This window comes from Hyperoodon ampullatus (assembly GCF_949752795.1).
Source record: "Hyperoodon ampullatus genome assembly, chromosome: 10".
In the NCBI taxonomy this organism is placed as follows: Eukaryota; Metazoa; Chordata; class Mammalia; order Artiodactyla; family Ziphiidae; genus Hyperoodon; species Hyperoodon ampullatus.
The window spans coordinates 68,578,966-68,649,837 of record NC_136923.1 but is presented as its reverse complement, the minus strand read 5'-3'; the positions used below and the strand labels follow the sequence as shown (position 1 = coordinate 68,649,837).

The 70,872-nt window shown below is 48.6% G+C and overlaps 2 protein-coding genes across 2 annotated transcripts in view; both read right to left on the bottom strand.

Annotated features, from left to right (window-relative positions):
* RAB44 (RAB44, member RAS oncogene family) overlaps positions 1 to 32,394 on the bottom strand; it is a gene marked incomplete at both ends in the record, with an annotated part of 33,896 nt that extends 1,502 nt beyond the window's left edge. The window contains 13 exons of the mRNA XM_079713773.1: positions 60 to 136; positions 1,886 to 1,987; positions 3,059 to 3,173; positions 4,237 to 4,318; positions 7,841 to 9,303; positions 9,892 to 10,079; positions 12,075 to 12,170; positions 12,578 to 12,668; positions 13,321 to 13,467; positions 14,723 to 14,897; positions 16,603 to 16,714; positions 25,282 to 25,499; positions 32,370 to 32,394. Coding sequence (XP_079569899.1) covers positions 60 to 136; positions 1,886 to 1,987; positions 3,059 to 3,173; positions 4,237 to 4,318; positions 7,841 to 9,303; positions 9,892 to 10,079; positions 12,075 to 12,170; positions 12,578 to 12,668; positions 13,321 to 13,467; positions 14,723 to 14,897; positions 16,603 to 16,714; positions 25,282 to 25,499; positions 32,370 to 32,394 — 2,891 coding nt within the window. The remainder of the gene's footprint in view (positions 1 to 59; positions 137 to 1,885; positions 1,988 to 3,058; positions 3,174 to 4,236; positions 4,319 to 7,840; positions 9,304 to 9,891; positions 10,080 to 12,074; positions 12,171 to 12,577; positions 12,669 to 13,320; positions 13,468 to 14,722; positions 14,898 to 16,602; positions 16,715 to 25,281; positions 25,500 to 32,369) is intronic.
* Positions 32,395 to 45,365: 12,971 nt separating this feature from the next.
* Positions 45,366 to 52,355, bottom strand: CDKN1A (cyclin dependent kinase inhibitor 1A). The gene is made up of 3 exons (XM_079713886.1): positions 52,283 to 52,355; positions 47,026 to 47,481; positions 45,366 to 45,501 (listed from the first exon to the last, which is right to left on the bottom strand). The coding sequence occupies exons 2-3, from the start codon at positions 47,468 to 47,470 to the stop codon at positions 45,452 to 45,454; spliced, it is 495 nt and encodes a 164-aa protein (XP_079570012.1). The 5' UTR covers positions 47,471 to 47,481; positions 52,283 to 52,355; the 3' UTR covers positions 45,366 to 45,451.
* Between the last annotated feature and the right edge of the window lie 18,517 nt (positions 52,356 to 70,872).

The following is a 70,872-nucleotide window of genomic DNA, read 5'->3' as shown; positions in this document are numbered from 1 at the left end:
ATGAGTCAGCTGAAGGCTGTCCAGAGATTCTGGGTGAGGAGCAGCAGGGCGGCACTCACCGGGCCAGGTTCACCACAGGCTCCAGGATGTTGTGACCCAGGGCAGCGCTGCACTCTCCAAAGGAGACCCCCAGTTCCTGCAGCCAGACAGATATGGGTACAGGTGCCATGGGGGAGACCACTGAGAGTCTAGGTGGCAGTGCCCACCACCAAAGACCTGATCATCAGACAGAGTCCCACCCACTACACCCTCAGGCAACCCCAACAGGTGAGGCAGCCCATCTCCGTCTCCTTGTGGCCCATGGTCCCCAGCCTTGCCCCTCTGCCCACTGTCTCTCCACCCTGGCTGGACAAGGTATCAAAGATGCCACCTAGAAAACTCCACAGCATTCAGAGTGACAGTGGGAAGACTGTGTCCCAACTTGGAGATGTGTCCTTGGGGACATTTTTAAGTCATTAGTTATATGTATTTTTAATTTCAAAAATATTTAATTGGGGGAAATATTTGAAAATGTAGCATAAAAAAGTAGAAATACAAAATATAAAACACTCCTGTTAGTGTTTGAATATATATTTCCATTGTGTTTTATATAACCCTTTTATTGGGGGTTGAGGGGGGTGGGCTAAATGTCGTTATACTTTAGGTTAAACCATATGAAAGTGCTGTTTTGATAGACACCAAACAGTCAAATATCAGCAATCTCATATGATTCAACCTAACCTATACCCGGAGATGCAGCTGCTTTTCTGACTTCACATTATATTGTAAGCATTTCCTCCACACCCTTAGATATCTTTTAGAACAGGATTCTTAATGGCAAATGCTAGCCTCTCACATGAAGCTCCACAAATTAACCACCAAAGGTTTGCTCTTATAAATAACACTGTAAAGAATATCCTCATACAAATGTTCAAGTATACATAATACACAGGTATCCGGTACGTCATTCTCTTAAGAACTATTATTTCTGACTCTTTCCTTAGGATAAATTGCTAGAGGAGGAATTACTGTGTCAAGGAGATGAGCTACTACTTTTAAGAGGAAAAAGTTCCCACCAACCAGGAGTCACAATGATGACCTCATGATCAGGAGAAATGAGAGAAGAAACAGGAAGGAAATACGATATGGAAATGCCAAGAGGGGTGGTGTCAGAGGTAGGGCAGGGAGCGAGTCTTTGTTCCACCTTTATTATTCTCCAGATTTTCTGGAATGTAGTTCAGTTCTATTCATAAATAAATAGTATCCACTGTCCCCTGTCTGGTGACAGGGCTTTTGATGCAATCTTCCCAGGGAAGAATTTGGGTCTTAAGATAGAATAAATTAGAAGGAATGTTATGTTAATTAGAGACCAGAGATAAAATTAAGATTTGATTGGGAATTTTAAGTGAAGCTTAAAAAGATTTTTTTTTTTTTTTTTTTGCGGTACGCGGACCTCTCACTGTCGTGGCCTCTCCTGTTGCGGAGCACAGGCTCCGGACGCGCAGACTCAGCGGCCATGGCTCATGGGCCCAGCCGCTCCGCGGCATGTGGGATCTTCCCAGACCAGGGCACGAACCCGTGTCCCCTGCATTGGCAGGCGGACTCTCAACCACTGCGCCACCAGGGAAGCCCTTAAAAAGATTTTGACTCTGAAGATATTTTTAGGTAGGTAGGGACACTGTGGGGATTTGCTAATTCAACAGTGAGGTTCAATGTCATGCCCACTGTTACCTTCTCATGTTTGGGTCTTAGGCCCCGGGTGGGTGGGAGGCTGTCAGTCTTTGATGGGGCAAGGGCAGGAATGGATCCTCCTCTGTGGTATCGGCTAGGTTGACCTATTCATTACCCTCCAGGGAGGGGTCTGCCCAACCCAGGCTGGGGGAGGGGCTGATGCCCAGGTACTCACCTGGGCCAGTTGCTGCCCAGCCTCGGTGGACACTTGCCGATCCTCCTCACAGTCTGTCTTGTTTCCCAAGAGAAGGACGACCACGCTGTCAGACACTGCATCCTGTACACAGAACATGTTCCCTCAGCAACACATGTTGAGCGCCTGCTGTGTGCCAGGTCCTGGGTAGATTTAGCCATGCTCTCCAGGAAGCTGACTGTGTGCCACTTCCCTCCACACATGCCCACCTTTCCATATCACACCCACTCCACACTCTTCCCACCTCTGACACTTTCCCTTCCATCTGCAGTGAACCTCTCTGCCTGCAAACATGTCACCCACTTTCCAAGGCCAACCTCAAAGTCACCTCCCCCAGGAAGCCTTCCTAGATTGCTCCTGTCCATGCCCCTCTTTCCTGCCTGTGTTGAACAGCCCAGCATTTGACTACACAGGCTGGTTTGGCTCATCTCCTAATTGTTTCATGGATAATAATAATAGCCTCTGTTTACTGAGAGTTTACTGTATACCAGGTGCTGTGCTGAAAGCAGTTATATCAGTTAATCCTCACAACTGCTCTATGAGAAAAGTTGGGAAATTGAAGTTCAGAGAGTTTAAGTCACTTGTCCAAGGTCACAGAGTTGGGATGGGATAGTTGGGATACAAACCCAGGTCTTATCAGAACCCAGAACCCAGCTCCCCTCATGTATCACCTTATCCTGCTTCTCTTGCATCTCTTCAACTAGACTAGAAACTTCTAGGGAGAAGACAACATGTCTTTCTTCATACCCCTCTTCTGTGCTAGCACATACTGCAGAATTTTAGCATGTATACATACAGCAAGTAAGTACGTGGGGGAAAGAACTAGAGATGTGTGAACGGAGGAATGATCACCTAGAGTGGCACTAGACTTGCATAATCCCCAGGTGTTAAGAAGACATCACAGAGCTTCTGTATATAGGAAAAAAATGGTCATAGGATAAAGGAAAGAGTTTGTTTTGGAGCCCGTACTATGTGGTTGTAGTTTCTTTGTACTACTATGTTCCCAGCCCATCCAGCCACATACCCTCAGTAGATTATGTCACCCATATGTCTGCTGTGTCATTTGTAATCCTGGGAGAAAAGAAGGAGTGGGAAGAATACAAGTTCCCTCTTGACTCCACACACTGGGGCCAACCCCAGCAGCCATCAGCTCACCTGGAGACAGTCCAGCCAGTAGCGCACATGGGCAAAGCTCTCCTGGGAGGTGACGTCGTACATGAGCACCACTCCATCAGCCTTGCGGAGCAGCTGCCGCGTCACACTGTGGTACCTGCCCAGAGAGTCCGCATCAGGCCATGCCAGGTGGCCTAACCCTAAGCCCTGACCTCTCTAGGCCTCAGCCACTCCATCTGCTTCTAATTGCTTCCCAAAGAGAACGTGCATGTATTTTCCTTCTTACAGTGTGCGTATTGTTGAATAGGTAACAGTCCTCGTGGCTCAAATTTCAGAAGGTTCCAAAGGGCACCCCGTGAAAAGTCTCTCCCAGCCAACCCCACCCTCATCCTGCAGCCACCCCCAGAGGCAGCCAGAATTACCCATTTCTTTTTTTTTTTTTTTTTGATAGCAAGAAGTTTATTTTACCCATTTCTTAAATAGTTTCCCAGAGGTATTTTATATATATATTGATACATAAATGTATATGTACACACACACACATATACCCATATACATACTGTTTAAACAAATACAGTGTAAAACATTGTACCTATTAATATTCAGTATTCTGTACTTTGTTTTATCCACATAATAAAATGTCTTGAAGATATTTCCCTATTGGTACATAAAGAGGGTCCTCCATCTTTTTTGTGGCTTCATAATATTCTATTGTGTGGAGAGACTCTAATATATTTAACTGGTCCATTACTGATGGTGTTTAGGTTGTTTCCAATGTTTCATAATATAAACAGTGTTGCTATGAACAGTCTTGGTCCCTTTGATATTATAGTCATGTATGAGTTTATCAATAGAATGAATTTCTAGAAGTAGAACTTCTGGGTCACAGAAGATGTGCCTTTTCAGTTTTGATCACTACAGCTTAACCAGAAAGTGGAAAGCCAGCGTTTTCAGAAGGACAGGCGATTGGGTGGCTGTCCCCTGTTGGGATGGCCATCACAGGTGCCCCGCCATGCTGAGGAGAACTCTGGGTCTGCTGTCCTATCTCCTGCATGGGGACTGGACTCATCTCTCCATCCCTGACCTCCTGAATCATCAGAGGTAGAAGCTGCATTTGCACTTGGTTGCCTCTTAGCCCTTATTGGACTCCTCAGGGTCGGGGCTGCCCTCCACTCCTCTGCAGCCCAGGCTCAGCCACTAATGTCGACAGTGCCCGTTACCTCTCCTGGCCAGCTGTGTCCCAGAGCTGCAGCAAAAAGCACTTGTTGTCCACCAGCAGGTTTGTGACCCGAAAATCCACTCCTAGGACACACAGAGGAGAGTCAAGCTTACTTTTTTTTTTTTTTTGGCGGTACAGGGGCCTCTCACTGTTGTGGCCTCTCCCGTTGCGGAGCACAGGCTCCAGACGCGCAGGCTCAGCAGCCATGGCTCACGGGCCCAGCCGCTCCACGGCATGTGGGATCTTCCCGGACCGGGGCACGAACCCGTGTTCCCTGCATCGGCAGGTGGACTCCCAACCACTGCGCCACCAGGGAAGCCCAAGCTTACTTTTAAGTTACCATCCCGGACGTGCAGCTGCGGCCTGCCTGAATACATACCTGTCCCCAGTACCAGCCAGGGTGGGATGGGAACCTCCAGCTGCTGGGCTTCCCTTTTGCTCTCCAAATCCCATCCATACTTGAGGGCCCACATCCTCCAAGAAGCCTTCCCTAACCACGCAGCTCCCACTGCACTCTCGCCCTGAAAGTTGGCCAGCGTGAGGCACCTTGCATTATTTTTACCTCCATAAAAAAAAAATCTGTCTTCTCAACTGCACGGCAGTGTTTATTCCTCAGTCTACTCAGGAAAATCAGTTTTGTTAATTTTTTTTATAATACTTCTTGTTTCATTCCTAATTATTGCATGCATCTTCCCCCTTTACCCAGACAGCAGCCTGGGAGGGTGGAAGGAATGTTGGCTTCAAGGATGACCAGTTGGGCTGTGAGTTGTCCACCTTCTGCTGCTATACTGGCTGTGTGACCTCAGGCAAGTCACTTCACCTCTCTGAGCCTTCCTTCCTCATCTGCAAGGTGGCAACTTAAAAAGACCCACATCACTGGGTGGTTGGGAGGATTAAATGACTTATGTCCAAGGTTCAGCCTAATTTCTGGGGGATGCTTAGGAGGTGGTAATTTTTATTATCACTATGAATTCTCATCTCCCTGAGCCCCAGCTCCTCAAATTTCACAGACCCACCCTTCCCTGTGTAATGGTTCTAGACACCTCCTGTGCCTGGAAATATGGAAGTAATAGTGAAGTCCCAGGGAGGTTTGGAATCTTTGGGGAGCACCTTCCAGCCAACCTCCATTTCCCAGGGACACCAGGCCGGGTGGGGCTGATAGAGAGGGGCTGCTTTGTCCATGCTGAGCCCACTGCAGGGCTCAGACCAGCTCAGGAAAGGGGCATCTCCTCATATTATCCCTGAGCTGGTAAGACCTTCCTCAAGGTCTAGGTCTCTCATGACAGCCCCCAGAAGCACCTGCTGCTGTCTCTGGTGGTGACTGAAGCCACAGACCACTCCCACACCCATGCTCTCCACAAGAAGCTGGGAGAAGTGGCAGATGGGAGTCCTGACCTCAGCAAAATGCTGAAGCAAAAGTCTGTCTGTAGCATCCACTTCTTTTTTTTTTGGCCGCACCACGTGGCATACGGGATGCAGGATCTTAGTTCCCGACTAGGGATCGAACCCGTGTCCCCTGCAGTGGAAGCACAGAGTCTTAACCACTGGACCGCCAGGGAAGTCCCTCCATTTCTCCTTACTGCCCTCTTTCCTCCAGGTCTAAGGAAGCCCAGGGTCTGCAGGAACTTCTGAGATTATCCAATCCCACCCCCTGTGATGATATCCAGCCTCTGCTTAAATACCCACTGTGTGATCTATTGAGCAACCCTAACCCTAACTAAACCCTTGCATTTAGTAACTTTACACCTCCCTGCCCATCACCCTCCTCAATCCACCCATGTATCACCATACCCTCCCCCAAACATGTTACAACTTAACCACATAAACTGTTAGAAATATAATGTTTTCAGCTTCCCAAGGAATCTGCTATTTTACATGAACAACCCCAGGGAGAGGGCAAGGCTGAACCCATAAGAGGGTAAAACTTCTGGAGTGGGGGCGTGTGGTTTGAAGGCAGGTGGCCCTAGGTATGAACTTTGGGGCCCAGGTAGGGCAAGAAATTTAACTGGGTCTTCAATTCTCTGTTCTCCTCATCTGTAAAATAGGAGTAGATACGGAGAAGCCTCAAAAAAATGCACAATCAGCTATAATTTGATTGGCTCTGTCTCTGGTCCTCCACCAGCCCTGCTCTCAGATGGAGGCAGGTGAGAAAGCGGGGTGGGAATGGAGCAGGGTGAGGCTGAGTGGGGAAATGTTTATGGCTGAGGAAGCTGGAATCGTCCCCACTGATAGTTAAGCCAGACAGATGACAGCCACCAAGGGCACCAAACCACAGCTAGAAGTGGGACAGATTTGGATCACGCACCTGGATCTCAGGTCCTCCCAGCTGGCTAGCAGTGCATGCAAAGTTGCCTTGTCTTTTTACAGTTATGCAATCTGTATTTTTCTCTACTGAATTTTGTGGAAACTTCTTACCACATAATAATGGGAGAGGCTCAATCACAGGGAGGGCTGATGTAAGAAATAAGGCATGTATGCCTGGTGCACTGTAGGTGGTCAGTAACCAGTAGCTTAGGTGTTAAGGATGGTTGCCTTGCAGACCCTGTGACCCTGTTCAACATCAGACCAGGCCCCCTATGGGTCCCCTTTTCCTGACAAGTCTGCATTTTTAATTGGCTCCCCAGGTGAGGATTCTCAGGCAGAGAAAATTTCAAGAACTTATCCTTGGGGGCCTCTTTTACATAAAGTTTGAGAACTTTATCCACTGGTCTAGCACTGATCCCCATCAGCACGCACACTGATGGGACACAAAGATGTGGATCATTCCAACTTTGCTCCTAAACTGGCTGTTCCCACAAGCTCTTTTCTGTGGCTCTATGCAATGTTCAAGTGGCCACATATCCCAATATTTTTAGAGAGAGGAGGCTTTGTGCTATGGGACATTTCATTTGCAAAAGCCACTGAATTAGACATTATCAAAAATTTACTTATAATAATAACCATAAAAATAACTAATATTGAGCACTTAATACATGACAGATATTATTCCAAGAACTTGATATGTATTAACTGAACTAATTCTCACAGCCCCTCTATGAGGTCAGCACTACTGTTGCCCCCATTATGCTCAGAGGGGTTAAATAATTTGCTCAAGTTCATACCACTAGTAAGTGACAGAGCTGGGTTTTGAACTCAGGCACCTGTGTTCCTAACTTACCCCACTCTACAAATACATTCTGCATAAAATATTCAACTGGCCAAAGGCCACTTCCTGCCAGAGTCTAGCTGACTGGCCTAGGGTTGGTCTTGAGCAAATTCAAGCAGCAAGGACCCTGCGGTGGCCTGCCCAGGGGCCACATGGGTGGAGACCTGCTTGTTTTCACCATCAGCCAGTGCTGGCAGCTAAATTGCAGGGTGCTTTGTTGATGTGGCACATTATTAGCTAATCAGATCAATGCAGAAAAAGCACATTACCTGCAATTAGAGATGATTAGTAAAATAGCCAGATTATGCCCATGTAAAATAACGTCTAATGCAGGGCCTGTGGTGAGGGCAGAACCTACAGCTTCCTCAGGGATGGCTTGCTTTGGGCCTGTTCCAGCTCTTCAGCCTGGTCCCCCAGGTCTCCCCTCCCTCCCCTGTCACCCTCCCCAGGGGGCCCTTACCCACAGTAGCTGTCAGCCCAGTGGCGAAGGTGTTCTGGTGCAGCAGGTGCAGGAAGGATGTTTTGCCCACATTCGAGTCTCCCAGGAAGATGACGTGGAAGGCGTAATCAGGATTGGCCAAAGGCTCACTGGCCGTGCGGTCCCCTGGGGATGGGGTCAGCCCAATGCCTCCAGAGTCCATTCCTGGATCTTCAGGCCTGTTCTCTGCCCTTGGCTCCCTGGATTGAGGGGGCCCTGGTTCTTCTTCTGCGTGAGTGGTTGTAGGTTGGGGCCTGGGCTGGGCTTCCAGCTCAGCCCTGGTGGGGAGGGTTTGTGTGGGCTCCTGGGGCCCTGCTGCATCCCCAGGCTGAGCCCCGGTGTGGGGAGAGCCCCTTGAAGGTGATGGTTTTTCAGGAGCTGGGGCTTGTGCCTCAGCCTGAGCCTGTGCTCTGTCAGGTGGGAGAGGAGCAGGTGGGGAATTGTGCTGGGGGAGTTCCGAGTGCCCAGTTTTCAGGCCATGAGCCTCAACAGACAGCTCTGACCTGAAATCCTGCCCTCCTTGGTCCCCTGCTTTCCTTTCGTCAGCCCTGGGCTCCTCTTCCAGACTCTGGTGGGGTAGGGCAGGCAGCCCTTCAGACCCAAGGACCTGGCTGTGAGCTGCCTGTAGTCCCCCAGGACGGCCCTCCTGTGCATCTGGGCTCAGCTTGCCCTGCTCCAATCCATCTGTGGGAGCCTGACCCACAGGCTCCAGGTCCTGGGAGGGCTCATCCAGCCCTGCCGTGAGGGCTCCAGCTCCTGAGGACCCCAGCCCTGGCTCAGAGCCAGTGGCATGTGGGTCCTGATGGAGGGCCTCTCTCTGCCTGTGTGGCTTGGCTGGGACAGGCCCAGGCCCGGGGCCCTCGTCATCTGGGTATGAGGCCTGGAACTGTTCACTGGGCCCAGCTGGGGCCTGGGGAGGGGGAGAGGTCACATGAGGAGGGGCCCCATCCTCCAAAGGAATGAGCACTTTGAGCACAGCTGCCATCAGGCCCCCTGACTCCCCAGCTGGAGCCCCTGGAAGCCCCCAGTGGAAGTGGACCCCAGGGCTAGGCCCTGACTCCTCCTTAGGTTCCAGGGTGGGGGGCTCTCCAGTCAGCTCTGGGCTGATGTCCTGCCCCTCTGGGTTCACTCCTTTCTCTTCCTCAGTCCCGGAAGGCACCCCAGGGGGGCTTCCTAGAGACCCATCTGGATCTGAAGGTGGCTCCTGACCAAAGAGAAAAGCACGCGGCTCCAGGATGGAGATCTGCCTGACTACTCGGGGTGTCTGAGGGCCTGAGGAGGCTCTCGGAGCTGGGGGTGGGCCCCTGGAGAGCTGCAGGGCACTGTGGAGGGTGCTGCTGAAGCTGCTGAGGAGCTGGTCCCAGTCATCGCTGTCCCCAGTCAGTCCGGGCAGGGGAGCCTCCTCAGAGGAGACTGAGGCCTTCTCCTCACCTGCTCTGGGGACACTAGAAAGGGTGCAGGAAGCTAAGGTCAGGGGAGGGGCGGGTAGAGGTCACACCAACCCTGTCGGCATCCATCACCATTGGGTGCGCACCTCACCACTAGGCCTTCCTCCCAGTCTTTCCTTTGGCAGTGCTTCTGTCCTGGCACACACTCCCTACCCTTCCCCACCTCTAATCCTGATCATCCTCCCAGGCCTATATGGAGCCTCACCTCCTCCAGGAAGCCTTCCCTACCATTCTGGCCCATCCCACTCCTCTGACCTGTAACGAGTAGAGTGGGTGCTGTACCCGCCAAGGATCCAGCACTGCACTAGCCTGTGTGTGTGCGTGTCTGTGTGTGTGTGTGTGTGTGTGAATCCCAGTTGTGTGATTCATATGTCATGTGTGTCTGGGCACATGACTTTCCCCTGTCTGTCTCCTTGTCTGAGAAATGGGCATGATAATTCCAGCCTGGCAGGGCTGTTGTGAGGTTTAAGGAGGGAGTCTGTGTGCTCTGGGCACTGAGCAGAGCCTCGGAGAACTCAGAGCCGCCCTCCCCTCTTCCAGGAAGCCCCTGGTCTCCAGCCCAGCCCAGGGGTGGCAGCTACTTGCCTCGGTTCCTCCTCCATCTGCCAGGACACACGGCCCTTGGTGGCGTTCAGGTGCCCCCTGGTCACCTGCAGCTGCCCCCGCACCTCTTCCAGCCTCCCAGCCAGGTCACGCTGGGCCTCCCGAAGCTGCTGGTTCTCCGAGCTGGCCTCCTGGTGTGTGCTGCTGAGGCGGTGGAGCTGGGCCTCCAGCTGCAGGAGGTGGAGGGTGAGGAGGAGGGAAGCCCAGGTGCCCTTCAGGGGAACAAACAGCCTCCCAAGGCCACTGTGGGGCACAGACTCCAGGCTCCTGGAGACCCAGCTTAAAACATAGGATTGGGGCAGGGGGCGGTTGTTACCCCCTCACTGGCCTAATTAGTTCCATTATCTCCCACCCGGGAGAGACATTGGAATTTGGGGGATGGGGAAGAGAGAGGGAACTATGTAAGAAACACAAACTGCCAGCACCACAAGGGCCTGAAGCATACATGGGATCACACCCTCCTCTGCTCAACGTTCTGCAATGGCTGCTCATCTCTGAGCGCATCTGGTCTGCAAGGAGCTCCTGATCCAACAGCAGGTCACAAGACTGGGAGATGGAGAGCTTCTTGACCATGCCAAATGGAAGGCAAAGGCCTCACAATAGCCTCCAAGGCCCTGCACAGTCTCCCCCCACCCCCCCTCTGTTACATCTCTGACCTTCTCTCCCACTACCACACCCCCCCACCTGCTCCCTCAGTCTGTTCCAGCCCACAAGTCTCTTTGCTGGTCCTTGAACATTCACAGCACATCATACCCACCTCAGGACCTTTGCACTTGCTATTCCCTCTGCCTGGACTGCTCTTCCCCCAGATGCCACATGGTCCACTCCTCACCGCCTTCAGGTCTTTCCTCCAAAGTCATCATCTTAGTGAGGCCTTCCTTGACTCCCCTATAAAAACCCTTCTGTCCCCCTGCCCTGCTTTACTTTATTCTCCTTAACACTTTCACTATCTAATATGTTATAGATTTTACTTGCTTATTTAGTTTACCATCTCTCTCTCTGACTAGACAATAACTCCATGAACAGGAGTTATTTGTGTCTATTATGTTCCTCAGAACCTAGAACAGTGCCTGGCACATAGTGGGTGCACCATAAATAGTTGTTGGCTGAAGGAATGAATAGCCTTGGGGGGAGAGGCCTCACATCCACAGGGGACAGGACAAAATGGTCCCATGTGGAAAGTCTAACCTCTTCCCTCGGTAGAAGGGGCCCGCCTCAGTTTCCAAGGAGCAGCTACTGCAGAGGCACCTGGGAAATCAACCCATGTCAGGTGTGTGAGACCAGGTAGCAGGACCAGCCAAGGCAACGGTGGGGAAGACTCTGGGAACCTGGTCCAGTGCTGAAGAAATGCAGGTTGCCCTGGTTACAACAGACGGTGATTTTACTAAGGTAAAAGGTCTGGAAGTTGAGGAGGGAAGAGACAATAGGGCAGGGTCTCAGACCCAAAGGCTTAGCACAATGCCAACTGGAAGTGACTATAGGTTACGAGACATGAGGTGTTGGGGTAGCAGGTATTCTGACCAGGAAGCTAGGTCAGGTTCAGCGACAGTAACAACTGTGATATGTAAAGCACCTACTACCAGCCAGGCACCATCTTAGGCCCTCAAATATAGTATCTTTAATCATCACAGCAGCCTTCTAAGGCAAAACTTCTGATCTCCATTTCTCTAATAAGGAAACCAGGGGTCAGAGAGGTTAAAAACCTGCCCAAGGTCACTCAGCTGACAATGGAGATGAAAGTTGAACACCACCCTATCACCAAGCTTCTCCAACGTTGAGACTTTGTATTCGCCCAGTGCTTTCCTGTTTCAAAATGCTTTCCCATTTATTACCTCATTTGACACTACTAGCTGGGGAGATGCAGTAGATGTGGCTATTCCCATTTTACAGATGGAGAAACTAAGGCCAAGACAAGCAAAATTATTTCCTCGGATCTGCATGTTTTTTAATTGGAACAGCAGGAATTTGAACTTGGACCTTCTGACTCATGTCCCAGTACTTCCACTGCACTACCCGGCCTCATCTCAGAAAAAGGCCAGAGACATCGCTTTCCTAGGGGCCAGCTCTGATGCAGGGGCCCAACGAGCCCAGAGAACCCTCAGGAGATGGGTGTCAGGGTCTGTGAATCTTCAGAAACTGGGCTCCCGGGGAAACCCGTCACTCACCTCCTTCTGGCCCTCAGTCAGGCGTTGCACCGCTCGTTCCTTGGCCTCCAGTACCTCCTGCATCTGGGAGCTGAGGGCCAGGCCCCGGGAGTCGCTCTGGGGAGCAGAAAGGTCTCAGCCCCTGTATTGCCGAATCTAAGACCCAGCTGGACTGGGCTGGCCCTCCCCACACTTCACCTCCACCCAGGCCTAGGGTGCAGGGTCCAGGATGTCTCAACAAGGAGGGGTCTAGGACAGCTACCCTGGCTCAGGCCATAGGAGACAGAAACCCAGAGAGCAGAAGGAGCGGCTCCGGGTGGCACGCGAGACCTGGCAGAGGTGAGCAGGGGGCCCAGGCTCAACATTCCCCACCCCACCTCTCTGAGGAATACGAGCTCAGGGATATGAGAAGATCTACTCCCAGCAGCCTCCTGCTGCCCCACACTGGCCAGTGGCCGGCCCGCTGCTTGGCCCGCAGGGGAGTTCAGGGCCGGGGGAGAGGTTGGCTGTCGCGGAGAGCCTACCTCAGCCTGCAGCTGCTGCTTCTCCTGCCGGATTTGCTGCTCCATCTCCTCATAGAGCTGCTGGACCTCGTGATGGTGGTCAGAGTCCCGCCTGGAAGGGGTGGGGGGCGGGGCCAGGCAGCCCATCAGCACCCCGGGACTCTTCTGCTGGCAGAGGTGGTCTGGGCCGGGGTTTGCAGTCTATGCTACTGTCCACCTCACTCTGCCAGTGGTCACTGACCCCCGTTGCCCTGAGAACAGTCGTCCCAGTAACAGCTCCTGACATATATGCCCTTGATAATGATCATCTGGTCCCATCATGCCGACTCCCATAACCATCATCAAGATGTTGGTTCCTGTGGCCCTGTCTCATAGTCCCCAAAGCCCCATCACTCTGTCCCCACTTCCCGCTGTTGCTGTCCTCCTACCCCCATAACTCAGAATCCCTGGCAAGGCTGTGCCCATGCCAACCCCAGGATCACCACATGCATTGTAATCTATGTGAGTGGTGCCCTGGAGTTAGGTGCCGCAGTGGCCCTGCACCAAGACACACTGACCATTCCCTCTTTGGCTGAAGGCCTAACTCTGTCCTCCCCAGTAGGTTCCCTTAGTCACCCCTTCTTCCAGTTCAGTTCTGCCCGTCCGGCTCCCAATCCCTGCAGTGGACGCCTGGCCTCCATTCTTTGGAGCTGAGAGAATTCAATTAAGATTCAACTAAAATGTAAAGAGCACCCACTGTGTGCCAACACCCGGCCCCAACTCACTTCCTCAGGGTCAGCTCCAGAACCTCCTTGTCAGTCCGTGCTTCCTGCAGGCGACTGTTCATCTTGGCCAGAAAGCCCTCCAGGTTGCCTGCCAGCTGGGGCTCCTCCTGCTGCAGCTTCCTCCATAGCTGCCAGATTTCCGCCTGCCTGGGAGGAGAGGATAGCCAGAGATTAGACACGAGGCGGGACCAGGAGCAGGGGAAGCCCCACTCCTCGGTTTTAATGGCAACACTCCAAGAGACTTGGGCACCTGGGCCACGAAAATCTATTTACACCCTACAAGGTGAAGCTCAAATGCCACCTCCCCCAGGAACCTTTCCCAGTTGTGCCCTTTCCCTTTGTGAATCCCCACACTTTGTCTCTCTATGGTGTGGTGATTAATTGTGGGGTGGGGGAAGTTGGGAGTCCGATGGCCCAGGGCTTCCATCTGTCTTCTCTCTTCTCACACTCTAGCTGTGTGACCTTTAGCAAGTCCCATGCCCTCTCTGAACTTATTTGTAAAACGGCCACTGGAGAATGAGACACACCCAGTGAAACCACTGGCTTGGGGTCTGGCACACAGTTGGCACTCAATAAATGCTGCTTTCACATGGATTTAACTAAGTCATGAAGACAGATGCCTGAGGGCTGAGCCCAGGCCAAAGCTGCCAAGTGGGTAAATCACCCCACCACACCTGTCCTGCCAGGCTGCACCCCAATCCCACCCTGCCTGCCCCACAACAGCTGCCCCACCCTCTGAGAGCTTGTCCTCACAGAGCCCTGCGGGGCGGGAGAACCTGGGAGAACCTGGGCAGACAGGCGAGGGCGATTCCCTTGCTGGTTCTAACAGACCCAGTGGGACATGGCGGGTGTGAGAGGGGCATTTCTAGGCAGGAGCCCCTTCTCTAAGCATGAGTGAACGCCAAAAGCCCAGAGCCTGAGGCAGTCTCCAAGCTCTCCTGTCTCCAGTCCTGCCCAACTCAAAGCATCACCATGCCTGAAAAACATCTCCCATCATACCCCTGGAGGACCCTCTTTTTGGCACCCTCGGGGAGCTTTGTATTTTTAAGAATTGAGTCCCCTTAGGGAGCTGACCCTTCAACTCACTAATCCTTCTGAGGAGTGACCATGTAGGGCAGGACAGGGAGGGAGAGGGTGAGTGGGATGGACTCCTAGTGGGTAGGCTTTCTCCACATGTGGCTTCATTTAATCCCACAGCAGCTCTTATGCTCACTCTGTGGCCGGGGAAATAGAGGTCGGAGGTTAGGCTACTTGCCCACAGTCGCACAGCTAAAAAGTGGCTAAACCAGGATTTCTGCCCAGCTCTACCTGGTGGCTCCCACTTGAACTTGTGTCCAGGAGAGTCCTCACCCCCACTGACCAGCAGTAGCTCTCCCTGCACCCACAACCATGATGGCCTTACTCGGGAAGTGAGTGACTGGCTGCCAGTTGCTCCATGAAGGCAAAGAACGCCTCCTTCTCCTCAGCGTCGGCCTCCTCCTGCACTGGGAAGCTGGTGGCTACAGATCCTCGCTTGGAGGACTGTGGCCTCCTTCTGTGGAGCCTGTGGGTGCTTGGGCTAGAGCCAAAGATGTTCTCTGTGAGACAAAGGAGTGCAGAAGGGAGCAGAGTGGGGTTCGGCTCAGTCCCTTGACCTCCCACCTTGCCTTGCTCCAGTCATTGGGGAAATCATTATATCTGTGTCAGTCACATTTTACAGGGCCAGGGTCATACATTCCTCACATCAACCTTTGGAGTCTACTCAAGGTAGACACTGTGTCCCTGTTACAGATGAACATCTGAGGTCCAGAGAGGCCAAAAGACTTGCTGGAAGTCACACAGCAGCTCCACGGTGGCCAACACAGTCTTTACACTCAGTCAAGGGATATTTATTGAGCAGCTACTATGTGCTAGGGACAAGATTGGCCAAAATCCCTGCCCTGGTGGAGCTGACAGTCTATGAATGCTGAAAAGGACACATTTTGGGGGTTTTTTTTAAAAGTAGTTTGCCAAGTGAGCTAAAGGAATGAACAGGGTAATTTCCACTGAGAGACTAGACAGAGTCTACTTTAGAGGAGGTGGTCAGGAGTGTCCTGAGGAAGTGACACTGGAACTGAGATGTGACTAACAAGAAGGAACAAGCAATGTGGATTTCTAGGGAAGCATATTCCAGGCTGAGAGAACAGCACATGCAAAGGCCCTGAGGTAAGAGCCAGATTGGCATGCTGGATGAGGCGAGTGGTATTGAGTGAGCCCAAGAGATTGGAAGGGTCTGGATGGTGCTGGCCTGTAGACCCTGGGAAGGGGGTTGGATTTTGTTCCATAGACCTTGGGAAGTCCCCAGTATAGTGGGCACAATGGACACAGATGTGAAGATGGCCTCTTGGGGCCACATGGACAAAACGTTCCCTCTGCCCCACTCCCAATTCCAGACCCTCATTTCCCTTCCCTACTCCCAGTTTCTCAATCACCAGAACTGGAGCAACCACCTCCTGGGGCGGCCCCAACCTATAAATGCAGATTCCTGGCCTCCCTTCCTGTTGTCCCCCAAACTCTTGGACACTCAGCAGACCTGAGAACTCCAGATGGCTTTGCAGACTTTAAAAGCTGAACAGTGCTTTTCAGGGTCTCTGCAAGGACACCACTCCTTCCATTCCCTGGGCCAGAAGGTCTTCCCCCATCAAGCTCAGCAGGAATATTGTGCATCTCTGGCTTTGGTGTCTTTAGGTCCTTCTGGGCATGTCTTGAGAAGCTGGTGTTGGAGTAACCTTGGCCAGTGAAGGCTAAGGAAGGGCCAGGGAAGCCCCCACCCACTAAACATCACCCTCTGCTGCTCCCTGGGGCCTTGATTTCCTTTAACCAAAGCTAGAATGTGACCTTCTTCAGGCAGAAACAAGGCCTGTGGTCTCAAGAACAGGTGGTGCTTAACCTCTTGCTCAGGGAAAACCTTTGACTGGGGTGAAGACAAGGGAGTCATCAGAAAGCAAGCCTGGAGGCCTTTCTGGAGGAGAGGGATGCTCAGGGGAGCCGCCAGCCAATAAACTGCTCTCTCTGGTGGAAAGGAAGTCAAGTCTCCTGGGTTAGAGTCTTCAGGCTCAGCTCTGCCTTGAACCAACTGCCTTCCCACTCAGGCTAAGTGTTCTCATCTCCACAGAAATCTGTATCATCATCCATGCCCAGAACTGCCCTTGGGCATGTTATGAAGGTCCTGTGATTGGTAGGGAGTCCTGGGGTCTTTCCTGCCTGCCCAGCCTCGCCTCATGCTGGGCACACTCCCCAGAGGCCCTCCCAGGACAGACATACTGAGCCCAGAGCTGAATTCTTCAAGGGAGAGGCGTCCCTTCCGCTCCACATCCATCCAGTCAAAGATCATCCCCGGCTCCTCCTTGCTGCCCAGGAAGCTGAACTTGGCCACCTGCAAGGAAGAGGTAAGTTAAGTTGGGCGCTGTTCCCACTGGGGAGGGCTCTGGGTCACCCTCAGAAAAGGAGAGGGTGTTTGTCTGTAGCCATCTCCACTTCCCCTCTCCCCAGTTTTGGAGTCCCACCACCAACCTGACCTCAAGGCAGACCCTTGAGGCTCTTGGACCCTATCCAAGGCTGCCCTCTCAGCAGTACCTTGAACTTCATTCACACCTTTTCCCTTCCTCCATCCAACATCAAAACCTACCTGATCTGAGTCTCATCCCTTTAGGACTCTAATAAAGGACAGTAGCCAATTCTCCCCAGAATGTGTTTATCAGTCTTCAAAAATTATCTAAAACTATTCAATGATGCAGTATAACAGACTATGTTCTGCATTAAAATATTAATATCTAGTTTAAAATTTTAATTAGAACTTGGAGGACTTCCCTGGTGGTACAGTGGTTAGGAATCCGCCTGCCAATGCAGGGGACACGGGTTTGAGCCCTGGTCCAGGAGGATCCCACACGCCACGGAACAACTAAGCTCGTGAGCCACAAATACTGAGCCTGCACTCTAGAGCCCATGAGCCACAACTACTGAGCCCACGTACCACAACTACTGAAGCCCATTCGCCTAGAGCCCGTGCTCCGCAACAAGAGAAGCCACCGTAATGAGAAGCCCGCACACCACAATGAAGAGTAGCCCGCACTCGCTGCAATTAGAGAAAGCCTGCACACAGCAACGAAGACCCAATGCAGCCAAGAATAAAATAAATAAATAAATAAATTTATTAAAAAAAAAAAACCTTGGAATTGCTTGTTCATGTTAAGTATAGAATGAATCCTAGATTATTTTTTTTTATTACATATGGGTTAGGATTAAGCTCAGATGCATTCAGCAAAAACAAACTAACAAACAATAACAGAAAAACTCAAATAGCTGAGGCTTAAATAATAAAAGCTGAGATAAGTAATCTGAAGTATTCGGGCCAGGGCTGCTGTGGCAGCTCCACTATGTCTGCAGGGCCTCAGACTTCAAGCTCGAGGCTTAACTGTCCCTCAGTGCCACCCTCCACATGAAGGTTAAAGAAGCCTCCGGAACTCAGAAATCTCTATTCCAGACAACAGAATGGAAGAAGCAAGAAGTAAAGGTGTCCTCCTTTCCTCATATGAAAATAATTCCATCCCACCTTTCCCAGATGCATATATTTTACATAGCTGCAATCATATCATGATGTATATAATGCTGTACATTTTTCTCTCTTTTTTTTGGTACCTTTTTCTTATCCATAATTTCTTCATATCCATAACTCTCATTGAAATTGCTCCTTCATACTCTTGAATGGGTGTTCCAAAATTACTTACCTTTTCCCCTATTCTTGGACATTTTTTGGCTCTGTTTTCACTTCTATAAATAAAATGCAATGAATACCAAACAGAAAATTATCTAAAACTTGAAAATAGGTACAAAAAGTGGACAGCACATCCTTTCAGTATTCTACAGGGGGGCCAAGGCCACCCAAGCATCTTCTAGATTCTGTGAATGTACTTAATTCAACACATGGTACTGATTAGGGATCCCAGACTAAATGAAGTCACATGTTAACTTGTAGATTTTGTCCAGGAGAGATGTAAATAACTTTTGTCTGACAGAACAGATAACCCCAAAGATTTATGGCCTGTTGTACATTAACCAGCTTTAAAAAAATCTATCTCAGCAATCCAATTCTAACATTTCTTTGTTAAATTGTCCAGCTTTTAAAGTGCTCTTTCAACCATTCATAACATCTCTCATTAATAAATGAGTTAAATAAAACCTCTCGTATAGACTCATTTTATTTTTGTCTAAGGGTCATGATTTTACCTTTTTGGAAATTCTACTTCGACAGTTTTGGAGGTTCATGGAGATGCCCCAGTGGACTCAGCTGTCAGAACCCAGTAAATTGCATTGCTGGAAAAAAGAGCCCCAGACGGACTCTGGGAACCCAGGAACTTTTTTTCTTGGCTCTTGAAGGGAATCCCAAGTGTGACAGAACTTTAATTTTGCTGACTCTGTTTCTCTAGTTTTTACGTTTTTGTTTTAACTGATTTTCTGCTTCTGGTTTTGGTGGTAGCCATGATGGGGAATTCCGTTTTATGGACTGACCATTTGGAGATCTCCATGGGATACATGAAGGAGACCTAGTGTCTGTTGGTTGAGAGACAACAGAAAATCTGGTTTGCTAATCCTTTGTTGGTGGTGGTGGTGTGTTTGTTTTTCTAGGTGTGACCTCAAATCGGTTAAGAATTTTGTGCCCGCTGGGGAGGAGAACAGCTCTTTGAAATCTGAACTGGAGAGTTTTTGTTTCTGTGTTTACTTTTGACCTGTGGCTAGGGTTGGAGAAAAGAAGCCCTGTCTGTGTGTCTACATGTCTGTAATTCAGAACGGCCCTTAACTCTCATTGTGAGTGTGAATATTTTTCTGTATCTTGGTATTAATGACTTAGAGTACTACATCTCTCACAGGGGTTCTGTGTGGATTGGTTTGTAGAGACAAATAAGTGTTTATATAAATCTAATGGCCCCCAAAGTCACAGAAAAAAAAAAAGAAACAACTTCTAATGCTTTAAATGTGCTGGACTTAAAAAAAATCCCTCTTACAAGAAATTGCTAACTCAGAAAACTTTTAAGGAGCCAGGTTCAGATAATTAAGGTGAATCTTTGACAAATTAAATTAAATTGGTTTAGGACTTCCCTGGTGGTGCAGTGGTTAAGAATCCACCTGCCAATGCAGGAGACATGAGTTTGAGCCCTGGTCTGGAAGATCCCACATGCCACGGAGCAACTAAGCCCGTGCGCCACAACTTCTGAGCCTGTGCTCTAGAGCCCACGAGCCACAACAACTGAGCCCGTGTGCCACAGCTACAGAAGCCCGGGTGCCTAGAGCCCGTGCTCCACAAGAGAAGCCACCGCAATGAGAAGCCCGCGCACCGCAACGAAGAGTAGACCCTGCTTACCACAACTAGAGAAAGCCTGTGCACAGCAACAAAGACCCAATGGAGCCAAAAATAAATCAATCAATAAATTTCTTTTTAATGTGAAATTGTATTCAACTCAGTTGATTTATTATTGTAACAAATTTTATATCAACATTACTTATATATATATATATATATTTTTTTTTTTTTTTTTTTTTTTTTTTGCGGTACGCGGGCCTCTCACTGTTGTGGCCTCTCCCGTTGCGGAGCACAGGCTCCGGATGAGCAGGCTCAGCGGCCATGGCTCACAGGCCCAGCCACTCCACGGCACGTGGGATCTTCCCAGACCGGGGCACGAACCCGTGTCCCCTGCATCGGCAGGCGGACTCTCAACCACTGTGCCACCAGGGAAGCCCAGTACTTATATTTTTTAGTGTGTCACCTTACACACAATTTCCGAGAGTCTTAGGTAACTTTGAAACTTAACTAATAGTAATTAAGTTAATTGATAAATAATTTTTGGCTACCCGGAAAATTTCTAAGAAAAATTTAATACTGAAACATTGATAGCTAAGCACAATTTTAAATATATATCTTTTTACTTATTTTTACATGCTAAAGAGCAGCTGTATCTTTGGGTCATGTTCATGAGCGAATTCATTTTTTCCACTTTAAATAGTTATGCAAGGGAAAGCAGGGATTCAAGTAGATATGTGTCTACCCATATTCATATCAGCTATATTAACAATAGCTAAAAGATGGAAGCAACTCAAATGTCCATCAAGGGATGAATGGATAGGCGAAATGTGGTATATACAAACAATGGAATATTACTCAGCCTTAAAAAGGAAGGGAATTCTGACACATGCTACAGCGTGGATGAACCTTGAGGACATTATGTTAAGTGAAACAAGCCAATGACAAAAAGACAAATACTATATGATTCCATTTATATGAGGGACCTAGAGTGGTCAAATTCAGAGGCAAAGTAGAGTCGGGGTTTCCAGGGGAGAGGGAGCTGGGAGAATGGGAGTTAGTATTCAATGAGTACAGAGTCTTCTTTAGGGAAGATGAAGAAAATCTGGATTTGGATGGTGGTAATTGTGATGGTTGCACAGCATAATGTCACTGAATTCTGCACATAAAAATGGCTAAAATGGCAAATTTTAAGTTATGTATATTTTATCACAATTTTTTTTCAAGTTGTGCAAGGGATATGTGTGACTGTAGAAAGTCATGTTGTGTATTTGTGAGCTTTGCTAGTTTACTAAAATGCTAAGACAGTTCTCAATTATTTACCCATTAGTTTTTTCTGGGAAATAGAGTTTAATTACTTTGTTAAAAGTTATAATCACTATGATGTTTGAGATGATACTAGGAATGAGAGTGACAGAGAAAAACAACTGTGTCTGCAAGGAAAATGGGATGTGCTTTTGCTTTACAAGGGATAAGGGAAGTGGTTTTGTCTTAAAGTGCCTGGTTGTTCCAGAACATGAAAAAGCGAAATCTGAATGGACATAGAGAGTAGTAGAGGATTTGTTGAAAGGGAATCTTATTTGTCTTGATTTATAACACCTGAGTCTGAAAATAGACTATGAAGTATATGTTAACATTTTGCTAAATTTGGCTCAGTTTTTTTTTTTTTTTAAGAAGATGTTTGGGGTAGAAGTTTATTAATTAATTAATTAATTTTTGCTGTGTTGCATCTTCGTTTCTGTGCGAGGGCTTTCTCTAGTTGTGGCAAGCGGGGGCCACTCTTCATCACGGTGCACGGACCTCTCACTATCGCGGCCTCTCTTGTTGCAGAGCACAGGCTCCAGATGCGCAGGCTCGGTAGTTGTGGCTCACGGGCCTAGTTGCTCCGTGGCATGTGGGATCCTTCCAGACCAGGGCTTGAACCCGTGTCCCCTGCATTAGCAGGCAGATTCTCAACCACTGCACCACCAGGGAAGCCCCCTGGCTCAGTTTTGATGGGTTTAAAAATCAATCAATAGGGGGCTTCCCTCGTGGTGCAGTGGTTGAGACTCCGCCTGCCAATGCAGGGGACACAGTTTCGATCCCTGGTCCGGGAAGATCTCACATTCCGTGGAGCTACTGAGCCTGTGCTCTAGAGCCCTTGAGTCAGAACTACTGAGCCTGCGTGCCGCAACTACTAAAGCCCGCGCGCCTAGAGCTGAGAAGCCCACGCACTGCAACGAAGAGTAGCCCCGCTCGCCACAACTAGAGAAAGCCCGTGCGCAGCAGCAAAGACCCAACACAGCCAAATAAATAAATAAATAAATTTGTTTAAAAAAAAAAAATCAATCAATCTTGTGAAAGTTTTACTGCCACATGTTATATTAGTGCAAAACTAGAATTTGGCTCCATCTTTATTAAAATAATAAATTGGTCTTAGAGCTCTAGGCAAGGGTTAAAAAGGGGTTACTATTAATCTTCTGTGTAAGTTGCCCGGAAAACTGATTCCATGTCTCAGCAGAATAATTTTCTCTACTTTATTTTGGCTTTATCGTGTTCTAATTTTCTTTAAAACAAAAAGCAGAGCCACTTCCCCTATAAAAGAGCTAAATATCCTTGCAATAGTGTTGCCTTCTATGTTTATTTCAAAATGTTTTATTTTATTGTCACTTTGATTAAATAGGAAACCAAGTACTATTTCTCAGGATCCCATGATTCTAACTTAATCTAGTGCCCTATCTTCTCTGATGGCTCTTTTGGTTTTACCTTCCCAACATCAGATCCTAAGTTTAGAAAAAAAAATTAAAATGTCAGGATATCTTTCTCTTTATTTATTAAGTACCTCAACTCTATTATAAGAGCATCGTGGGAAGAACTGTCAGATCAGAAAAGATATTCAGCCTTGGGCTTCTCTGGTGGCGCAGTGGTTGAGAGTCTGCCTGCCGATGCAGGGGACAAGGGTTCGTGCCCCGGTCTGGGAAGATCCCACATCCCACGGAGTGGCTGGGCCCGTGAGCCATGGCCGCTGAGCCTGTGTGTCCGGAGCCTGTGCTCCGCAACGGGAGAGGCCACAACAGTGAGAGGCCCGCGTACCACAAAAAAAAAAAAAAAAAAAAAAAAAGATATTCAGCCTTTCCTAGGCTAAGTTTACATAGGTAAAACACTCAATATAAATATTTCAGAAACTGCATGCTTTAGGGGAAGGCCCTAGAGATTTCTCAATGTCTTTACTATGCAAAATATGTTCTTATCTTCAGGGGAAACACTAATCAGACTCTTAAGAAATAGTTATATACCGTATCCCAATAAAACATTTTACTCTCTTCCATTCTGATATTATTAGTTACTGTAATAACTACAGGCTTTCAGTCTCATTACTAAACACATTTCTGCTTTCCTACCCTTGCCTGAAGGCTTGGTTACAAGCTGCAGGGCAGTTTGTGTCTTCCACAAAGCACACACTCAAAGTCTTGTGGAAAAGGACTGTACCAGGTTCTATGAACTATTGATGCTTTACTTGGGTACAGGATTCCAAGCTGGCATTAGCCGACCTTCAGACTGAGTCAATGGATCACAATTTCTAGGACTCTTTTCAGTCCAGAAGCAGCCAGCTCACCCAAGATCCAGTAGATCAAGAATTAATTACATGGAACTGAATGAATGGTTGAAGGAAATCGAGTTGTGGTTATTTGCTGGGAATATAGTTGATATTATTTTTTTATTGTTTTATTTTTATGGATGTATGAGACTCTTCTGTCTTTTTGAGCTGTCTCTAAGCTTCAGTTTAGGAAATTATGCTTTCATAAACTGAAGTTTAACATTTTAAATGGTATCTGAATCTCACTGACCCCCTCCTGATTCAGAAACCAATACTTCAATACTTTTCCCGAATCTCTTTTCTTTCTCTGGCAATATAGTTATTTACACAGTTTCAGTAAGGATCTGTCCTCCTTTTTACTGGGATATAATTGAATACATCAGTTGTGTGACTGGATGTTGTATTAAAAGATGATTCTCATTTAATCAATTGTGACAAGTCCACTGTAAGGTGCACTTGTGGAAGCAATGCCTGCAAAGCTCTAGCAGGAAGCTGGCCTGGAAACAGGTGATAAGGAAGGTTACTTCTGGACAGGAGAGGGACCTTAGAAAAATTGGGAACCTAAGGAAGGGAGGAAGTCCCTCACATTTATAGGTGCTGCAGGTGAAAGATGCTAGAGAAAGTCTTATGCTTGGTTTCCATATTAGTAGGGAGGCCAACTTGTTCCAGTTTGCCCAAGACTTTCCCAGTTTCAACACTGAAAGTCCCACATCCCAGGTACCCCTCCAGCCCAGGCAAACTGGGACAGATGGTCACTCTAGGTAGAAGAGCGAATAACAGAGGTTTTAAAAGTCCAACTTAAGATTCTATATGAAAACTTCTGGAGAGAAGCTAAAATGGCTCAATACTTCAAAATTCTAGATTTGCAGAGCCCAGTCAAGGAGGCCCACATGCTTTATTTGCACCCTCGCTGCATCTAAGGAAATGATCGAGCCAAACCAAATGAGACCAGACTTTTTTATGTCAAAAATAAAAAACTTTGGAGACTATTTATGATCACAGGAAATTATCTGAAACTTGGAAATAAGGCAAAAAGGTAGACAGCACATCCTTTCAATATCGCATGGGGGTAAGGACTACCCAAGTGTTGTCTAGACGAGAGGAATGCACTTAGTTCATCTCATTGTTTACCTTTCATTAGAAGTCCCAGACTTATCGAAGTTACTTGTTAACTTGTAGATTTTGTCCAGGAGAGGTGAAAATAATTTTTGTCTAGTAGTACAGATAACCCCAAAGATTTATGGCCTTTTTTAAAACTGAACTCAGCAAACTTATCCTAACACTCTTCTGTCAAATTGCCTATAAATATTTCAGCTTCTCAAATGGTCCTTGAACCTGTCATGACATCTTACTGGTTCCCTCACTAATTGATAATAATAATGAATTAGATAGATCTTTGATAAGTATTAATTTTATAGTTACTCAAAAGTCTTTTTTTTTTAAACCATTTTGAAAATTATATTTTAACATCAGCCATTTGTACTTTTCTGTGGCCGTGAGGTTGGAATATAGGAAGGGTCAGTTTTGATGGGGGAAGAACAAAGTCTGGAGCATAGAGCAGTATCAGGAGGAGACAGCAGGTCCAGTGAGACTCCAGCAACTCACATAGGACCCTTTGTAGAAAATGAAGAGAAACCAAAAAAAAAAATAAAATAAAATCCAGCCAATCTTGGTCTAGGTCACAGCCTAAGATTACTTCTTGGCATGTACAACCTTGGCTGATCTTCTGTTTCATTGAAGTTTGCAGCCATTGACATTGTTTGATTTCCAGGGCCCTGACTGCTCCCCAAGATAAACTTCCCTGCTCAGTGGGCCTAAAATTATACCATTTGCAAGTTACTCCTTTGGCCTAAAACCTTTCCTTTGTTAATATGCAAATTTTCTGGAAGAGGGTAACACAAAAGGCCTTATCAATCATTTACACATTAGTATAAACAAATTCCTAGCCTTTCCTAAGAGCAAATTTGAGATGAGAGAAAGGGAAAACAGCAGGAAAGCTCTGCTTTCCTGGGATGGGGAGTCTCAGAAGGCTGTGGAAAAGGGATTCAGCGGGATGGGGCCTTGGACTCACCACCAGGTCCTCTCGAGTGACAAAGCCCCTCTCCTTGGCACCACAGTCCTGGAAGAAGCCCTGCAGTTCTGCAGCTGACTGGGAGGACCAGGACTCTGGCTCGGGGGCCACAGAGGCATCCTGGCCATCAGCTGGCTCTCGCATCTGACGCCAGCGGTTGGAGCCTAGCTTCCGGGCCTTTCGAGGCACTCTCTGTCCACTCTCCATGGTGCTTTGGCCTGGGGACAGAGAGGTGAGGGGACACTGGGCTGCTGAACAAAGTCACTCCCTGCTCAGAACTCTCCCATGACTCCCCATCACCCCTGGAGAAAACCCATGATGGCTGACGAAGCCATGCCTGATCTGACCTGCGCTGGCCTCTCTGACTCATCACCCACCCCCAGCTGACAGCCTCCCACACATCCCGCTCAGGGCCTTTGCCCTTTCTGTTCCCTCGCCTGGAATGCTCTTCCCTGAGGTATCCACATGCCCTCATCTCCTTCAATTCTCTGTTCAACTGTCAAAAGTCTTCTCCAGGACTTCCCTGGTGGCGTAGTGGTTAAGAATCCACCTGCCAATGCAAGGGACATAGGTTTGATCCCTGGTCCTGGAAGATCCCACATGCCGTGGAGCAACTAAGCCCATGTGCCACGGCTACTGAGCCTGCGATCTAGAGCCCACGAGCCACAACTACCGAGCCCACACACCACAACTACTGAAGCCTGCGTGCTCTAGGGCCTGCATGCCATAACTACTGAGCCCACGTGCTGCAACTACTGAAGCCTGCATGCCTAGAGCCCGTGCTCTGCAACAAGAGAAGCCAGAGCAGTGAGAAGTCCGCGCACCGCAACGAAGAGTAGCCCCCGCTTGCGGCAACTAGAGAAAGCCCACGGGCAGCAACGAAGACCCAACGCGGCCAAAAAAAAAGAAAAAAGAAGTCTTCTCCAGCCATCATAAGTTCTGTTGCCTTACTTGGGGGTGGTTACACAGGATGGTCCAGGATCTCACTGTCTGAAAGACCAGAAAGAAGCAACTTGCTGCTCTACCAGCTTGTCTCCTCACATCACAGCTTCCGGAAGGGGCTCTCTCTGTCCTCCCTTCCTCCCTCTCTCAGCCTCACCTGGCCTCCAACCTCTTTTTCCTCCTCAACAACGTTTCCCTACTCCTTCCACATATGCACCAGGGAATCCGTAGCCCCCCCACATGGCTTTTATGACCTTTCAAGACATGTGCATCCTTCACCCCCTCACCTCTGCACCCCATCATGGTCCATGTCATCCTTTCTGAACCACTCGCCATTCCTGGAATGCCAGATTCCCTCCCACGCTTGCTCCCTTTGCCCCAAACCTCCCTGATTCTCTCACCCCCTTGCCTAGCTGATACCTCTTCCCCCCTCACCTTAGAGTCTAACCTCCTCCCTGAAGCTCCCCCATGCTTCAAGCAGGGTTCATGCCCCTTTATCTGTGACCCCATGATGTTCTGGGCTCCCCCTATAGGAATATTACTCTGTGCCTCAGTCCACACTGCTCCCAGCTCCCTAGTACATAGTAGGTGCTCAAGTAAGGGTTGTCAAATTCATTAATTGGGCTACTTTCATCTGTCACTCAAGGTCAGTTAGTCAATTGATAAGGATTTTGATGGATAAGGATGTGTCCAGGTGAGGCCTCAAGGTAGGAGAGAAGGAGGCTGGAGTCTGGAAGGGGTGGAGTCTGGTCCTAGTGGGGCTGGCGAGGGGGAGGTGAGGATAAGTCTGGGACACGTAAACCTGTATAGGGTGGGAGGGGTTTGATGTGCGCATAGGCAGCTTCCTGCAGGTGCTGAGACTTGAGCCAAGCTCTAAAGGAAGCGGGTAAGATTTAGAAGCAGCGAACAGCATGTGTGTTGGGACTGATGAAGCAGGAGCACTACACTCACCCTGGACTTTTCCTGTTGGGGTCAAAGGTCACAGACAAGCTGAGTGGAGGGAACGCGGACTCTGCCTCAGGGATAACGGGCTCATTGCAGGGGTCTGGAGCCACTGGTCTAGCCTCCCCTTGGGCAAGTTCCTTCACACAGGTTGCATAGAACCTCAATGAAGCAATTCCTCACCCTTGGGGAGGCCCCAAACTTTAAAGTGAAGTAGAGTCTCTGACTCCTTATCAGTTGCTGCCTCTTTCTCTTCCCTTTCTGCTTTTTCTCTCTACCTGTTTCTCTCCATATCTCTTTCTGTCTCTCTCTTGGGGCCTTCAAAGTCTGCTTCAGATGCAGTTTTAAGATTATAGATGTAAAACCGCAGTGGTGTGCTGGAGCCACATATTAGAGGCTTGCAAGAGCCAATTGTGTACCTCTCTTCCCAACTCAGCGGCCTGCAATCAGCCGCTGTGGGAGTATTTACACCGTGGGAATCAGCAAATGCTACAAATCAGGGTTTTTTTCCCCAAAGAACAGTTACCAGAACATCTCTTCTGCCCAAACCCTTCCCAAGATCTAGCGTGCATTTAAGCAACAGCTGTTCACTGAGCACCGACTGAATGCCAGCACAGTGGAAAACGAGCCTGCTGTGATGTGTGAGGCTCCATTAGGCAAATTAGGAAAAGTGCCCCTTCCTCTGGGCAGATGCAGCCCAGTGCCAGGGCCCACGGGTTGGCAAGTGGACTGTGGGCTGGATTCCAGTCCCCACTCACCCTCTTGGTCAGGCACCCTTGTACAGGACACAACCTACATACCCAAGTAGAGCCCCTGGCCCTGTAGTTATATGGGTGGACTAACTCCTGGTCTCCCCTAGAGGCACTCACATAGCCTCATGCAGGAGAAGACACAAAATTAATTACAGCACAGTGTGGAAGGGGCAATAAACCTGTGTGCCAAGTGCTGTGAGAGCACTGCAAAAGGAACAACTCTCCAGTGCCTATCAGGGAGGACTTCCTGGGGGAGGTGACATAATTTAGCAGTGAGTTCCAGGGCAGGAGAGATCAGTTTTAACCCTGGATTGCCTCATGATGCCCAGCCTTGCTCTGGGCATGTGTTGGACCCTCAGTTACTCACTGTTTCCTCCACTGACACACACTGTCCTTCAGAATGTGGGTTGTTCTACTAGATAACTGAGTAGACTCAAAAAATATTAGTGTCGTAAAAGAAAAAATAAAGCAGGGGGACTGTTCTTTATTCAAGAGAATAAAGATAAATGGCACCTGAATATAGTATGCAATCTTTAATTGGATTTCCCTTCAAAAAACAAAACAGTAGGGGGCTTCCCTGGTGGCGCAGTGGTTGGGAATCCACCTGCCAATGCAGGGGACATGGGTTCGAGCCGTGGTCCGGGAAGATCCCACATGCTGCGGAGCAACTGAGCCCACGCGCCACAACTACTGAGCCCACGTGCCACAACTACTAAAGCCTGCACGCCTAGAGCCCATGCTCCGCAACAAGAGAAGCCACCGCAATGAGAAGCCTGCACACCGGAACGAAAGAGTAGCCCCCACTCACCGCAACTAGAGAAAGCCCGTGCACAGCAACGAAGATCCAATGCAGCCAAAAATAAATAAATAAATTAATTAAACAAAAACAAAAACAAAAACACAGTAGGAATAAGGGACATTTTGGGGGCAACTGGGGAAATTTGAATATGGACTTTATATTAGATGATATTCACTGAGCAATGTGAAATTTCTTAGGTGTGGTACAAGTGTTGTGATCATGTAGAAGAATCTCTTTGTCTTTAAGGGATCCATGCTGAAGTGTATAATGTCTGCATTTCACTTTCAAATGGTTCTGAGTAAATACATAAGCAAATGAACAGGAAATAAGTGTGGGTGGGAGGGGGAGAGTAAATGGGGCAAATTGTTAGCCATCTGTCCTATAGCATTCATTGAACTATTTGCTCAACTCCTTTGTAGATTTGGAAGATTTCTTAATAAAAGGCAGAGGAGATAGGAATTCCCTGGTGGTCCAGTAGTTAGGACTTCATGCTCTCACTGTTGGGGCCCAGGTTCAATCCCTGGTCGGGGAACTGAAATCCCACAAGCCATGGTTTGGCCAAAAAACAAAAACAAAAACAAAACACCAGTCGGGGGGAAAGCCAAGAATGAGATCCCAGGGGTTAGAATAGAGAATTTCCTCCACGAATCTAACTGTCCTTCCGCTAGTATCTCCCACTCCCCCATCACCCTCCATGTTGCCCCTGGAAACAATGATGAGATACACACCCCTCCTTGGGGTGCATCTGTCCACACCCAGAGGTCAACATCCATCCTCACTCACCATCCCCCTAAGAGGGGAGCTCCCTCCCTCCATGACCCCACGACCCTCCAATGGGCTGGGCCTTGGGTCTTGTGTATTGTAATCAGAGAAACACTCACTGAGTGTCAGTACCAGAAGAGAGTCCAACCCACCCTCTTGGCCCATAAATGTGGAAAAAGTGGCCAAGAGAGGCAGTGACTTCTAGTCCCAGTGTTTTAGAGTCAGACAGACTCTGCCTCCTGAGCCCTGCCACTCACTGGCTGTGTGACCTTGGGCAAGTCACATAACATCCCTGTGCCTTAGTCTCCTCACTGGAACATGAGACTAATATCTACCACATGGGGTTGTTGTGACGATGAGAGGAGACAATTGAAGTGGAAACACCACTTCCCATTCCCAGCAGAGCCCACCTCCCTTCTGGCTTTACTTACTTTCTTTTTTTTTTTTAATTAATTTACTTATTTATTTTTGATTGGGGATCTTAGTTCCCTGACCAAGGATTGAACCCATGCCTCCTGCAGTGGAAACACAAATTCTTAACCACTGGACCACCAAGGAAGTCTCCTGGCCTTATTTTCTCTTAGTGCTTGTCCCCTTCCCAGAATAGAGTATTTTTATTCATTTATTTGGTAAAATTTGCGTCTCCTCTTACTGAAACAGAAGCCTCATGTGAGTAAGGAATTTACTCTTTTGTTCACTGCTCCATCCCAAATGCCTAGAACAGTGCCTCGCATACAGTTGGCGCTTAGCAAATATTTGTTGAATATATAATCCATGTAAAGCACTCACAGCTATGCCCCGAAAACAGCAACCACTGGGTAAAGTTAGCCATGACAATTGTGGTGACAACATGGATGAGGGTGAAATTCCATTTGAGTCTCATAAAAGTTGGGTGCTGTACAGATATGATTTATCCCCACTCAGCAGATGAGGAAACTGAGGGAGGTAGGCTCCGAAAGACAGAGACCTGCCCAAGCCATGATGTCAGAGGCAAATCTGGCACCAGATCCACTCTCCTGGTTTGTCATGGGACAGACTTGCCCCAAGACCACTTCTTGGAGAGGTACCTCCCCGGAGGACAGGAGGCCCCTCTGTGGATCACAGATGCCCCACAGAGCAGCCATGATGGGACAGGGCTTTGGAACAGGGCAGAGTGGGCAGGCTTTGCTCGGGTCGTGAGACTTGGGAACTCAAGTTCCACATGTACTTCTGTTGACAGAGATAACACACACATGGGATAACACACACATAAGGCAGCAAGATAAGATTCCCAGTGCGGAAGCTTCTAGAACTGAAGTGCCGGGGGAAGAGTCTACTGTGATGTGGGTGTCACATCACTGAGTCTGTCAGGCTCCCACAAGTGAAGGGAGTTAGAATCCTGAAATAGATTCCCTGTGACCACATCGCAGGACATGGGATGCTCTTGACATCACTGTCCGGGAGTTCCTAGTCGAGCTGCACCCTATTTCCATCAGTCCCCTGGCACTTTGTAAGAAAGCAGCACTTCCTGGACACCTCACCAGTCCCCACTATGCCAAAGGCCTCAGCATCAGCCCTCTGAGTCTGTCAGTCCTTCTCTCCCTAGAGGGTACTTGGTGGCCCCCTCCTTGCCTGTCAGGAGGCCTAGGGCAGAAAGGCAGCAGGCGACCTACCACCAGTTCTGTCTCAACACACCTGTCACCATAAGTCAGGGACAGTGGACTGCCCCCTCACGGCTTCGCAACGTGCACCTAAAAACAGTCTATGCCCCCATCATGGCCAGGTATGGCCCCTCAGAGACAATGGGGACGTCCTTCAGTCAGTCCTCATGTGTGTACATGTGTGTGCACACATATATGTGCACACGCACACACACACACACACACACCTCCCTCACGGTCAACTCTCACAGTCAGACAGGACACCCCTCACAGCTGCTGGCATCTACAAAGCTCCCTGCACTCTCAGAGTCACTCAGAACAACACCCTCAGAGTCAGCCAGCAGGGGCAGCCCTCCGTCAGAGGCCCCTCCTCTGCCATATTCCCCTTATTATTATTTTTTTTGGCGGAGTGCTGTGTCTTGTGGGATCTTAGTTCCCCAACCAGGGATCAAACCCAGACTCCCAGCAGTGGAAGCACAGAGTCCTAATCACTGGACCGCCAGGGAAGTCCCCACATTCCCCTTATTGATCATCACTACCTCATACTTGTAACAGTGGGAAACCTCATCCTGGCCAGGAGCACACATACACACACGCACCCCCCAGCACTACTACCTCTCCCCACTTCCTCGCCCAAGAAATCATATAAAGTTTGAGGCCAGACTTGAGGGCAAATGAATCCTGCTCCCAGGCATCCCAGAAATCAGCTCCCCACTGTAGGACGTGGTTCAGCAATCAGGCACCACAGGCTTTCCCTCAGGAAGTGGAGAGTCTTGTAAGAAGGATGCTGTGGGGGACAGAATCACAGCATCTGCGATTGCCTTAGGGCCCCTCCCAGTTCCATCATTCTCTCTCCAAAGGGCTGAGGAACAGGGTCTGTGCTTCACTCCAACTACTTCAATAACTACAAGTAATAGTGATAGTCACAGAACCCAAATTGTTCATGTCAGTGGGTCTGAGAGACCTCCTAGTATATTTATCCTCTCCCTTCCCCCCACTAACCTGATAGAGAAACCGAGGCTCTGAGAAGCCAGGTGACTTGCCCAGGGTCACATGGCCATTTAAGGGTAGGTAATCTATCCAAGTCTCCTACCCAAGTGCCTTCCGCTAGATGCAGAGAGGTCCAAATTCATGAGAAAAGGGCTTAGCCCTTTGCACCTTGTCCCAGGAGCTGGGTGGGGACCACAGCTCCCTCCCCCATCCTCACCCCGCCAAAGAAAAGAAGCATTGCAACTCCAGGGTAGCTCCCACCTCTCAGAGGCTCCCAATCGTGCATGCAGCCCCGTGCCTCCTGGACCTGGTAATGAGGCAACCACTGCCCCCAGGAGCCCACGAGCTCTGGAACTGTTAACAGTCTTGTCTCTTGCTTAATCACTCTTTCCGTTCCCCGGGGAGCCAACCTCCTGTGTTAATCTATGGGACTTCCTGTCAAAGTGACCACTGATTACACTTTCACCATCTTGCCTGGTACTCCCAAGGAGCCCTAGCCCTACAATCTTAGAACTGGAGAAAGCTGGAGCTGGTGGGGAGGCCACAGAAGCTCTTCAGGGTAAGGTCATCCAGTTCTCAGTGGCAAAGACAGAACTTGGACCCTAGTCTCTGGCTGCCAGAGTGATGCCTCACCTTATCCCAGCCAAAGTGTTGAAGGGCACAGTTACGGCTAAAGCTGAGTGTATACACCATGCCTTACCTCAGATCCTCATTCTCAGACCACGTCTTCAAAATCCAGGGGAGGCCCACACCCAAAGCATCTTTTAGGGAATGTCTAACCTAACACCAAAATATATTGCAGAGCTACATCCATCAGAACTGCATGGTACTGGAGCATAAATATAAATGGATGAACTGATGGGACAAAATAAAGAATAGAAAGGGGGACTTCCCTGGTGGCACAGTGGTTAAAAATCCACCTGCCAATTCAGGGGACACAGGTTCAAGCCCTGGTCTGGGAAGCTCCCACATGCCACGAAGCAACTAAAAACCATACACCACAACTACTGAGTCTGTGCTCTAGAGCCTGTGAGCCACAACTACTGAGCCCACATGCTACAACTACTGAAGCCCGCGAGCCTAGAGCCTGTGCTCCGCAACAAGAGAAGCCACCGCAATGCAAAGCCCGTGCACCACAACAAAGAGTAGCCCCCACTCACTTTCCCTAGGGAAAGCCCACGAGCAGCAATGAAGACCCAACGCAGCCACAAATAAATAAATAAATAAGAATAGAAAGGAACAGACTCACTCTATATGGGAATTTATTGTATGATAAAGGTGGCATTTCAAATCAGTGGAGAGGGACTTCCCTGGTGGTCCAGTGGGTGAGACTCCGTGCTCCCAATGCAGGGGGCCCAGGCTCAATCCCTGACTGGGGAACTAGATCCTGCATGCATGCTGCGACTAAGAGTTCACATGCCACAACTAAAGATCCCGCATGCCACAACAAAGATCCCGCGCACTGCCACTGAGACCCAGTGCAGCCAAAATAAAAATAAACAAACAAATAAAAATAAATAAATAAATATGTTTAAAAAATAAACTTAAAAAAACCCCAAATCAATGGAGAAACAGTGGTTTATTCAGTAAACTGTGGGAAGAATAGGCTAGGTATCTGCAGAAAACAAAGTTGGAGCTCTAACTCTAAAATAATTCCAGATCAAAAGTTTCAGCATTTAAAAAAATCGTACAATTATATGTTGTTTGCAATTTGCTTCAAAATAGTCAAGGGATGGGGGAATGCGTGGGATGTAGGTGAAATGAGACTGGCCCTGCCCTATTCTGACTGCTGTTGAAGTTGATGAGGGTAACTCTGGCTCCTTCTATTTTTCTCTCTACTTTTGTGTATGCTTGAACAAATGCCAAAAGTAATTATTGGATAATTTAAAAAATAATCTTGGAGCATTTAAGGCCTTTCCAGGCATATCAAAAAGCATTAGAAGCCATAAAAGAAAAGACTGAGTCAATCCACCAGATAGAAATTTTTAAAGAAAAAAATAAAACAAATGAATGGCAAAAACAAAAAAATTACCATTGACAAATAAAAAGGCAAACAAACTATGAAAAAATATGCACATAGCACAGAAAGTAAGCTAATTTCCTTTTTATATCATGAGCTCTTGCAGATCAATGTAAAACCAATAATGCATTAGAGAAATTGTTATCATATATGAATAAACAACTCATGGGAAAAAATATGGCTTTTAGACACATGAAAAAATGTTTACCTTCACTCGTAATAAAATAAATAAAAAATAAAACTACAATGAGATAACATTTTAAGTTATCCAGTTGGTAAAACAAAACAAACAAACAAAATAACATACCATGTTGTAAAGGATGTAGAAAAACATTTTCACAGGTTGTTTGTAAGAACATAAACCGGTACACCTTTCATGAAAAGTAATGTGATAATATCTATCAACGTTTAAAATGCAAAAAGCTTTTTACTCAGCAATTTCAGTTCTAGTCATTTGTCCTACGGGTGATGTACAAAATGACGATTTAAAAGGATATTCATTACAGCATTGTCTGTCATAGCAGAGGATTGGAAACAACCTAAATTTCCACCAACAGGAAACTAGTTAAATAAGTTCTGATACATGCATATGATGGAAAATGAGAAAGATCCGGGTAGACTGATATAGAATGACCTACAAAAGATATTGTTTTGGGCTTCCCTGGTGGCGCAGTGGTTGAGAGTCCGCCTGCTGATGCAGGGGACACGGGTTCGTGCCCCGGTCCGGGAGGATCCCACATGCCGCGGAGCGGCTGGGCCCGTGAGCCATGGCCGCTGGACCTGTGCGTCCGGAGCCTGTGTTCCGCAACGGGAGAGGTCACAACAGTGAGAGACCCGCGTACAGCAAAAAAAAAAAAAAAAAGATATTGTTTTTTTTTTTAAATTGGGGTATAGTTGCTTTACAATGTTGTGTTAGTTTCTTCTATACAAAGAAGTGAAACATCTATATGTATACAAATATCCCCTCCCTCTTGGACCTCCCTCGCCACCCCCATCCCACCCATCTAGGTCACCACAGAGCACCGAGCTGAGCTCCCTGTGCTATACAGCATGTTTCCACTAGCTACCTATTTCACACATGGTATTGTATATATGTCAATCCCAATCTCCCAATTCATCTCACCCCCTTCCCCCTCCCCGCCATGGCCACAAGTCCATTCTCTATGTCTATGTCTCCATTCTTGCCCTGCAGTTAGGTTCATCTGTGTCATTTTTCTAGATTCCACATATATGCCTTAATATACAATATTTGTTTTTCTCTTTCTGACTTACTTCACTCTGTATGACAGACTCTAGGTCCATCCACGTCTCTACAAATGACCCAGTTTCATTCCTTTTTATGGCTTTTTATTCCATTGTGTATATGTACCACATCTTCTTTATCCATTCATCTGTCAATGGACATTTAGGTTGCTTCCATGACCTGGCTATTGTAAATAGTACTGCAATGAACATTGTGGTACATGTTTCTTTTTGAATTATGGTTTTCTCAGGGTATATGCCCAGTAGTGGAATTGCTAGGTGATATGGTAGTTCTATTTTTAGTTTTTTAAGGAACCTCCATACTGTTTTCCATAGTGGCTGTACCAATTTACATTCCCACCAACAGTGCAAAAGGGTTCCATTTTCTCCACACCCTCTAAAAGATATTGTTGAGTATAGTTTTGCATGAAGAAAAAGTGTTTGTTTGTGGATGAAATTTATGCTATATAAATGCACATGCTGTCATATATGTTTGTAAATGCATAGGATATTTTTGACAGAATAGACAAGAAACTGGTAGCAGTGAGGGACGAGTATTGGAATGCACAAGGAGGGAGATTTATATTTCACTGTTTATTTTGTACCATCGTTAGACATTACCCATTCAAAAATGAATTTAATACAACTATAAAAAAATAAAATAAAATAAATTTAAGAATAATTTGTACATTATTTTAAGAATAATTTTTGTATATTCTCTCCTTCAAGAGAGAATGATGAAGGAGATGTGGTAAAATGTTAACATTTAGGAACTGTTGGTGAAGGGTCTGTGGAAATGATTTTACTATCTTTGCAACTTTTTTGTATGTCTGAAACGATTTCAAAATAAAAAGATTTCAAAATTAATAAATGTAATTCCTAAATAAATAGATATTCTCACAACCAACCATCCTTTTCACCCCCTTCTTACCACTGAGAAATTGATACTCAGAGTTTCTGTGGCTTTATTGAGCTAAATAAAACACTGATTTTTTTAATTCAACAAATATTTATTGAATGTCTAATATGAGCCAGCATTGAGGACACAAAAGTGAAAAACAGGGCTTCCCTGGTGGCGCAGTGGTTGAGGGTCTGCCTGCCGATGCAGGGGACACGGGTTCGTGCCCCGGTCCGGGAAGATCCCACATACCGCGGAACAGCTGGGCCCGTGAGCCATGGCCGCTGAGCCTGCGCATCCGGAGCCTGTGCTCCGCAACGGGAGAGACCACAGCAGTGAGAGGCCCGCGTACCGCAAAAAACAAAAACAAAAAACAAAAAAAAACCCAGCCATGGATCACTGTTAGTCCTCAGCAACTGGGAGCTACATATAGTCAGAGCAAACTCCAGCCTTCAGGTGTCTGCCTTACCTCATAGATGTTGAATTGGCTCTGCCCGCAAAAAAAAAAAAGTGAAAAAAATAGGAAAAACACCATGTGTAATACGTCTGGTAGCAATAAGTTATGAAGAAAAGTAAAGCAGAGTGAAGGGATAGAATGGTGGATGGTATATTTCAGATAGGGGAGTGGTGGTCAGGGGAAGCTTGTCTTAGGAGGTGTTATTGGAATAGAGTATGTAAGGAAGAAGTTTTGGGAGAATTCCCTGGCCGTCTGGTGGTTAGGACTCCGCGCTTCCACTGCAGGGGGCCTGGGTTCGATACCCGGTCGGGGGAACTAAGATCCCGCAAGCCACGTGGCCTAAAAGAAAAAAAAAAGTTTTGGAAGAAGAATGTTCAGGGAGAGGAAACAGTGAGTGCAAAGGCCCTGAGGCAAGAGCATGCTTTGTGTACATGAGGAGCAGTGAGGAGACCAGTATGGCTGGAGCAGGTAGTGGAGGGTAGAGTAAGATGAGGCCAGAGATGACAGACAGTGTGACCTGTAGGCCATGCAAGGACATGAGTTTTTGTTATAAGTGAGATGGAAGGCATTTGGAGGATGACAGGATCCTGTGTCATGAAGTTTGAAAAGGATCCTTGTGGCTGCTTTCATTGTAGAGAATAGACTGTATTAGGCAAAGGCAGAAAGAAGCAGGAGACCAGTGAGGAGGCTGTTACAATCATCCAGACAAGTGATGGCTTGGACCAGGAGGGCAGCCGTGAGGTGACGATGAGAGGCGACTGGACTCTGGATATATTCCGGAAGGAGGGCCAGCAGTGTTTGCTTTTGCATTTGGGCAATTGCGACAAATCCCGGACCTTTTTATCTCCAGCGAGGGACTCTCTCCACTTCTCTGAGAATAGAGTGAGTTTGGATTTTTAAGACCAAGTCCCCAGCATCTCAAGAAATCCCCAGTTCACTTTCCCCTACCCCCCACCCCCCCACCTCCCAACAATGGAAATAAAGGGGCACAGAGATGGCCGGTGGAGGTCACAGCCCTCTCTGATGGAACCTGAGTGTCACAGAGTTGAGTCTGTATGTGGTGAGAGCTCAGGCTGGCCTCGCCTTCAACACCAGGCAGAGGAAAAACTTGCCCATGAGCCAGCTGACAGGAGGACATAGCCTGGTGCTAGGAAAAAAGTTAGATCCAGGCCTTTTTGGAAACAGTAGAACTAATTTTAAAATACAGTGTCACTGGACTGAGCTCAGAAACTAAATTTTACAGAAACCGAATGAATGAACAAGGATCAAAGACAGTGAGACCGTTTTGTGAATGGCAAAGTTTCACGCTCACTAATTTTCAATTCCCTAAAGATGTTCGAATTCACTTCACAATTTAGTAAACCTTGAAGCAAGATACTCTCTGTTCTGGGGTGCAGTGGTGAGAGCTGGGGCTCAAACTGGGAGACCTGGGTCCCCCTGCCTCCAGCTGCCAGCTCCAAACTATCTTTGGAGCAAGCTTAGGCAGGCTGGTGATCTCAGGGGAAAGCAAGGCCAGGGAACCAGTTTCGAAACTGCATTTACACAGCATGCTCTTTACCTAAGACTGAGAAAACCTAAGTTACATCAAAGACTGAGGAGGGACACAGAAGGAGACAGGTGCCCTAAAGCCTCCTCTGAAGAGCTGTCATGGCAGCAGTGGCCCTGGGCGAGGCACTTCCCCTTTCTGGGTTATTGAGCAGGCAATATGACCTGGGTCATCAGCGTGAATATCCTGGTGCCCCGCCACTTCGTAGGGGTGTGACCTCAGGCAAGTGACGTAAAGGTTTGTTGCCTCAATTTCGTATCTGTAAAACAGATGCCATAATAGTGCCCACCTTGGTTGTGTATTGTAAGGATTCAGTGCTATAAACCCATATAAAGCATTTGGAACCGTGTTAGGCAGATGATAATCAATGTCAGCTATTGTTACTTTTGTGCTTGTTAAAAGGAGACTGAGAGAACCTCTAACTTCTCCATCCTAGCAATTTGCAGGTGGCCTTGTGCACACGCCAGACTGGTTGTCGAGTGATGAGGGGCAGTGAAGTGAGAGCTGGGATTGGGGGTGGGTAGGGTTGAGGATTGGGGCTGGGGTGGAGTTTGGGAGACAAATGCTCAGGTCAAGACGGCAATTCAAGCTGCAGTGAATCATTCCAAAAATATTTATTGAGCACCTATGATGTGCTGGGAGCTTTCTAGGTGTTGGGATACAGCAGTGAATACAAGAGGCAAAGACCAACCCTCATGGTGCCCGTGTTTCTGTAAGCTGGGTGGGAGGGGGTAAAGCTGCAGTGATTTTTGCCAGCTTGCTCACCTGGGCACTAGGCTGGCTGAAGCGTAGCTATAGCAGCCACTGCTGATGCCCTACCTGCATCCCCAGGCCCATGTCTGTATTCACTGGAAGTTTTGGTTAATAGTTCCTGGCAGGGATATAGCTTCTCACCTCAAATGCTTGCATCCTTCTGGTTTTCTCTGGCATCACAGGAACTAGATCCACCCAAGGAGCAACCTGAACTTGCTCCTGGAGGCTGCCCTCAGTCAGCCATGGCTGGCGTCAGTGGTTAAGTACCCCAGAGATACCCAGGCAAGTAGACCCCCAGGGACAATCCTAGGGTGCATTCCACACGGTCTCCTCAGACCTCCCAGGTGCACACAGCAGAACTTGCTCACCAGCACCTCCAGTGGCTTTCTCCTTTCCTTTCCCGCACTCTCCGCTCTCCTGCTTGTGCTTCCAGGACCACCTCCCAGGTAAACCACCTACACACACGTCCTTGTCTCAGGTTGCTTTTGAGGGAAAAAAGTCTAAGAAAGTTGGTAGCAGAAATGGCAGGTGGGCTTCTGAAAATGGATCCCTCACCAGTGAGATGACAATGGAGGCCCGATGCCAGCAGTGAGTGGGGCGGTGATAACCCCCAACCCCACGTAGGCTGCAGCCTCATGGTGACAGAGACCCAGATGTGGGAGGCGGACCGGGGAGAGGTATAGAAAGATATGGGGCCATGGTAATTATGAGGATTGCAGGGTTGGCTGGCTTCTGTTGATTGCCCTAGAAGTCTTGAAGAAGGAGAATCACAGACTCAACTCAGGGCAGGCTGTGTGGGACAGGAGACCCCCATCAGAGCATTCTAAATGGCCCTCATCTCCTGTGGCCCAAGAGCAGTCTGTGCTGATAATCAGCCCCAGGATCTGGTATAAAGGTGGTAGAGCTACAGGAGAGACCGAATGCACAGCCGCAGCTGGCAAAGAAAGAGTGGGGTGCTTAGTCCTGGAATGGAGATGTTTGTATGGATGAACCTTATACTCCCAGCTTCCCCTGAGCCCTCCAGGCTTGCAGAATGCCCCCTCCCTCTCTAGAGGAGAACACTCTCCCGTCACATGAGGATTCACCCCACCTCCCCTCTCTGCCTCTAGACAAGAGTCAGCAAAACACCTTAAGGACAAGAGAGTACATATTTTAGGTTTGTGGGCCAAGTGGTCTCTGTCGCAACTACTCATTTCTGCTTTTGTACTACTTAAATGCAAAAACAGCCATAGGCAACAAGCAAATGGGTGTGTCTATATTGAAGTAAAACTTTATACCAAAATGGTCAGCTGGTCCACAGAGTAGGGGTTTGCCAGCCACTTCTCTTAGACCAATAATTGGGTCAGGTCTAAGCATTGCCCAAGCAGGAAAGTACAGTCCCTGCTACTGGAGGAAACAACTTAGCAAAAAGCTACAGGTGTGGCTGGTATGTATTGGTAGGAACAGGGAAACACATGGAGGAGATCTCAGGGGTATGGGACTGGGGCTGGGGGAGATGAGGAATACAAAGTGGCTAAAGAGAGTGTTTATTGAGGCCTCTCTCTTGATTCAAGATTAAACATCCTGGGGAATTCCCTGGCAGTCCAGTGGTTAGGGCTCTGTGCTCTCACTGCCGAGGGCCCGGGTTCAATTCCTGGTCGGGGAACTAAGATCCCACAGCCATGCAGCGCGGCTCCCTCTCGGAGTCCAATGGGTCCAATGAGTCTGTGGCTATTTCCTAGCCCCTGAATGCGAATTGGTGTGGATGTACTTAGCAGCTAACAGAACCCTCACATTGGTTCCCTAATCTGTGGAATAAGAGCCATTAGGGAAAGGACTGCGTAGAAGTCTCTTAAGTTATCCCACTGGTCAAGATAGTAAATCAGAAGCAATACCACATCCCTGGTGGAATTACAAAGGTTAGTCTTACCTTCAAAAACTTAAAGGACACAGAGTGTTTCCCAATCTACCCCCCGATCTTGCTCTTACAGAAACCAAATGTAACATGGTGATTGATGGTTATCCATGAGGCAGCCCTAATTGCAGCCATTATATCAGATATAGTATCTTTACTAGAATAGTCTCCACGGCCTCTGACTGTAAGAAGCTAATAATATGGCCAATGCATTCTTTCCAATCCATATCAGAAAAGCGGATCAAAAGTGTGTCATGAGGGCTTCCCTGGTGGCGCTGTAGTTGAGAGTCCGCCTGCCAATGCAGGGGACACGGGTTCGTGCCCCAGTCCAGGAAGATCCCACATGCTGCGGAGCGGCTGGGCCCGTGAGCCATGGCTGCTGAGCCTGTGCATCCGGAGCCTGTGCTCCGCAACAGGAGAGGCCACCACAGTGAGAGGCCCGCATACCACAAAAAAAAAAAAAAAAAAAAGTGTGTCATGAGGACTTCCCTGGTGGCGTAGTGGTTAAGAATCCGCCTGCTAACTCAGGGGACACAGGTTCGAGCCCTAGTCCAGGAAGATCTCACATGCCGCAGAGCAACTAAGCCCATGTGCCACAACTACTAAGCCTGTGCTCTAGAGCCTGCGAGCCACAACTACTGAAGCCTGTGCACCACAACTACTGAAGTCTGTACGCCTAGAGCCCGTGCTCTGCAACAAGAGAAGCCACAACAATGAGAAGCCCACGCACAGCAACACAGAGTAGACCCCGCTCACAACTAGAGAAAGCCCACGCGCAGCAATGAAGACAAAGCCCAACACAACCAAAAGAAGAAAAAAAAAAAAAGAAAAGTGGGTCATGACCACATTCCCCACAAAAATTCAGAAACCTATCACGTTAGTTAAGTTTTTTTTTAAAATAAATTTATTTATTTGTTTTTAGTTTTGGCTGTGTTGGGTCTTCGTTGCTGTATGCGGGCTTTCTCTAGTTGCGGTGAGCGGGGGCTACTCTGTTGCAGTGCGCAGGCTTCTCATTGCGGTGGCTTCTCTTGTTGCGGAGCACGGGCTCTAGGCGCGCTGGCTTCCGTAGTTGTGGCACACGGGCTTAGCTGCTCCACGGCATGTGGGATCTTCCCGGGCCAGGGCTCGAACCTGTGTCCATTGCATTGGCAGACAGTTTCTTTTTTTTTTTTTTTTTTTTGCGGTACGCGGGCCTCTCACTGCTGTGGCCTCTCCCGTTGCGGAGCACAGGCTCCGGATGCGCAGGCCCAGCGGCCATGGCCCACGGGCCCAGACGCTCCGCGGCATGCGGGATCCTCCCGGACCGGGGCACAAACCCGCGTCCCCTGCATCGGCAGGCGGACTCTCAACCACTGCGCCACCAGGGAAGCCCGGCAGACAGTTTCTTAACCATCACGCCACTAGGGAAGCCCTGTTAGTTGTTTTAAATGGTCAAATGAGTTGGGGCATGCTGAGACATTCCCTCTATGATAAAGGACAAGTTATTATACTGTGGACATCCTACCACTAAAAAGAGGCATAGCGCTGGTGGCCAATAAGGATTTTGGAGGCAGTATACTAAATACTGCTCCAGCCCATATACTGTATGACTTGTTTAAGTGGAGTCCAGAGCAAAAGAGGCTCTGCAATAGGTCCTTGATATGGGGCAAGCGCTTGGGATGTATGACCCGGCATATCCCACGATACTAGAAATATCCATGGGCGATAAGTAAACAGTGTAAAGTCTCCAAAAGCCCCAATGGCAGAGCCTCATCTCAGACCCCTAGGATTCTGGAGCAAAGCCACGCCCTGTACAGCAGAGAATTATTCAGCATTTGAAAAGTAGTTCTTGGCCAAATTGCACAATCCAGAGCAAACAGATCATTATTGTTTTAAGCTACTAAGTCTTAGGGTTGTTAACTATGAATAGGTAATCAGAAGATGCATGTAAGAGTACTTTGTTCTTTTTAATGTCATATAGTATTCCACTATATACAGATACCACAATTTATGTATCTTTTCTTATGTTATGGACATTTAGGTTGTTTCTGGTTTGGCTCTGTTATGAATAATGCTGCTATGAACATGTTTTTTGGCAGAAATGTGTACTCATTTCTCTTGAGAACAAACCTAAGAATAGAATTCCTGGTCACAGGGCAGGCATGAGGGGAGGCATCTTTAGGAGATATTGCCAAAGAGTTTTCCAAAGTAGTTAAAATAGTTTATACTTCCATCAGAAGGTATAAGAGGGCTTCCCTCGTGGCGCAGTGGTTGAGAGTCCGCCTGCCGATGCAGGGGACACAGATTCGTGCCCCGGTCCGGGAAGATCCCACATGCTGCGGGGCGGCTAGGCCCGTGAGCCATGGCCGCTGAGCCTGCGCATCCGGAGCCTGTGCTCCGCAACGGGAGAGGCCACAACAGTGAGAGGTCCGCCTACCGCAAAAAAAAAAAAAAAAAAAAAAAAAAGAAGGTATGAGTTCCAGTTGCTCCATATCCTTGCCAACGTTTGGCATTGTCAGTCTTTTTCATCTTAGTCATTCTGGTAGGTAACTTATTGTGGTTTTAATTTGCATTTCCCTGATGAGTAACAATATATTCTTTACTAAAACAACCACACACACAAGAAACCAAAATATTGACAGTGGCAGTCTGCAGAGGTGTGATGATTTATTATTTTGTTTTGTTATTGTTGTCTGCTTTTTGTTCTGTAGTCTTGGTCTTTCTATTTGCTAAGCTTTCTGCATTTTTAAAATTTAAGTGCTTAATTTTTTAAATTATAAAAACAATCCAGGGCTTCCCTGGTGGCGCAGTGGTTGAGAGTCCGCCTGCTGATGCAGGGGACACGGGTTCGTGCCCCGGTCCAGGTCCGGGAAGATCCCACATGCCGCGGAGCAGCTGGGCTGGTGAGCCATGGCCGCTGAGCCTGTGCGTCCGGAGCCTGTGCTCCACAACGGGAGAGGCCACAGCAGTCAGAGGCCCGCGTACAGCAAAAAAAAAAAAAAAAAAAAAAAAACCAATCCAAAAAACCTCCACCTATTTGTTCTTACAAATAACAAGGTATATTGACGACAACAGTAATATTACAAGTGAAGTCACCAGAAATATTTATTGAGCACCTACTGTATATCCAGCACTGTGGGAGGGGCTTTGAAGGACACAGGGCAGTACAGGACTTATTCTCTGCCCTTGAGAGGTTTACAGTCTAGGTGGAGACAGAAGAACCAGGACATACGGGAGCCAGGAGAAAACAGTCCAGGCCAGGATGTTACAGGAGCTGGAAGGTGTCTGGGGTCAGAGCCACCAAGCGGTTCAGTGCCAGGAAAGACAACAACTCACAGCTCCCGGGCCCATATCCACCCACTTAGTGTGCCCTATCCATAGCCTCTACTCCCGCCATCATAAAACACTTAACTCCTTGTTCAGTTGCTATTGAAAGTGCAATGAAATGGGGGAGGGGTGGGGCAAATGGAAAACGTCCTTGGATGAGTTCCGGAGGCTGGCGTCACAATCTCCCTCTTGCTCCTCACCCACGTACCCCTCACATAGAGAGATCCCCATTCAAGGAGGCCTGTCTGACCATCCAGGACCACCACCCCAAGAGCTAAGAGGAGGGGGTGGTCACTGCTTGAGCTGCCTGAGGTAGAACTGGGGAACCCTACTTCTAGCATGCCCCTTCCCCTTCCAGTCCACTGAGTTGGGGGGACAGGCACCCCGGAGCTGCCACCCAGGGCTGAGAAGGTACAAAGGGGAAAGGACATGGAGGAAGGGAGAGGAGCAGAGAGGGACTGAGAGCCCAGCTGGGAAAGAGGGGCCTCTGGGGCTCCTAGAAAAGTGCCGGGGAAGGCAAAGCCAAACACTGAGGCCGGCTCCCCCGCGGGTGGAGGGGAGGTGGGGTGGTCTGCTACGGGACCGACCTTCCCCACGCCTTCACGGGACCGAGGGGGTTACCAAGGGCCACGAGGGTATCAAATCCCCAGCCCTGTTCCAGGCTGTGCCCACTTCAAGGTCACCCTGCCCAACCTTAGAGGGGAGTGAGGGGACCTCAAAGTTTCGATGATGCCCCCCACTCTGTTGGGTCCCCTACAAAGTGCTATCTGTTTACTTCTCAAATTACAAGGAATTCAGGTCTGAGAATGCGGGAAAGGGGCAGAATTTTGTAACACCCATCAGACGGTGAGGGGAGGGAGCCAGGTACCTCCAGAGAGTACCACCCAGCGGGTGAGGGTCGTGCCAGCCTCACCGTACCTCAGGGAGAGAGGAAATGGATAGCAAAGGATGAGGAGGGCTTAAATAATAGTTCACATAATAAAAATACCTAGCTCTCTAATAAGCCTATTTTTCTGCTATCTCATTTTTTTTTTTAAATAATTCTAATGCCAGAGGCTGGGGGTACGAGGACGGCGGGGGCAAGCAGGGTATATACATGAGGAGGAGTTTAAATTAAAACACAAATAATAATTAAGACACACAAACTGAAGGAATCAGGCAAAAGATGTAGAAGAGGCCTACGGTGGCCTCCTTGTTTCCAGGAGGACCTAGCTTCCAGCGGCTGGGTTAGGGCTTTCTCTTGGAGCTGATCAGCCGGCGTTTAGAGTGATAGAAATCTGAGGAGAGAGAACAGAAGTCAGCCAGGCCAGGAGGAAGAGGGCACAGCAGAACCACCCATCCAACGCAAACTGCAGAGGGGCCAGGGACCCCTCCCCAGGGCCAGAGGGACACACTGCCGAGTACAGGGAAGAACTCTGGCAACTTCTGGCCCATCTCCCAGAGGAGCATTTCCAGAGCATCTCACCACACTTCACAGATGTGATTAATAATAGATAGGACCTATGCCCATGGGCCGGCTCTAAGCCAAGCTGCCGTAGACAGTAGCCACTAATCCTATGTGGTTATTTAAATTAACTAACATTAAACAAAATGAAAAATTCAATTCCTCGGTCACACTAGCCAGATGTCAAGTACTTGGCGGCCATATGTGGCCAGCAGCACTGGACATTTGCATCTTTACAGAGTTCTATCGGATAGCACTGCTCTGGGGTTGCATTAGATAATCCATGAAAAGTGTTCTGCACAATGCCTGGGCTGTATAAAGTTAGCTATTATTACTATTATTATTATTATTATCATTATTGTTAGTTCTGACCCAGCTGCAAATTAGCTGTGGGATTCTTGGCTGCATCTCTCCAAGCCTCAGTTTCCTCACCTATAAAATGAGGATAACACTGGTATGGTGCTCTGAGCATTAAATGAAATGCTCTCTAAAAGACTTTGGTTGATGGGGAATTCCCTGGCAGTCCAGTGGTTAGGACTCCATGCTTTCGCTGCCAAGGGCCCAGGTCCAATCCCTGGTCAGTGAACTAAGATGCTGCAAGCCGTGCATGGTGAAGCCAAAAAAATAATAATAATAACAGTAATAATAATAAAATTTTAAAGTAAAAAATAAAAAGACTTTGGTCGAAGGCCTGGCATACTTAGTGCTCAAATGTCAGTATCATTCATTCAGTTTTCCTCAAGCACCTGCTATGTGTCAGACACCATCCTAGGTGCCGAGGATTCAGCAATGAACAACAGAGATACAGATTCCTTTCCTGTGGAGATAATATCCTAGTTGGGGAGATGGACAATATCAAGATAAGGAAGTAGCTGTTGATAGTTTAAAAAGTGCCAAAAAGAGAAAAATAGGCAGGGAAGGGGGGGTTGGAGGTGTGTATGTGTGATGGGGAAGGGGAGTTAAGTTTGAATAGGACAGCCAGGAAATTCTCATTAGCTTTCTCTCCACTGCAAATTCATTGTGGGACCTTAGGCAAATCATTCTACCTCTCTGAGCCTTGTTTCTTTGCCTACAGAAGGATGGCAAGAATGTCTTATGGTATAGGATTACTATAAGGACTGAAAGAAATCTAGAAACTTAGCAAAGGGCCTGGCATATAATCAATGTGCCAAATAAATGTTAGCTGGTTGGTCTTGGCACCAGGCTAGCTGTGTGACCTCAGGCAAGTCACTTCCCCTCTCTGGGCCTGTTTCCCCCTCTGAGGTATGAGGAAGCTGGGCCAAATAGTTCAGCCCTTGCACCATGAATTCTGGGAGTCTTGATCCCTTGCAGTATCCTTCTCTGCACTTGTCCTCACCTGTCATGCTGGTCTGTCTCCGTTTTCGTCCCTGGGAGGTGCCCGGCCCTCCCGGGGACACCTCAGGCCGCTCAGGGGAGCGAGGCACGAGGGTGCAGGACAGCGACAGGTCCACGTGGTCCTCCTGAGATGTCCCCTGCAGCAGGGCAGATGAGGTGCTCGGCCACTTGCCCCCTCCCAGGTCGTCCCGGGTCCCCCGGGGCCCTGCAGGCAGGTAGAGCTTGGGCAGGCCAAGGCCCCTCACGCGCTCCCAGGCGAAGTCACCCTCCAGTGGTGTCTCGGTGACAAAGTCGAAGTTCCATCGCTCTCGGGCCTCCTGCACGCAGCTGGCCATCAGGGCGTCGCAGTCCCGGCGCAGCTGCTCACTGTCCACCGGGCCAAAGAGGCGGCGGCATGCCTTGCTGCTGCGTGGGATCTGATGGGCATCCCTGGATGGCTCTGACATGGTGCCTGCAGCTGGAACACAAGTAAGACCCTGGTCACCGGAGAAATCAGACCCTCCCTTACCCGGCCGTGCTTCACTCTGTAACCTCAGGCGAGGTCTTCTTACCAGAACGTGAGGCGAGAGGATCACTCTGGTTCCTTCCGGCTGATTTTCCCCCACTGCCCTCCCACAGGCTCTCCCAACCCCCCAGCAACACACACAGGGTTGGGGCAGAGCTCAGCCAGCCTGGCACCCCAAGGTCACTGGAGAAGTGGGCAGCTGAAGGGCAAGTTTATGTATGTCAACAAAGGCAGGTTTATTGCAATAGCAGGGATCAGGGTCCTGTTTACCACCAGGTATTATCAGGTAAAATCAATTTGTTTTCCCCCCTGAGGTGTCCCTCATGGGTGTGAATGCCCCAAGTCTGTGTGAATTGCCAGAGTCCAGCAGTTTCCTAACCCCAGACCTGGCCAGGAGGTCAATTCCCAAGTAAATGGACAGCTCCTCGAGCCTCCTGAAACCCTCCAACTAGATACTCATGTGGAGTAATCCTGCTCAGCTACTTAAAACTACCCTGGACTTTGGGGTAAAAAACACCTGGGTTCTAGGGCTTCCCTGGTGGCGCAGTGGTTGAGAATCTGCCTGCTAATGCAGGGGACATGGGTTTGAGCCCTGGTCTGGGAAGATCCCACATGCCGCGGAGCAACTAGGCCCGTGAGCCACAACTACTGAGCCTGCACATCTGGAGCCTGTGCTCTGCAACAAGAGAGGCCGCGATAGTGAGAGGCCCGCGCACCGCGATGAAGAGTGGCCCCCGCTTGCCACAACTAGAGAAAGCCCTCGCACAGAAACGAAGACCCAACACAGCAAAAATAAATTAATTAATTAATAAACTCCTACCCCCAACATCTTCTAAATAAACAAAAATAAAAACACCTGGGTTCTAGTCCTAGCTCTGCCACTTACTATCTCAACTTTAAAAAGTCACTTAACGTCTTTAGGCCTCAATTTCCTCATCCGTAAAATGGGACTGCATGCAAGTCTAAAGAGCAGGGCTGTAGAAGCATGCTCAAGCAGTTGATCAGTGGGTCCCTCCAGGCAAGGCAGATGGAACAGAGTTGGGAGGCTGTATCTCGGTGGTTCAAAGTGAGGTCTCTGGAACCAGGCCACCTGGGTTGGAATCCAGGCTCTGCTGGGTGAACCTGGACAAGTGGCTTAACTTCTCTGGGCTCTATTTTCCCCATCTATAAAATGGAGACAGCAATAGTGAATGTCTCAGAGGACAGACGTGAGGATTAACTGAGTTAATGTAGATAATGTGCTTAGAGCAGTACCTAGTATATAGAAGCGCTTGGAAAATATTATTATTATTTCTCTCTGCCTTTAGGTCTGCCTGAGCTCCTCCCCATCACTCCACCTGGGCCGCTGCCTCCTTCAGACAGCAGCTGACAGGTGTTGTGCGCTGAGGGCCTTTCCCAAGGATGTCATCATGCAGGCAGCCTGGGGGTGAGGAGCAGCTAGGCAGGGCAGGGCAGGGAGATGACTTCTCCCAGGCTGAGCCACATCCTGCCAGGCACATGAGGTGACCTGAAGTCTAGACAACCTGGAAGCCCCTGCCCCATTCTGCCTGCATCCAAAGAACCCATTTTTCAGGCAAAGAAAATTAAAGGCATTGGTCTACCTGGTTCCTCTCCTCCCACTTCAGGAGAGGGAAAACTAAGGATGAGTTTGCCCGTGGGGGAGTGCTGGCACCTACCTGCCCTGCTCCGGCCTGACTCCAGGATGAGCTCCTGCACGACCTTGACAGGGACTGGGTTTTCTGGGGACAAGTCCTGCTTTGTAGGCTCTGAGGGTGAAAGCTCTGCTGAGTGACCTCCTGGGACAGGAAGCCATGAACCCACACCACACCTACCCGTCCCCACTCCACCTCTCACAGTGAGTGGAGCCCACAACGTGATGTCTCAGCTGATAGGGGAGGGGAGGCACTAGGTGACCTCAGATCAAGTTAAAAGGGTAGGAGTTATGAGACTTGCCCCAAAACCACACAGTTAAAAGGATCAAGGGCCACTGCCACACAGAGAGGGGTTACCTAGTGCAGTGGGCAAAGCCCACAAATAACCTTTGCTCACTCTCTTCAGGGCAAGGATTGAGATTTATTTATATATTTTATGTGCCAAGACCTGTTCTAAGACGTTTACAAATATTAATTTTCTGAAAAAGTGGGTACATTAGCTCTTTTACCAAAGAGGTAACCAAGGCTCAGAGAAGTTAAGTAACTTTCCCAAAGTCACACAGCTCACAAGTGGCACAGCCAGGATTTGAACCCAGGTCTGAATGCCCTGGGTTCTGTGCTCTGGTGTTGAACCCTACTCCCTCTCTAATTTTGAGGTTTCTTAACCAGAGAGACCCATCAGAGCCACTTAAGCTTTTTCAAAATGTAGACTGACAGGCCCCTCCTTCCCCAGACCACTTAAATTCAAGTGTTTGACAGCTCTCCAGATGGGCATACTTGGGGTGCCAGCCAAGAGGGGACACACAGAATGTCCTGAATAGACACTATGGATCTCAGCGCTTCATTGGTACATGGAGGAGAAGCCCACCTAGGGCTTTATCAGGGAGCTGGATATTCCCTAGCTTCTAGGAGCTGAAGATGGGACCAGAATCCAGGCAGGGACCCTCTCTACTTCTGCCACCCCTTCCCTTATGGCTCACAGGCTCCCCACCAAAATCTTCTCTCATGCCCATTATTATAACTCCCACCTCAGAGAAAACAAACAAAAACCCTTGTTTTACAAACAAGCAACTGAGAATAGCTTCCTTTGTTGGCCTTCGTGCCTTAGACTTCAACCATATTTTCATATCCAAATAAATGGTAAGCTCTCAGTAAACACTGCTGAACCAATAGGGTACTCTTTTTAAGAGGCGGGGGAGCAACCTCAGATCAGTACTGGAATAGCGGCGGGAAGCAAAGGCGGGTGAAGCCTCCTTCCGCGGGAAGGCGTGTTTGCTATTAGCGCTGGGGCCAGAAGGGGGCGCTGGTCTACAGGAAATCACGCGCGGGGTGGGAAGTGCGTGGGCAGAGCCTGGGACAGCGGCAGGGAGTTGTGATGAGTCAGTTTCCTGCAAAGAGCTCCCAGCCCGCCAAAACTTCGCTTCCACTCCGGCTGCACGTCACCCCCGGGTGAGGAGGGGGAGCGGGAGCCGCGAACACGTCACGCTGAGCCAGCTAGGCTTCCAAAACCCCCGCCACTATTGGGAAACCGCGCGCTCTCGCGCCGTCTCTTGTGACACACGCGCGCGCGCGCACACACACACACACACACACACACACACCGCAAGCACAGGCGCGCCGAGATCTGGTCCCTCCACCTTATCTCCACGCCCAAAGCAGGGGATGAGTCAGATCCCTGGAAAATAAAAATAGACGGGAGCAACGAAAACAAAACCGCTCTTAAGTCCTCCCCGAAACGCAACGTGGAGGAAGGGAAGGAAGGAGAGAGCTGCCTGGGCGCCCTAAAGTACCAAAACAGTTCCGAGATTCTTGTCCCCACGGGGAGGGCGCGTGTCCCCCGGGGGCCCCTGACAAGGCAGACAAGGCGGACGCACCGTGGTCCGCGCTGGGCGGCGGCGCCCGAAGGACGACTCGCCCTCCTGCTCAGCCGTGTCGCCCTCGGAGAGGGAATTCTGGACTAGGTTGGGGGAGCCCGGAGCCCCCGAATGCAGGCGACGGAGGTCCGGAGCGGCGTCGCACCCCGAAGCCCCATCCCTCAAAGACACGACCTCTCACCCCCTTCCTCCCTTGCGGGGACTGTGTGCCCCGCCGCCCCGCAGAGCAGGGCTCGGCCCCCGCCCCTGAATCCGTCCGTCCGACCCAAGGGCAGGCTGGGCCGGGGTTCTCCCGGCAGCGGTGGGAGAGAGGTAGGTCCGGTTTCTGCGCTTCCCTGACTGGCTGGCTCAAGCCCCCTCAGCGCCGGGCCGCGGCTCCGGGTCCTCGAGGGCGCGCCGCGGGGCGGGGACCGGACACCCAGTCCTGGACCTCCCGGTGTCCCGGCTTCCCTGGGAACACTCTGTGCCAGCCAAATAGGTCACTGTGCTGATGCGGGGACAGAGACCGTGGAGAGGCAGGGAAGGGGACTTCTGGGGGAGCCGCCGTCTCCCAGCCCTGGCGGGGATCTGACCTCACCCGGCCCCGTTCCCTGGGGTCTTCTTGTCACCGTGAGTCACCTCCTCGCTAGCCCTTAAGGGACGTGTCCCGACACGTTCCCAAGGGCCGGAGACACAGCCCGCGCTGACCTCAGCGCCCAGCCTGTTGGCGGACACGGCAGCGTTGGGGACCCAGACCTCGGTTCTGGGCCGGGATGGCACCGATTGGATCCGAGAGCCGCCCAGGAGCGGATCCCAGATGAACCTGCTCGGCTCGGCTTTCCCCACCCCTCCCGGACCCCTCCGCGGACAGGGCTTCATCCCCACGCCGCAAGCGCACCAAGCCTGGGGCCCCGAGCTCACCCTCCGCCCAGTCCACGCCGTCCCTCGCCCCAGCTGAGCTTCAAACGGAGGGAGCGTGGCGGGGAATCTCTGAAATTAGTGCTCCCTCTCCCCGCCCGGAATCTCCGACACATCCTGGCCCCTGTCCCACGCGCACGTATAGACTCGGATGTGCGCAAAACCGAACCCCAAGCACGGACCCACGCACGCCATTCACCTGTGAACACAGTACACACACGCCGCTGCGGACATACACCCACGGAGGTGCGCGGACACACACGCGGACACGCTCGGCTCAGCTCAGAGCCGCAGCCCGGAATTCGCTCTTGCCTGCCCTGGCTCCCTCACCTCCTCTGAGGGTCTCGGTGTCTCAGTGAATCCGCGCCCAGCTCCTCGTCGCCCAGCTACCGACTCGGGCAGCTGCTCACACCTAAGCTGGCGCCGCCTGCGCTCCCCTTATAAAAGGGCTGGAGGCGGGACCGGCCGCTCCGCCCACAGCGCGCCGGGGACCGGCCTCTGGTGGGGGACAACTGCGGCTCCTCTGCGCTCGCAACAGCGCTCTGGAAACCTCTGCGGCCAACCTCGCGTGCTGCAGGAGAGCGCTTCCCTCCTCCCCACTACCCGCGCCTGGGTTTGTACGCTTGACACATTTCCCCACGAACTGAGCCCCAAATCTGGTTTTTTCAGTTGGGGAGTGAGTTGCCGCTCCCCCGGAGGGGACGACATTGTTAGGACAGGACCGAGGAGCCCCCTCTCTGGCCCACCACCAACTGACTCTGGGCAAGGGTTTACCCAAAGCAGCTGAATAGACCATGAGGAGTGTCATTAATAAATAAAAATCCTTAAATAATAATAAAAAAAAAAACCCTCACTTTGCAATTCCCAGAAAAGCCCCACTACACCACCTCTATTCCCATGGATCCCTCACTACACCACCTCTGCCCATTACCTGAGGCACCCAGAGACCCCAATGAAGCATTCTTGGAGGCCAGAAAGGATTCAATTCCCTTTATTTCACAGATAAGGAAACCGAGGCCCACAGAACTAAAGGGATGAGAAGTTATTTGTCAAATGCTCTAGGTAAGAGAGGACTGGGCACACTGCTAAGAAAGGGCCAACCTGGTCTCCAGGGGAAATGGGACACTGAACTAACTTTCCCACCCCCTCGTCCTCACTCCCTACATCCACCTCCCTCTCACCTCAGCAGAAGAAAGCTCTGTGATTGCAGCAGATTGGATGGCTAGGAAGGGGAGAAAGATTTGGTGGGTGAGTTAGCTCCTGGGTAGTCCCCACACAGCCCACATACACTGCTGGGAAACCGAGGCTCAGAGTTCAGTGGCCTGACTCATAACACAGCAAATAAATGGCGATGGTTGGAACATAGGCCTTTTGCCTCTCATCCAGAACTCTCTGCTTGTTGCCCTCTCTGTTTCAGTGGCTCTAGAATGAGGGAAATGCCCTGCACCCCTCATTTCAAGGCAGTATACTGAGGCAGTATACTGATGAAAGACAATTCTGGAAACGTCCACTGGTGCTTCTGACAGATACAAAAGCAAGTGAGATGCCCTGCTGCTCCACACCCCTAGACCCACTTGCACCCCACCTTTGCTTCCTTCCTTCACCTAAAACATTTGCAGTTTCTCCTTTTAAAAAATTGCAGAGAACAGAGTGTTAATCTGAACAGAAATCTACTAAGAAATAGAATCCAGGCTTGGAACAGCTACAATTACTGACATCTAGGGCTGTTCAGTGTCTGAAAATCTCTGCCCAGACATGCCCAGTCTATTTCCTCTAATGCAGCTGACCTCAGGGAAGACAGGCCTCCTTCTCCTCTACTGCTGGGACAAGAGCCTGGGTAGGGGTGGGAGGGCACATTACCAGACCCCCTGGCCTACCTAATTTTGGAATCAGACCAGGACTTCAGAAGGACCTCAAAAAGGCCAAGACCCCAGGACCAGCCCCCTTCTCCCCCAGTTCCACCCTCCCCACCTCCAACACACCCGTACCCACACCACCCAAAGGCTGGGTTGTCAAATGTCCAGCAGAAGACGGGCATATCCTCCTACTGCCTTGAATCCCCTTGGCTTTCAGACATTTCAAATAGACTTGACATTGTCTGTCTGTTTACTTTGGGAAAAAAATTTAATGAAGGCTTGTATTGAATTATTTAAAGTTTTGTGGTCCTGAGCTTCACAATGAAATAATTCTTTTTGTTGTTTTTGTTGGGAAGTGAATTTTTTTTTATAACTTCTAGCTCACCACCACCACCACAACAGAATTCAACAAATATTTATTAAGTGCCTACTGAGTGTCTAGTACTGTTCAGCACTTTAAAAAAAGAGTTTCCAACCATACACTTGAATGTGTAGCCAGGTATGCTCTTAAAGGAGGACTTCTGCCCTGAAGAAGCAAAGAAGCAGGTTGTTAGAAGCCACACGCAAGATCTAACTCCCAAAACACACACACACACACACACACACACACACACACACTAGATCCCAGGCCAGTCCCAAGGGATCTGCTGCAAATCATATATTCTGTTCAGCGGAACTCAGACCACGGTCTCCCTAGGGTCTCTGAGGGTCTCCTGTCTCCTACCACCCCCCTCTTTCTGAAAGCAGGCAGCCCCAAGGACAAAACAGCCACCAGCTTCTTCTATGCCAGGGCTCAACATGTTAGGACATGTTCCTGACGGCCTGAATGCTAGTCAAGACCACAGCCTGCTGTCCGGGCCTGCTCCCAAGGAAGCAGGCAGCTTAGGGATGTAGGGAGACTCAGCCTGAGACACCAGAGGATCCAGGTCAGCCCCCATCCAGGAGGGACGTGATGACGAAAAGCAAAGGTAGAAGCCCTAGCCTGAAGAAGGAGGATGTGAGGAAGGCTCAATGGTGGCCACAGGAGCTGCCCAGGAAGCAGGGGGAAGTGCTGGGAACAATGTTGCTGTTTTCTCAGAAAAGGCCTGGGGAGTCCCTAACAGGGGCAGTCAGCTTTCAGTGGAATTCACTTCCACACAGGCTCCCAAGAAGTGAGACCCCCAGAGAAGAGGCAGAACAGAGACATTATTATATTACTGAGCAGAAGTCCCGCTTGTTTTTTTTTAAAGGAAGAATGAGATTGGGAGCTCCCCCAACTCCACCCCCCGACCTTCTGGGGGTTTTACCCAGCCAGTACAAAGATCAGGATTGACCATACAGTGAGGTAGAGGAATTTGTGACAGAATTTGTGCCAAATACTTCCAGCTTCCCTGAGCTAGCAATTTCACCTTGTCTAAGCCTGAAATTTCACCATTAGAAATTCATTTCTATAGTATTAAGTTCTGTTCTTCATTAAATAAGATCATATAGGAAAAATGCTTAGCAATAGTGCCTGCCACATAGAAATCAGTGGGGCAAATGAGTGCCTGAATCCTGCAGAGGGTTCTGGGTGGCACAGCACAGTGTGAATGCGTTGATCATATCATTTAGGGACTAGAAGGTGGTGAGGGAATGTTGTGAACACAGGCCACCTGAGGAGTGAAGGGCTCTCTGTGCCTTTGCACATATTGTTCCCTCTTCTTGGAATGAGTGTTCCTGACCAATATGCCCCACCTCCACTCCTTTCTCCACCCATTGAACTCCTATTGATCCTTCATGACCCGACCTATATGACCCCTTGGGACAAGGCTTTCTCAGGGCTTCCTCTGGCTCCCAGAGCCCCTGGTAAGCAATACACTCCACTGTGCTTTACTGGCTTGCCTGGTTCATGTGCCTACTGCATCCTCTGAGATGGGAACCTAGAGAGGATGAGCCCATATTTTATTCATCTTTGTACCTTCAAGGCCTAGCAGTCTCAGCCTAATCTCAGTGAATATTTATGGAAGAGCCATTTTTGGCCTGCACTCTGAGGTTGGGCTTCAGTGGCACTGCTTCTCAGCCCTCTCTTTTATTTATTCATTCATCTGTTTACTCATTTATTCATTAAAAACTAATATAATTAACACTCACTGCTCAACCCAAGAATTAGAACATTACAAATCATTGATACCTTCCTGTGATTTCCTCTCCTATGCTGACCCATCCTCCCCTACCCCAAAATAAACAGTATCTTGCAGTGTACACTATTTTATGTTGAACTTTCTTTTGTTTTCAATAGTTTTATCACATGTGTCCAAGACAGTAATGCTCTTCCATTTTTCTATGTGCTCCCCTACATTTCCCAGCCCCTCCTTGTAGTTTAGACTGGGTAACGTGAATGGTTCTAGCCAATGAAATGTGAACATAAGTGACATTTTCCTCCTTAGAGCTGAGATCAAGTGAAATTCTCCAGCCTTTCTGTCCTCCCTGGCTGTAGCAAAAGTGAGGTCTCATGTCCCAGATGGTGCCACCTTGCTATGGCAGATCCTCCCTCAGCCTAAGTTCCTGAGTGGCTCTGTGGAGCCAAACACCCCACCAGCTTGTATGTGAGAAAGAAATAATCTTTTGTTATATGAAGTCAGTGAAATGTGAAGCTAATTTGTTCCTGCAGCATAACCTACCTAAGATTTATCCATATGGCTATGGGGATTGTGGTTTGTGCAAGTCTGTGGCACCCAATGAGGTACAGCTCTGGGTATTTGCACTCTTTTGACGTTGCCTCCCCTTAAATCTCTCTGGCTTATGACTCTTTTAACCAGTAGAATGGGTAATTCTGTGCTTGTTCTAGGCCTAAGCCTTAAGAAGGTCTAGCAACTTCTGCTTTTGCATCCTTGAGGAACTTGAGACACCACGTGAGAAGTTTGATTACTCTGAGACCACCATGCTGAGAGAAGTCATGTGGAGGCCACATGCAAGATAACCAAGGCTACTGCCCCACACACAATAGCTCCAGGTGATCTCCTAGCTGACCGCCAGCATCAACATGCCAACCACGTGAAAGGACCATTTTAAAAGTTGATCTTTCACCCTCAGTTAATCCTCCCCAGTTGAAGCCACGTGGAGTAGAGACAAGCCATCCCCAATGAGATCCTGCCTAAATTGTAGAATTATGAGCAAATAAATGATCGTGTTTGCCACTATGTTTTTTTTTAAGTCTTTATTGAATTTTGTTACAATATTGTTTGTGTTTTAAATTTTTTGGTTTTTTGGCCGCAAGACATGTGGGATCCCAGCTCCCCGACCAGGGATCGAACCCACACCCCCTGCACTGGAAGGTGAAGTTTTAACCACTGGACCACCAGGGAAGTCCCACCACTACATTTTAACATGGCCTGTTATGCAGCAATACATAATTAAAACAGGGCTCAATCATTTTCACTGTTATTTAACATCCAGTGATTCCCTTCTCCTGTAAATGGGCACTTTGGTTATTTCCAGTTTTCTGTTATTATGCATAGGGTTGCTATAATTATTTTTTTTAAGATTTTTTTGATGTGGACCTTTTTTTTTAACATCTTTATTGGAGTATAATTGCTTTACAATGGTGTGTTAGTTTCTGCTTTTGGACCATGTTTTTAAAAGTATTTATTGAATTTGTTACTACACTGCTTCTGTTTTATGTTTTGGTTTTTTGGCCACAAGGCATGTGGGATCCCAGCTCCCCAACCAGGGATCGAACCCGCACCCCCTGCATTGGAAGGCGAAGTCTTAACCACTGGACTGCCAGGGAAGTCCTAATTATTCTTATCCATGTCTTTGGGTCACACATGCAAGAGTTTCTCTTGGACATACACCTAGTAGTAGAATTGCCCCACAATCTTTCTGTCAGAAGAAAAATGATTGGTGAAGCACCTGCACTTGGTGTTTGGACCTGTCTGTGTCTTTCAGGATTACTGGGAAAAGTCTAAAGCACTGCACATATGTTTGGGATTATCATTGCTTGCATTTTTGTGGAAGAATAAAAAGGAATCCAAAGGAATGAAGCACTAATGGTGGAATTTCAGATGTACTGGACACCTGTGGGTAGACATTTGGTGACAAGAGGAACTGCCCACAGACACTGAGTTCAGTCCTCTGAGCCAGCCTTCAAAACGCCCAAGACATCCCTCTCCCGGGATCTTTAGCTCAGAACAGCCTTCTGAATGATTCCCAAAAAGTAGGAATTATGCATTCTTTCACTTTTTTCTTTCCTAACAAATTATTTTTAAGCCCCTCCCAAGAAAAAGGCCCATCAAAGTTCTGAGGGTCTTGGGTTTGGATCCTCTGATTGCATAGCAGTGTGGAGTCTTAGAAAGTCATTTCAGGATTTCAGATCCATTATCTGACTCCTCACCATCCCTGCCCCCCTCCCTCCCTCTCCATCCTGGATGGGTGTTTTAGACTCATGTTACAGATGGTGGAATGGAGGCCCCAAGAGGTGCTGGCTTTGGCTGAGATGACACAGGCAGAGAGTCAGGGCAGAGCCAGGGCTCTGACTGTGGCCCCACCCTCTCTGCTCCCCCTCCTATCAGCTGCTTGTCTTTATCTTTGCTCCCCTAGGATGGCACTGAGTGTCACACATAGTCAAGATGCCACCAGAGCCACTGTGGAATGCAACAGCTGCAAACCCAATCCCGAAACGCTGGTGGCCTGAAGTTCAGAGCTAAAGGGAGATTATGCCTCCCTCTCCCCACCCTCAGTGGTTTTTAACAACCCAGCACCTGCTGTGAGGAATGATTACCGATGTCTCCTTTTGGGTACATGCGAGCAGCTCAGTGCTGGACTTAGGAAGAAAAGTGGGAGTGTCTGTTAGGATGACACTAGCCATTGTAATAAATAAACTCTCAAATTACAGTGACAACCCAATAGAAGTTTATTTCTCACTCACATATGAATACAATTGAGGTGTTCTTGTTGGCAAGTAGCTGATCTCCATGTGATAATTCAGGGACTCAGGCCCTTTCCATCCTGTGGCTCCACCATGCCCTAGGGCATCAGGATCTCTGCTTCCAGCTGGAGGAAAGAGAAAGAACACCAAGAAGGTATATGCATTTCTTCACACCTGGTTCAGAAGTAACACGCATCATTTCCCACCCACATTCCATTGGTGAGAACTTGTCATGCTTAGATCAAGGGTCTGTGTAGTCCCCGATGGGGGCACAGATGTGTGATGAGCTGCAAGCCATCTCTGCCACAGCAGAGGAGCGAGGCAGATGAGAACCCCTTCCTCTTTCCCCTCTTCCCACAAGAGAGTTTTTTCCTGCCGAGTTTCCGGACCTGGCCACGAGAAGAACAGTGCATGATCTCTGAGCTGCATGACCTTGGACCTCAATATCTTCATCTATAAAACGGGTACTTGCATATCCATGATCTTACAGCCTTTGCTGAGAGGTTGAAAAAAAAACGAGGTAGACATGATGCTCCCCAGTTCCCAGAGGAGGAAACCAGGACACAAAGAGACAGTGTGACTTGTCTAAAGTCACACAGCAGGACCCAATTTCCCCCTTCTGGTACATAGGTTTGTTTTGTTTTGACTAGTCAACATCAAAGTCTGCTGAGAAGTCACTGGACTGAAATGCAGGAAAATCTCCTACTCAGCAAATCCATCTGAAAACCTCCTGGGGGCCTAGGAGGATTACTAAGAAAAAGCCTTTTATTGTCTGAAATGCAGGTATAGAGACCCTGACAGGTTCTTGGTGGGCTGTGTGGGACCCAGCCTGGACCTGGTGGGGGGAAGGGAGCCTGCTGTGGTGAGACTTCAGGGAAGGCCCAATCCTCCTTTATCACTTTGCACATGCCTGCACTCCATCCTTTAGATCATTTTCCCTCCAGCTCAGGAATTCTCAACACAGGGAATGGGAGAAAGGGAACCCCCTTTTGAAAAATGTTCAGGTCCTACAAATACACAGACTCTCTCTAGAAGAAGACACAAGAAACAATGACAGTGGTTGCCTCTGGGGAGGGAAGCAGGTCCCCTGTGTCACCTACCTCCATGGGCACCATCTGAGTCTGTGTGGACCGCGCCCCCTGGAGTTGTGCTATGTACAACTCTGGGTGCAAGGTAGGCTTATTCCTCGTAATACATTTTAATAGTTAATTCCATTTAAAATAATAATTAACACAATTAAAAACCTATTCCAATTTCTGGCCCCATCTGGACCTACTGAATTAAAATTGTATGAGCATCAACCAGCTACACAAGCATACAGGTATTTTGAAAAATCTCCCCAATAACTGAAACCTCCCCACCCTCCAGCCTCACGGCTTTGGGAACCCTGATTTAGTCTGTCCATGCACAGGGCCCCCTTTCTTACCTCCAGAAGTTCTCAGCAGACCCTTCCATCTGGTTGAGAATGAGAGAACCAAGAATAGATTCTGTCACTAAATGGGAATGGGGGAAGGGAGAAGGGGCAGGTGGGGTGGGAGCTCCAGGCTTAGTGCACAGGCCAGCTTTACCTTCTGGGCAGTTGGGTTGCCCGTACCCCTGCAGCTCTGAACCACCCCTCCTATTCCAACCCTCCCCACCTCCACCCCCCCACGCCACCCGCCCCAGTGTAACACATCAGCATCTTTGGCCAGCACAGCTCAGGCTCGGCCTTGCCCGGGCTTGCCTTTTGTTGCATCATCCTCTGGCCTTGCCCGGTGCAAGCCTCCCACTCACCGCTGGATAAAACCAGCTAATTATATCACGGGAGACCCAAGGCGGGAGCATGTGGGCATTTTCAGCTGACCCAGCCTGTTTCTACTTGTTTTGCATGATTGTTCTTGGTTTTTCAAAATAATAATAACAACTACTAACAAGGGAAAAAATGGCCTGGGGCTGTGCAGAGCATGCTGCTGAAGCAAGAGCAAGGGTCCACCTGCTGCTCCAGGAAAGACCTACCCAGCACTCAGCTCAGAAAATGAAAAACAAGTCTCTTGACTCCCAAATCAGGGCTCAACAGACAAGCAGCTCTGAGAACAGGATACACTGGAATCAGCAGAATCAGAAATACAAATATTGCTTTGATAGCATCAATAACAGCAGCAAGGTAATTTATTTTTTCAAAATTTTAAAAAATTCTATTTGTAGTTTAGTCAAAAGTAGAGAGAGTTTTGTTTTCCCATAATTTCCTATATTTATTTGTGGAGGAGATAATACAGTCAAAATATACAAAATGATATGCAGTGAAAACTCCCTCCTATCCCTGCCTTCCAGCCTTCCATTTCCTTCCCAGAGGCTATGGCTGGTTGCTTGTGCCTCCTTCCAGAGATAGTCTATGAACAACCAGATCCATAGTCCTTCATCCAAAACATGTGGGGACAAATGGGTTTCAGAATGCAGAACTTTTCAAATTTTAGACAAGTAATGAGGTGCATGTACCATGTATTTTGCAACATCTTCCCTCCATCTAGGCTCTGTATAGGATGACCCTTGGTCTGAGTTTTAACATTTTAAATTCCACGTCCAAGGAACCTCTCAACTGCAGGCAAACAGGAGGATGGGTCACCCTGTCTGGAGTGTAAGGTATTCACACTAACCGGGGGTGGGGGGTTAGCAGAGGAGGAGTCAGATCTTCATTCCTAATGCTTATTTGTGACTGCAAGTTTAAGTCCAAGCCTGCTCAGAAGTTGAGGGAGAGACAAGAAGACCTGATGAGGTCTCCCAGACCTCCTGCACCTGTCCAACCACTTAGATCATGCAAAGTCATTAATGTAAACCATTAAGAATGGTTTACCAAGCAAGAAAACAACTTACATTCAGACCTACTGTATTAGGGTTCTCCAGAGAAATAGAACCAATCTCTCTCTCTCTCTCTCTCTCTCTCTCTCCCTCTCTCTCTCTAATATACATATGTATATATGTAGAGAGAGAGAGAGACAGAGGGACAGAAATTTATTGTAAGGAATTGGCTCACCTGATCGTGAAGGCTGGCAAGTCCATAATCTGTAAGGCAGGCTGGCTGAATGGCAATTTCAGTAGGAACTGATGTTGCAGTCTTGAGTCTGAAGGCAGTCTAGAGGCAGAATCCTTCTTCCTGGTGGTGGTAGGAGGGAGAAGATGGACCTCAGTCTTTCCTTTTTTTTTTTTTTTTGCTGTACGCGGGCCTCTCACTGTTGTGGCCTCTCCCATTGCGGAGCACAGGCCCCGGACGCGCAGGCTCAGCGGCCATGGCTCACGGGCCCAGCCGCTCCGCGGCATGTGGGATCCTCCCAGACCGGGGCACGAACCGGTGTCCCCTGCATCGGCAGGCGGACTCCCAACCACTGCGCCACCAAGGAAGCCCTCAGTCTTTTCTCTTAGGCCTTCAACTGATTGGATGAGGCTCAATCACATTATGCTAATCAAACCAAATTATGTTAATCAGCCTTACTCAGTGTCTATTGATGTAAATGTTAATCACATCTAAAAAATACCTCACAGCAACATCTAGACTGGTGTTTGACCAAACAACTGGGCACCAAGTTGACACAAAACCTTCACACCTGTTTAACATCCCAACTCTTCAGCTGTGAGTGTTTGTCAGGGATGGGATATGCAAGTCCCCACCTTCCCAGAGCTAACAGTCACAGGGGTAAAGCTGGGGTACACAAAACAATCACGAAGAGTATGAAGAAATGTCTTGTGTGGGATAAATTGGGAGGTTCTGAGTACAGCCTGGAAAAGTCCCCTCAAATATAGTCCAGAAGGCCAGAAAGATACTGGGAGTTCATGCCCAACATTGAGACAAGCAGGCTTCCTCTCTTGTCAATTTCACTCTTTTTTTTTTTTTTTTTTGCGGTAGGCGGACCTCTCACTGTTGTGGCCTCTCCCGTTGCGGAGCACAGGCTCCGGATGCGCAGGCTCAGCGGCCATGGCTCACGGGCCCAGCCGCTCCGCGGCATGTGGGATCCTCCCGAACGGGGGCACAAACCCATGTCCCCTGCATCGGCAGGCAGACTCTCAACCACTGGGCCACCAGGGAAGCCCCACTCATTTTTTTTTTTTTTTTGCGGTACGCGGGCCTCTCACTGCTGTGGCCTCTCCCGTTGCGGAACACAGGCTCTGGACGCGCAGGCTCAGTGGCCATGGCTCACGGGCCTAGCCGCTCCGCGGCATGTGGGATCTTCCCGGACCGGGGCACGAACCCGTGTCCCCTGCATCGGCAGGTGGACTCTCAACCACTGCGCCACCAGGGAAGCCCCCCCCACTCATTTTTTAATACAAACAAAAATCTTTAATAAAGTGGGCCAGCAGAGCAGTATTAGTAAATCCTAAATGTAAGAACACAAGCTCTCAATAAAGAACACAGGTACGATAGGGCTCCTTTCTCCCTGACCTGTTGCCATTCATCAATTTCAGCTTCTGCTTAAGTCTCCAGATTTAAAACATTTTCCCTACTAGACTTGTAATCATGTTCCTAAGCTGCCAACCACCCTGAGATTTCAGAGGCTTCTTGTTCCACATAGATTCAAAAGGCCTTCCAGTTTGTCCTGTCTGTCAAGGGCTTTGCTCCACCCCAGAACTAAGCCATTTTTCTGCTGGTTTTCCTTGAGAACAAAACAGAACCAGAGTATATTCATTCACTCACTCACTTGTTCGTTTGTTCATTCATTCATTCATGATATTACCAGTCCAAATGGTGATGGGTAGAGGCTATGCTTGCAAAAGGAGACACAAAATACTATGCACCAATAACAAAGGAGAACAGGCTCACATAGGTAAAAGTCCTACCCAGATAGGTCTCTGTGATCAGGCCCAGTTAAAGAAAGGGGTTAGATTTCAGCAGATGGGGACTTGGCAGTCTGAGTTAGGAACCCCCTTCCTAAAACCAAGGGAGGATCCAGGTGGCGCTTAAGTTTGTGCGATGATAGAAGTCCTCTATAAGAAAAAGAAGACACAATTATAAATATAGTATTGTCAGAGCACTTCCCATGCAAATGAAAGTCCTGGAAGCCTACCTTCATTAGCTCACCATAAATCCACGCTGTGTGTAGCTAAACAAGGATCAGGGATGTGGTAGTGTATGTGCAAGGAGTGGCACCTGGGGCTACAGTTTTAAAACTTAAAGGACCATAATAACCTGGGCTAGAGGACAACACAGGAGAGGCAAGAGAGAGTGGATGGAACCATCTTGCAGGGCCCGGATGAGCCTGTCTCATGTGTGCTGGGGCCCCACCCCCACCCCACTGGCTGTACAGAGGGTGCTCTGGTTGATGGTGCTCTAATCACTGCCTCCCCCAGTATTAATAATAATGGTAATAACAGTAATAGTAATAACTAGTATTAAGGAGGCTCACACTTATTGAGCACTTCCTATGTGCCAGGTACCGTTCTAAGTACTTTGTCCATAGTCACTTGGTGAGCTTTCATAACAGCTCTATGAATGAGACACCATTACTTTCATCCCCATTTTAAAGATTAGGAAACTGAAGTAAAGATAGAGACTAAATCATTTGCCCAAGCCAGACAGGGACAGAACAAGGATTTGAACCCAGACAGGCTGGCTCCAGAGGTAAATCTTTTAACCACTAATAACAATAACAGCTAACACTTAGGTCGTGATTACCCTGTGCCAGCTACTCCTCTAAGTGGTCACATGTATCAGCTCAACTAATCCTTACAGGTGCTATTATTATCCCCATTTTACAGATGAAGCAACCAAAACACAGAAAGGTCAAGCCACTTGCCTAGGTCACACAGCTAGGAGGCTGCAAAAGAGAGACTTGAACCCAGGCAGCCTGGTTCCAGTGGCCACATTCTTGTGCACTGAACTGTACCCCTGTGCCATGACTGGATCTAAGGGTAATCTGAGAGCAATGGCCGTGGCTTACTTTTCTCTGCATCATGTGTGGTGCCAGCACTGCATAATTTAATAAGAACTCAATAAACAGTCAATGAACCTTTCTCTAAAATAACCCTTCCTGATACAAAATCCTGATACGTACAAAAATCACATTTCAAGTTTATTGTAGAAAATCTGGAAAATGCAGAAAGGCTCCAAGAAGAAATGCAAGTCATTCTCACTACAGCAGAGGTAACTAGAGCTAACAGTTTGGTGTCTTTCCAGCCAGTGTTACAAAATAGGGATCCCACTCTACGTCCTGTCCTGTAACCTTTTTTCTCACTTATCAATACATCACAAACATTTTCCCACATCTTTACATTTTCTTCTGCAACTTCCACAGAGGAATAATTTGTGAATGCTCAAGTGACCTGCTCAGGGTGCCACCAGCAATGAACCAGAATGTCCCCCACAAACAGCCCCCTCCCCAGGGGCCTCCTCATAAACAGCCCTCTCCCACCAATCTCTCCACCCTCATATATGCCCACCCTATACACTCGGCCCTCTTCTACTTCCTGTCATCTCTAGAAAGCTCATGGCATTCCCTTTGCCTTCCTTCTTAGACTCAGGGTCTCCTCCTCCACTCCTGCCAAGGGTGTGTTCCCATCCTTTTCAACATCCCATACGTCTATTATCCTGTTTTCCCCTCTCCAGGTCACTCTGCACCCTTCTCACACCCTCCCTCAGCCACGATCAAACTTTTGTCATCCTGTGCCCCATTCCCACAGGACTTGCTAGAGACAATCCAGTTCCATCGGCAAGCTGGGATTAGGCAATGTCTGTTGCAACGCACTGAGGGACAGAGGAGACAATGCCAGCTAAGGTGCTGAGGCTGTAGCGTGGAAGTCTCTCCCGGGGATACAGATGCATTTTGAGCAAGGGCCATCAAGGTACAATGCCTTTACCTAAAAGGGGTCTCTCCTGGTGTGATTTCAAGCTACCAGACAGGGCCTATGAGAGCTATTTTGATGCAAGGATCTCTTTTGATGTACTTTAAACCCCAGCAGGGAGGCAGAAGCCTAATCCACCCTGAGGGTGGGGCAGTCCGGGCACCTTGCCCTAATGGGAGGGAATGAAAGACTTTTGAAGGCAGTGGCTCAAGACAGGTGGCTTCTTGATTCCAGCCGCTGTGTCTCAGCCAGGATGGGGGGAGGGAGGACTGCACAGACAGCCCGCAGGAAGGGGGAAGCCTGGGTGGGGTGAACAGGGAGATGGGACTTCTTCCAAACTTGCTCTGCCTGACCTGTACTGTGTGACCTCAAGCAGGTGCCTGTGCTTTTCAGCATCATTGTCATAATAGCACCTACGTTACCTACCTCACAGGTTTTTGTAAGGATCTAATGAGGTAAGTTCAGTAAAAGTGCTTTGCCAAGGGTAGAACCCCAAAGTTAGGTGTGGTTAGGACTCTCTGCCTCTTGCCTTTTTTTGGAAGGTGCTGATAGTAACTTTGTTTTTTTAGGGCATTTCCTCCCTAGCTGCACTCTCTCTATAGACAAAGGGTAGTGGTGGATGTGGGTGGAAGCCACTCCTGAGGGTCTCCTTAGCTCTGGGCCACTCCAGCCCCCTATCTCTTTGCCCCCAGAGCAGCTTGCTTTTATCACTGGTATTAACTGAGGGTCCAGGCCTGATTCATTTGAACAGTGTGTGGGGTGACTACCATTCTGGATTCCCCCAAATGGAAGCGTTTCCTGGGACTTAGGACTTTCAGTGTTAAAATCAGACAAGTCTCAAGTACACAGAGATGGCTGGGCACCAAAGGTGTACCTGGGGGTTCAGTGGGTCAGGTGTGGGTGTGATTTTTGTCTGGTGTGGCATATACACATGTCCAGCGTGCTGAGGTGTGGGTATGTGTGATTATTCATGTTTGTGCACAGTGGGTGTAGCATGGGTCTGTTGATACATTGGGGTTTTGTGTTGGGAATATGCTGCTGAGTGTGTAATGATGTGATTTATGCATGGGTCTGTAGGATGCGCAGGGCTTCTACAGCATGCTGTATTTAGTGTGGTATGGGTAATATAAGCATGTGGGCGATGAATGCGTGTTCTTTCCAGCAGGGGTTTAAGTGTATATTTTGTGTCTGGTGTAGTATGGAATGTATGCATGTCATGTGGGTGAGGGGTGCCAGTGCGTTGTGGTGTGTGTGTGTGAAGTCGACCTCCATGTGGGGGTGTGTACGACTCAAAATACATGGTGTTTGTAGTCTGCGCATGTGTAAGTGGTATGCTGTGTGTTGTGTGTACTATGTTTTTGGTGTGTCATGGGATGCACGCATGTCTTTGGTAAGCAGAGCGAAGGCTGGGTTTATGTTGGGATTTCTGCACTCCGAGTGGGGGTTGAGACGTGCCGTCTCAGATGCCGTGTGCAGATGCACTGCGTTCTGTTCTGCATATGCTCCCAGCGCCGTGCCGCGTGGGCTCTGCTCCGCTGGGGAGGTGTGTGTCCTGTGTGGGCCAAAAGCAGAGGGTGTGGTCGTGTGCGGAGGTGTGGGCTAGTGTATGCGTGCCGGCTGTGCAGTGTCCACGTGTAGATGCTGCTCCTGTGGGATGGGCTGTAGGAGGTGGCTGGAGAGCACAGACACGGTGGGCTCCTCCGCGATAGGTCAGGGGCTAGGGCGCCGCCGCCTCAATGCGCGGGCGCCGGGGCTCTAGTCACGTGACCTGCCTGCGGGCCATTCTGGGAAGCGGGGCCACGCCCACCGCGAAGGCCGCCGGGAAGCGGCTGAGGCAGAGGAGTGAGGAGTGGCGGCGTCTTTTTCCTCCCCTGCTGCGCTCTTTTAGAGCCGCTCGGTGTTTAAATTGTCCTAGTTAATGGCTCCTGTCGAGTGCCGAGCCTCGCACATGTATTTTCTCGTTTAATCCTCACGGCCAGCCCCTGAGGGGCCTTCTAATCCCCCCGCCGCACAGGTGAGTTACCTCAGGCTCCGAGAGGTGTAGGAGTCCGCTCGGCTGGTGCCCCTGACTCCCCAGCTTGCTGCAGTGAATTTATGACGAGAAAAGGCCACGGGAAATGGAACTCCCCAAATAGCGTGACCCAGTTTCCCCCAAAACCTGTCGAAAGGTGCTTGCCAAAAATCTCTCCTCAGACCTTTCTGAGTTTCTCGCCCTTGATGGAAAGGGAGGGAATCACGGTTCAGTGCTATGAAAACAAGGTTGAAAGAATGAAGATGTTAGATAAGCTTGTATGGTGTAATGATACTTCCCAGAGGGTGTGTAATCGAATAATGAAGAAGCTGGTTGTCCAAAATTATATTTAATACCCGTCGTGGAGTGAAGGATTAACATCTCTTTTTAAGCTCCACATGGTCGTTCTTCAGATTTGCTTCTGGTGGCATCTGACTCCTCCTCCTCTCCCTCCTCTCCCTCCTCCTTCCATCTTGCTTCATTCCTTTCTCTTTCTTTCTTCTGCCATATTTTCCTGTGTATTTGATCCCTTAGGCTGAATCTTATGAAATTGCCTTCTATGTAGATCAAAACTAATGTTGGCAATTTCATATGTTCAACCTAATACACTTTGGAAAGCTCTTCTGTATTTTGCAAAATTCAGGGGAATTGTTTATGTTTGATTAGAGTTGCAGATGTCCTGAGATTCTCACTGATTGGAGGAGCTTGCGCTTATGTATTATGGCTAGAGGGGTGGCATATGGTGTGCTGGAGTCGGCTTGTACTGGCTCTCCACGTGACTGTTAAATATTCCAGAATTTTTGCAAGTCAGTTGTTAAACCATTGGTAGCTTGAAATTGGCCCTGGAGGGAGTATTTACACCATGAAAATTGGCTTCCCTCCTTGCCCTCCTGGGATCCAGTTTACCAGGACACTATTAGTTGTTTGATTTATCTTAGGCCAAGTGAAGTCACAGTGAAATCAGTTCAGAACCACACAGATCCCCAAACAGAAATTGAGACTGAGGGAAGAGTGAAATGAATGCTGGGGAGGCAACCAACAAGCTCAGTGGTTGTGGGAGAAAACACTGAAAACTGGGGGATGTGCTATCATGGTTCATAGTTGTAGTTCACTTTAGTTAATATTAATCAAGCATTTATCAGTACTGTTTGAAGTACTTTATATGTGTTAACTCATTTAATCCCCACAACAACCTTATGAGGTAGATGTCTTTGCTATCTCCATTTTACAAATGGGGGAACTGAGGCTTGGAGAGGCTGAATAAGTTGGCCAAGGTTACACAGATAGTAGGTGGTAGAGTTTGGCTTTGACCTCAGTTTGGCTTTAACTCAAGGATACATGCTCTTAACTACACTGCCTGTTTTACATACGTTAGGTTATACTGCAGTAATAACCCCCAAATTTCAGTGTCTTACAAAAATGTTTATTCTTGCTCACGTTACATGTTAGCTATGCGTCAAATATGGTTCTGCTTCACACATCTTATTCTGAAACCCAGGCTGAAGGAGCAGCTCCCATCTTGGCCTTTCCCCCAGAGAAAAAAACAATTCTAGTACCATGTGATGATTCTTAAGATTCAAGTAATGTGTGACATACTTCTCATCACATTCCATTGGTCAAAGCACATCACGTGGCCAAGCTTGACTCAAGAAGGGCTGAGAAATAGATTCCCCCTCTCCCCAGGCACTGCAAGTCACATGGCAACCTGCTGGGCAGTGAATAACAGGGAACTGTTTTAGGTTATGTTCCCAGAAGCAGACCCTGAGTCAAGGATTTGTGGGTTAAGTGATCTATTAAGGAAGTGTTCCTGGGAGAATCTGGAAGAGGAGTGGGGGAGCAGGACAGGAAAGGAGACAAAGCTAAGTAAGGGTATAATTTCAGGCCAAGTCCTGGGCTGAGCCTTATCCAGAGGGGGTTCTGGGTACAAATTATACCTCAGAGTTTATCCCAACTCAAGGCAAGGGAGCTGGGCTTTCGTATTTCCACAGCTGTCAGTCATCGGTTAAGGACTGTTCTAAGGATACTTCTGGCTTTCTGAATATGGGTGAAGCAGTTCCAGCAGCTCTGGACCAACCCTTCAAAAAGAATCACAGGTGCATGGCTCTTGGAAACAAAATCACCCAGAAATCAGGAGAGGGAACAGAACCTGAAAAGAGATCTGAGAAAATTTGGACCAAGCACCAGTAGTGTACACTAAAGGAACAGTAATGCCATCTACCACACTGCCTCTACTTTATGCTGTTTTATTTCTATATCAAAGGTATGACATTATTTCTCCTATAGTTAATGGCATGTCTTTGATGTCAGGAACAGGAACCACAGTTTGCTCCTCTTGGAACAACAGGTAATGGGGAGTCATTACAAGTTTTTCAGTAACCCAGTGTAGTATTTGCTGAGCAAATGTGTCTAACACTGAAATCTTTCCAGAGTGAAGAAAGATGTGTGCAATACTGCAGTGCAGTTCTGGCAGTGACCCAGAGTTAGTGCAGCCTCCACAGGTTAAGGGCACAGTCCCCAGTAAGACTGCCCTACTCTACCTACACCAGCTGCAAGCTCAAGGGTCGCCAGCCCATTCTCACTTCTGACCAATTGGCTGCAAATTTAGGGTTCCCATGACCCCCTCAGCTTCCATAATTTGCTAGGATTATTTATAGAACTTAGGAAAGTGCTCTATTTTATGATTATGGTTTTATTATAAACTCAGAGTCAGCCAAATAAAGAGACATATAGGATGAGGTCTGGGAGGATACCAAACATGGACCTTCCCTGCCCCTTCTCTGTGGAATCTGGATGTATCATCTTCCCAGGACACCGATACATTCACCAACCAGGAGGCTCACCCAAGCTTCGAGTGTCCAGAGTTTTTATTGGGATTTCATTATGTATGCATGATTGACTGAACTCAATCTCCAGCCCACCTTCTCCTCCAGGAGGAAGTTGAGCTGATATCACATGGCTCAAATCCCCAACCCTCTAATCACATTATTGGTTTTTCTTTTGTGACCAGCCCCCATCCTGAGTCACTCATTAACATAAACTCAGGTGTGGTCTGAGTGCCCCACCATGGTTAACATAGACACCCCTATCACTCAGGAAAATCAGGAAGGGTTCAGAAGCTCCCTCCCCAGAACCTAAGAGAAAGACCAAATTCTTTATTATGCAACATGTATCATAAGATTGAAGAAGAATATTGAACTCTGAGCAGAATTTTTCTTTAATTCCACAGGTAGACATATATGTAAGAGCAAATACAGTATACCAAAGACAAAGAAAAAAAATCCTATCCTAAGTGCAACCAGGGAAGTAAAACAGATGACCTACAAAGGAGCTAAGAGTAACAGCAGACTTATCTGGCACAGCG

What these genes read in the sequence shown, in the direction of transcription:
- CDKN1A (XM_079713886.1), bottom strand. Translation starts at nt 47,470, where the DNA reads ATGTCAGAGCCATCCAGGGATGCCCATCAGATCCCACGCAGCAGCAAG. An exon ending in GAGACAGACCAGCATGACAG is followed by an intron (nt 45,502 to 47,025) that starts GTGAGGACAAGT and finishes CTCTCTCCTCAG; the next exon opens with ATTTCTATCACTCTAAACGC.